The 72089-nt window shown below is 39.2% G+C and overlaps 1 protein-coding gene and 1 pseudogene across 2 annotated transcripts; both read right to left on the bottom strand.

Annotated features, from left to right (window-relative positions):
- Window positions 1-26364: 26364 nt before the first annotated feature.
- Window positions 26365-27085, bottom strand: LOC143714524 (uncharacterized; annotated as a pseudogene).
- Window positions 27086-29870: 2785 nt separating this feature from the next.
- On the bottom strand, window positions 29871-69289 carry kbtbd2 (kelch repeat and BTB (POZ) domain containing 2). 2 transcript variants are annotated; one of them, XM_077205855.1, is made up of 5 exons: window positions 69069-69289; window positions 68829-68960; window positions 55867-56245; window positions 41548-41713; window positions 29871-31749 (listed from the first exon to the last, which is right to left on the bottom strand). In XM_077205855.1, exons 3-5 carry the CDS (start codon window positions 56037-56039, stop codon window positions 30193-30195), a joined length of 1896 nt encoding a protein of 631 aa, XP_077061970.1. In that variant the 5' UTR covers window positions 56040-56245; window positions 68829-68960; window positions 69069-69289; the 3' UTR covers window positions 29871-30192. The 2 variants fall into 2 exon arrangements, with proteins under 2 accessions (XP_077061970.1, XP_077061969.1); XM_077205854.1 differs by having other exon boundaries at window positions 69077-69273.
- Window positions 69290-72089: the final 2800 nt, after the last annotated feature.

Here is a 72089-nt window from a genome sequence, read left to right as displayed (position 1 = left end):
TTATATATATATATATATATATATATATATATATATAAATATAGCTGCGAGCAGCGATGAAGGGCCAAAGCCGGCGGCACCTAAAGGTAACTAAAGGAACCGGGGTTGCGGTGCCACCGGCTTGGGCCCCCAATCGCTGCTCGCAGCTATATTTCTTATTATTATTTTACTAACTTTTGGGCACTTTTGGGGCCCTTAACGTGCTCGATAACTCTTGAAACTTTGCACACGGGTCAGAACCCGCGGCCATCAGGGCCGGGCTGAAGCTTTTACCCGGGTGAGGCAGGGGGGCTCGACAGCGCCCCCTGGAATGGGGTTTGAACACTTGTCCATATATCAAACACGCTTGCATGTAATAATCTGAAACTTGGTACACATATAGATCTCATCAGGCCAAACAACTTTCGTGCTCTAAGTTTTACGTCAGCCCAACAGGAAGTCGGCTATTTAGGGTTGTTTGGAAACGCACGCTCAGGAATTTGAAACACTTCTTCTAGGGAATTCACCCGATCATCACCAAACTCGGTGTGCATGAAGTCAAGACATTGAGGATGAAAAATTGCCAGGGGATTTTTGATATCTCGAATGGTTTGGCCGTTGCGAGGAAACAAAATTATGGTGAATAATGGAAACAGGGAGTGTGTTATAACTTCTTTATACATTAATTGATCTCGATTAAACTTTAGCAGTGTGTTCGTTGTAAGAGGCCGATCACATGGATGTGACTATTGTGAGTCAAAGTCATAGCGCCTCCAACTGGCAGCAGGAAGTGTCACTTTCAAAATGCTTTTAAATCACCCTCTTATTTTTACCCAATTTGCTTCAAACTTTATGTGTATAATGTAAACACACGCCAGATGTAGACATGTGAAAGGATTATTGATATCTTAAATACTGTTGCCATGGCAACGCATCAAACTTTAATATTCTTTTGGATGCTTTTGAGACTCTTAACATTCTTCAAATTGCATGAAACTCGACAGACACATCTCATTTATTACCTAGTAGACATGTGCAAAGTTTCAGAAACGGGTGTGGTACAGGGGCTCAGTAGCGCCACCTTTTGACAAAAGTGGGGGGGTTAGTTTCATCTACAGTAACAAAACTCGGTATGTATATTGTACTCTTCAAGCCGGACAACTTTCTAATTTAAAGTCATTTGCTCCGACCAACAGGGAGTCAGATACTTTGGTTTGAATGTGGATTTTTCAAGCATTTTCTCTCCCTCTCTGTCTCGGCCTCTGCGTCTGTGTGTGTGTGTGCGTGAGATTTGCTTTTATTCTTGTTTTTCAAGGTTTCGGGGGCTTTTGGGGCCCTTAACGTGCTCGAAAACTCTTGAAACTTTGCACACAGGTCAGAACCCGCGGCCATCAGGGACTGGCTGAAGCTGGTACCCGGGCTTGGCAGGGGGGCTCAACAGTGCCCCCTGGAACGGGGTTTGAAAACTTGGTCCATATATCAAACACGCTTGCATGAATTAATATGAAACTCGGTACACATATAGATCTCATCGAGCCGAACAACTTTCGTGCTCTAAGTTTTACGCCAGCCCAACAGGAAGTCGGCTATTATGGGTTGTTTGGAAAACGCATGCTTTGGAATTTGAAACACTTCTCCTAGAGATTGCATCCGATCGTCAGCAACCTCGGTGTGCATGAAGTCAAGACATTGAGGATGCTAAATTGCGGACGGATTTTTGATATCTCGAACGGTTTGGCCGTGGCAAGGAAACTAATTTATGGCGAAAAAAGAGAAACACAAAGTCTTATAACTTCTGCATGCATTAACTGATCTTGATGAAACTTCAGCAGTGTGTTCGTGGTAAGAGGCCGATCACATGGATGTGACTATTGTGAGTCAAAGTTATAGCGCCACCAACTGGCAGCAGGAAGTGTGTCACTTTCTAAATTCTTTTGACAAAAGTGGGGGGGTTAGTTTTACCCACAGTAAAAAATCTCCGTACATATATTGTTCTCATCAAACTGGACAACTTTCTAATTTACAGTCATTAGCTCCGACCAACAGGAAGTCAGATGTTTTGGTTTGAATGTGTTCATTTTCTCTCTCTCTCTGTGTGTCTATGAGAGACATAGACACAGAGAGAGAGAGAGAAAATGAACACATTCAAACCAAAACATCTGACTTCCTGTTGGTCGGAGCTAATGACTGTAAATTAGAAAGTTGTCTGGTTTCTGTGTGTGCCTCTGTGTGTGTCTCTCTCTCTGTGTGTGTGTGTGTGTGTGTGTGTGTGTGTGTGAGTCTGTGTGTGTGTGTGTGTGTGTGTGTGAGTCTGTGTGTGTGTGTGTGTGTGTGTGTGTATGTGTGTGTGTGTGTGTGTGTGTGTGTGTGTGTGTGTGTTTGGTTTCTCTTACCATTGCTATGCTGATGACACACAGCTCCACCTCTCATTTCAACCAGATGATCCCACAGTAGCTGCACGTATCTCATGTCTGGCGGACATCTCGGCATGGATGAAGGAACATCACCTGCAGCTCAACCTGGCAAACACTGAGCTTCTTGTCCACCCTGCCAATCCGTCTCTACAGCACGATTCATGCAGCTACAGTCATCCTCAATGACCCCATCAAGGTCGTTCAGAAATATTGGAGTAATATTTGATGACCAGCTGACCTTCACAGACCACATTACAAAGACAGCTCGATCATGCAGGTTTGCAATGTATAACATCAAGAATATCAGGCCTTTCCTAACTGAGCATGCAACACAACTTCTCGTCCAGGCCCTGGTTATTTCTAGGCTTGATTACTGCAATGCTCTTCTAGCTGGACTTCCATCATGTGTTACTAAACCTCTACAAATGATCCAGAATGCTGCAGCCCGCCTTGTCTTCAACGAGCCCAAAAGGGCTCACATCACTCCTCTGTTCATCTCACTGCATTGGCTACCACTCGCTGCTCGCATCAAATTCAAAGCTTTGACGCTTGCTTACAGATCTACCACAGACTCAGCTCCGTCCTACTTTCACTCCCTACTACAAGTCTACGTCCCTACCAGAAGCCTACGATCGGCCAAGAAGCAACGTCTCGTGGTGCCATCACAGCGAGGCACTAAATAACTCTCCAGAACATTCTCATTCACGGTTCCATGCTGGTGGAATGATCTCCCCACCCTCATCCGTAATGCAGAATCCCTGACAGCATTCAAAAGACAACTGAAAACTCATTTCTTCCGTGAGTACTTAACATAAAAAATGTTGTTTAAATTTTTTTTTTTTTAAATCTTCTCTTTTAAATGATGCTGCTGAATCAGTTCGAATGCATTAACATTATGAACATCAGCTATGCTAATTATTTCCCATCTGCCTTTCTGCTGTTATCTCGGGACGCTAGTCCCGAGGTAAATAGCGTTCGTCAGCTCCAGTTTGTATCCAGCCTCTCACGGAGACTTCAGATGCCCCAACGCCTGTGAAGAGACGACTCGACGCCTGTGAAGAGACGACTCAAAGCCGGCGATATGTTATGCCATAAATTAATACTTGATTAACTAACTGTATTTTTCTATGTACATTTCCGAAATGCAATTTCTGTAAAGCTGCTTTGAGACAATGTGTATTGTGAAAAGCGCTATACAAATAAATTTGAATTGAATTGAATTGAATTAAATCTTTCCTTCCCTTTTAAATCTTCACTTGTCTGGCTTTTGCTACTCTGAGCAATGCCTGAACTTTGTATTTTGAGCAATTCTTGCGTCGTTCTTCCCTCTTCACGATGACTCGCTTTCCTTAGTCCTCAGATGTAAGTCGCTTTGGATAAAAGCGTCTGCTAAATGACTAAATGTAAATGTAATGTAAATGTGTTTGTGAGGGGGGGGAGGGGGTTTAGATAAAACATTTGTATATATATATATGTGTGTGTATATATATATGTGTGTGTATATATATGTGTGTGTATATATATATGTGTGTGTATATATATTTGTGTATAAATAAATATACATATATATATATATATATATATATATGCTCGAAAACTCTTGAAACTTTGCACACGGGTCAGAACCAGCGGCCATCAGGGCCGGGCTGAAGCTGGTACCCGGGCGTGGCAGGGGGGCTCGACAGCGCCCCCTGGAACGAGGTTTGAACACTTGTCCATATATCAAACACGCTTGCATGTAATAATCTGAAACTCGGTACACATATAGATGTCATCGGGCCAAACAAATTTCGTGCTCTAAGTTTTACGCCAGCCCAACAGGAAGTCGGCTATTTAGGGTTGTTTGGAAATGCATTCTCAGGAACTAAAACACTTCTCCTAGGGAATTCACCCAATCATCACCAAACTCGGTGTGCATGAAGTCAAGACATTTAGGATGAAAAATTGCCAACATAATACAGGAAAATTTATACAGGAATCACATGTGTCCAAAACTCACATGCTTGAGACTGTTAAAGTTCCACACTCTGGTAAAAACTACAGATACAATTGCACAAAAGTACATTTTAGAGGTCAACTTGCTGAAAAGTAAACACCACATGAGCCATTTAAAATGAATACAGAAAAGCCACTTGTGTTCAGTTTTGAATGTTTGTAATTGACATTTTGTATACTACTCGATTACACTCTTTACATCTTGTTTGTTTTGAACAGTGTCCAAAAACTATAGTCTCCGAGCGTGGGCAAACGTTCATTAAGGAATTTATGAAAACATGAAAAAATATAGCATAGCGAGAATTAAAAGACAGTTCTTCTATATAAGAGTGTTTAAGACTAAGCCAATCATATTTCTTTTAAATCATCATCTTTCCGGCATGTCTTGATACTTTTTTTTTTTTTTTTGCAAAAAAATGTACTTTTTCTTATTTCTACAAAAGTTAAATCTCAATTAATTTCCTAGATAAAAATATGATACATATGTCCGATACAATGTTTTTAAGAAATAGCTGCAGCAATACTCTAAACAGTTCAACACACGCACGCACGCACGCACGCACACACACACACACACACACACACACACACACATACACACACACACGCACACACACACACACACGGATGGCCAGGTCAATTGGTGAAAAACACAGCATATGTAAGGTAGTTTTCCAAATACCCCCTAAAATCAAATACTATATGTTTGTATTTCACTTGTCAAAGGATAATCTAGCTTTAAAGTTAGAATAAAAAGTTAAAACCAAACATATCTTCATGTGTTCTGACACAAGGCCAGACACAATGTTCTAACAATACTTTTTGTTTTATAAATACACTTTTCTTTTTTCTACAAATATCAGTTTGATAAATATGGAGTTAATACACAATGAAAGAGGAGAATAATGCTACAAATGCGTCTGACACAATGTTTTTAATGAAAAGCAGTGTTTAAAATACAGATGATTTTTCTTTTGACGAACCTACAATTCAAATGATCACACCCCGTGGTGTTTAACATCCAAGAGCTGAAGAAGTTCTGTATGCAAAAACATCAATAATACAAATAATGACATATGACAACAATCACGCGTGTACAGTTTACTGTAAAAGTATGCACCATGCTTAAGTTCAATTATCATAAATTAATATCAAACAACAATTAAAACAAATAATCCAATTGTTAAATTGAATAGTTTATTTAGTGATTGCGTTCAACAACCTTTACAAATATATCTAATAAGATAACCTGATGGTTTTGTCACATCCAATGCAAGTAGTTGTTTTTATAATTGTTAAAACCACTTTAAATATTGTTATCAAGTCTTCATCCCAAGCACGTCTACCCTTTTCCACAATGGTAAAACACTAACATATCAGAATCTCTTTTAAAATAAACATAAAAGAACATTAACAAGTCAACAATTTTTATCTTGATGGAAAAAACAAACAAAAAAACATAAATAACGTTTTATTTCAAAATGTACACCCCCTATCCTGCATGATGGGAAGGGGAAATCCTGTTCCTAGCTTTCTATATTGCTATTTTAACTAAACTCATTTATGTAATCTCAACTCAAATGGATTAAGTAAAATGGATGAAAAGTATTGTGGTGGATTAACTCCATTTACTTAAGTAAATTGAACAAGCATCAAATGTTTTTGGTCTACTTAATAGAAACATGTTCTTTCAACAGGCCAATATTGAGTTAAGTCAGTTTAACGCAATGCATTGTGTTTGAATGAGAAAGCTAATACAGCGGTGTTAAACTAAAATTATTTTTTAATAAACTGAACAGTATCATAAAATAACTTTTGACTGAATTCTATCGGACGACATACAGGGCTTGTTGTTTATGCAGGACATAGTTATTTATGGCGTCCTGATGACGAACCCCCGTACACACCAGGGGGCGAGGACGGACCCCAATCGCAGGCCTGATAAACTCTACACAGAGGCCCAGCCTCAGTTATCGCATGCAAGTCGTTTTTTCCTGACTGCTGTATGTGGTGGTAACGCTACTAAACCCATTTCGACGCTACAGACGGTTGCTTCACCGACGTTGGATTCGAAATCGTAAAAAAATAAAATAAACGCAGACTAGTGTGTTACTACAACATCTCATTGATCAGAAGTTGAAGGACTATTTGGTTGTTACATGGACTGCCAAAGCTTGCGTTGACATTCCTGTTTGTTTGAACCTATTGCAAACTTTGCTTCTTCGGCTCACACTGCTGACCCAAATCCTAAACTTCACAGCGTTAAAGCACAAGGCCTGGACGATTGTGCTGCAAGGATTCACAGGTTATTCCAGGACCTAGCCAAATCTATCATCATCAAACAGTTTCCTATTTGAAAATCTAGAAACTTCTGAGATGGCGACGCAAAAGCTTACGGAGAACGACTGCCCATCGAGTTCTGGAGATTTGGTGCACAAGTATCATCCAGCGTGTGAGTGCGGCACGGGGAAAGATTGTTGTTTAAGAGCTACAATTGACTGTATGTTTAAAGATTATTTTAGAGACCCTATGATTGACTTGATGCACAGGATAATCGGTGCTGCGTGTGATATGAATAACGATTGTGAGCTGGATACCAAACGTGTAACAAATCTCAAAAATGAAATGGATTTCATTAGAGGGTTGGTGGGAACATGGACTGATGTGACGCCCATGTTTTTTAACACCATAGAGCCGACCGGTATAATCCTCAGAAAAGTTCTGGATGTGGTGCGTACATCTAGTGATGAATTCGGAGTCGACGAACTACTCTGTATGTATACATTTGTAACAGATCTCTGTGCGTCACTGGTGTCAAAAAATGCAAAAACAGATATTGACGAAGTTGTGGTCAGCTATACCCTAGACCAAAACCTGGTAGCATGCAGAAACTTCATATTCTGGCTAGATCACCTATAAATGGAGTTATTGTTTTACTTTATGTATATGTAATGCCTGTCTATCATAATTTTTGTAAAGAAAGATACTGTTGAAATAAAAGATTGCACCACTTAACTCATCATTCTATTGTGACCGTGTTGGAGCTAGAAATGGTATTATAAGTCTTGATTCTTGCAATTAATAAATACTAATAAAAATAAGATACAATAATACTACTTGATTTAAGAGATTAAATATTTCAGAGATTCCATGTCGTCCGATAGAATTCAGTCAAAAATTATTTTACGATACTGTTCAGTTTATTAAAAAATAATTTTAATTTAACACCGCTGTATTTGTCATGATGTGGGTTTTGTGTCTTGTCTTGTCTTTTCATGTTCAGTGGTTCCCTGACCTGTCTTTTACTTCTCCGAGGTGTTTCTCGTTATTCCCGACGCCCCCTTGTTATCTTGTTAGCTCGTTTGTCCTTGATTATGTAAGCCCTGTGTTCCTGCCCTGTCTTTGTGAGTTGCTGAATGTATGATAGATGTTAACGTTGGTGATTTCTGTATCCTTGAATCCTGTTCCTGAGTCTTTGAATCCTGTTCCTGTCTAAGTTTGTTAATAAAGCCACACTGCATCTGGATCCAGCCTCATCGCTATTTCTAACGCACTACGTTACAGAACAACTCACCACGGAATGGATCCAGCAGTTGTCAGCAACCGGGCTCTGGGAGAATACCTGTCGACGTTATTGCAAGAGGGCCAGTCCGTCCAAAGGTACGCATAGGATTTTCTGTCCATTTGCCATCTGGGAGCGCTAGATGATATCCAGCTCATGGGCCTGTTTTGGAACGGCCTGGATTATGAAATCGCTCGATGGATGCCGCGGGACCTTACCAACTGGACTCTAAAACCGGTATATCGCTCAGGCTTGTTCCTTGGAGGACCTCTTCTCCATTACAGGCTTGTTCTACTCGACACCTCCCGAGTTCACATTACCCACGAAGCCCTCGTCGAAGAATTCACTCTTCACTGCAGCCCTGACGAACCCGAGCTCCTCGTCAGCCTCGACGAGCCGGTGTTTCACGTCAGCCTCGAAGAACCCGAGCTTCACGTCAGCCTCGATGAGCCGGTGCTTCACGGCAGCCACGACGAGTTCGCACTTCATGTGAGCATTGACGAGCTTGCGCTCCACGTCAGCTTTGAAGAGCCCGCGCTCCACGTCAACCATAACGAGCCGGCGCTCCACTTCAGCCCTGAGGTGCCCACACTTCACGTGAGCCTTGCCGAGCCTCCGCTTCTCGTCACGTCTGCGCAGCCAGAGCCTCTCGTTACGTCTGCGCAGCCAAAGCCTCTCGTCACGTCTGCGCAGCCAGAGCCTCACGTCTCTTCTGCTCCAGCCTGTTTCCACGTAGCTCCCCCAAGAAAATTTTTTGGGGGGGCCAAGGGTCCGGTGACGAGACCATGAAGGCTGTGCCACCATGGTCGTTTGCAGGGGATTCACCACTCTGGTCGTTGGTCCATCCTGCTCCACCTTGGCCGCCAACTCTTCCTGCACCGCCGTGGTCTTCAGTTCATCCTGCTCCGCAGCCTCCGCCCTGGCCTCCGCTTCGTCTTGCTCCGCCCTGGCCTCCGCCACGTCTTGTTCCGCCCTGGCCACCTGTTCAGTCAGGCCCACCCACGCTCCACGGCCCAGGTCCGCCTTGTCTATGTCCAGGGTCCGTTCCCCTGCATGGGCCTGGCCCTCCATCCCTCCCCTAAGACCGCCTGTGCTGCACCGCCCTCCTGAAATTTTTTTTGTTGGTTTTTTGTTGTTGTTTTGTTGGGCGTCAGGAGCCGCCGTTAAGGGAGGGGTTATGTCATGATGTGGGTTTTGTGTCTTGACTTGTCTTTTCATGTTCAGTTGTTCCCTGACCTGTCTTTTACTTCTTCCAGGTGTTTCTCGTTATTCCCGACGCCCCCTTGTTATCTTGTTAGCTCGTTTGTCCTTGATTATTTAAGCCCTGTGTTCTTGCCCTGTCTTTGTGAGTTGCTGAATGTATGATAGATGTTAACGTTGGTGATTTCTGTATCCTTGAATCCTGTTCCTGAGTCTTTGAATCCTGTTCCTGTCTAAGTTTGTTAATAAAGCCACACTGCATCTGGATCCAGCCTCATCGCTATTTCTAACGCACTACGTTACAGTATTAGCTTTCTCATTCAAACACAATGCATTGCGTTAAACTGACTTAACTCAATATTGTCATGTTGAAAGAACATGTTTCAGTTAAGTAGACCAAAAACATTTGATGCTTGTTCAATTTACTTAAGTAAATGGAGTTAATCCACCACAATACTTTTCATCCATTTTACTTAATCCATTTGAGTTGAGATTACATAAATGAGTTTAGATAAAATAGCAATATAGAAAGCTAGGAACAGGATTTCCCCTTCCCATCATGCAGGATAGGGGGTGTAAATTTTGAAATAAAACTTTATTTATATTTTTTTTGGTTGTTTTTTTCCATCAAGATAAAAATTGTTGACTTGTTAATGTTCTTTTATGTTTATATTTAAAAGAGTTTCTGATATGTTAGTGTTTTACCATTGTGGCAAAGGGTAGACGTGCTTGGGATGAAGACTTGATAACAATAATTAAAGTGGTTTTGATAATTATAAAAACAACTACTTGCATTGGATGTGACAAAACCATCAGGTTATCTTATTAGATATATTTGTAAAGGTTGTTGAGCACAATCACTAAATAAACTATTCAATTAAACAATTGGATTATTGGTTTTAATTTTTGTTTAATATTAATTTATGATAATTGAACTTAATAATTTTGGACAAAATCAAGAATGTTAACCTGATTCAACTAAATGGCATTGAATTAATCTTATGTTATAAACTTAAGTTTACTGAAATAAACAATGTTAATGCAACATTACACAGTTACGCAGAACCTGTTGACATAAAAAGTTAAGTAAATCCTGCATATATTTTCCAACAAAATTTTGATTAAACATTACAAGGTGAAAACATATCCCCTGGTGAATTGTTCGCAATCGATGCATAACATGCATTTAGAAAGGACAGATAGGATGGAGTGAAACAAAAGTCCATTTCGGACTCCTCACGGTGTTTATTCGTCAACATAAAGTGGTTTTGGTCATAAATAGCTCTTTTCTTATACACGGTGCATACTTTTACAGTAAATTGTACACGCGTGATTGTCATACCTGTCAAGTTTTGGATTTGAAAATAAGGGAAATTTTCCGGCGCCCACCGCGAGCAGTCCCACCACCCCAAACCAAGCTCCAGTAACGTTATCCCTGACATTTTCAGACAAGTGTTATAGCTTAAATTAAAACACAAAAGGGTATATATGAAGAGCATTTATTTTAAAGGCTTATTTGCATATTTTCTGTTCATTTAACATTGCTTGTCTCATTTACATTTTATTTTCATTCCACACATTCTTTTAATTTCATATTGCTTTTCTTTTACAGCTTTTCTTTACATGTCACATAACTTTTATTTACTCTTTTAGTGAGTTGTTGTTCAAATTTGTTGCAGACTTTGCATTCTTCAACCTGTTAGGCTGCAACCCCACTTTTGAAAAATCCTCAGAAATGGCATACCCAAACTGAAACAGATAGCCTACAGTTCATAAACACTTTGCATTAAAAGCACAAGTATGATCTCATTTGAAAGCTGACACCTGGCAGTTTATTGTAAATGTAGAATTATTTATTGTCATAATGGAAAAAAATAGTTAGTAATAGCTACAAAGTTTTGTAAAGTTATTAGAAATGTATTTTGTATGAAACATCTTCAAAGTTTCTGAGAATACAATAGTGGTCAAATACTGAAACTTGAGTGTTATATCTTAATGATGTATAGTTTGCCAAGGTAATAACATTAAATCTGATAGTAACTTTGAACTATTTAAACAAACAAAAAAACGCTTCAGTGCGTCAGCTTACTGGCAACGGTTAACAGGTTTTAAGATGCTAAAGTCGCAGTTACAAAACGCGTGACTGACCCCTACCCTGCTCCTCTTCAGAAAATAAATTCGCTGTCCCATTGATCGCGGTATTTACATGAGCGTTTTGGTTTTGTGGCAGGAGTGCCTTCCGTCTCTGTCGTAGCGTCCACCATCCGTCTCCGATTTTTTTCTTTTTTCCCCCCGCGTTGTCACTCATCATCTGACCTCACACACTAACCTCACGACAACTGCCACCTACAGTACCCACAGTACCTGTAGTAGGCTACTGCAGTTGGCAGTTATCGCGTGGCTAGTGACAGAGCTCAGATTGGGAATGTTTTTTTTTTATCCGCCCGGGCCATTATTATTTTTTAATAGCGCAGGTTAAAATACGGGAGATTTACGGGAAAATACTAATACGGGAGGACGGCGGGAAAGAAGGGTTAAATACGGGACTTTCCCGGCCAAAACAGGATACTTGACAGGTATGGTGATTGTTGCATAAAGATTATGCTTAAATTTTATCCATAACCTTTACAAGGACAGGTAATGTTAGCCCTCAGATGTGTTTGCATTACAACAATGTGTTACAGGTACTCTGACAAAACGGACAGAATGTATTTACATGTTGTAAATGTTTACTATAACTTATGGTAGGTTCTGGGGTGTTTTGTTTATGTCATATGTCATTATTTGTATTATTGATGTTTTTGCATAAAGAACTTCTTCAGCTCTTGGATGTTAAACACCACGGGGTGTGATCATTTGAATTGTAGGCTTGTCAAAAGAAAAATCATCTGTATTTTAAACACTGCTTTTTATTAAAAACATTGTGTCAGATGCATTTGTAGCATTATTCTGCTCTTTCATTGTGTATTAACTCCACATTTATCAGACTGATATTTGTAGAAATAAGAAAAGTGTATTTATAAAACAAAAAGAATTGTTAGAACATTGTGTCTGGCCTTGTGTCAGAACACAATGGGTATGAAGATATGTTTGATTTTAACTTTTTATTCTAACTTTAAAGCTAGATTATCCTTTGAAAAGTGTAATACAAACATATAGTATTTGCTCTTAGGGGGTATTTGGAAAACGTCTCAGGTTACGTATGTAACCCTGGTTCCCTGAGAGGGAACGAGACGCTGCGTTGAGACGCGGTGGGAACGCTATGCGTGATTGCGTCGTGAAGCACGTGTATAATCAGTCCAATGGAAGAGCGAGACGTCATAGGCGGGTGACGTCATAGACCAAGAAGTTATAAAGCACCCCTGAAAACAGACCGCGACAGCTTCTGATAAGCCTGAAGCAAGTCGATCAGGGCATGCAGGAAGTATGGCAGGAGAACGCAGCGTCTCTAGTTCCCTCTCAGGGAACCAGGGTTACATACGTAACCTGAGACGTTCCCTTTCAAGGGAACTCGAGCTGTGTTGAGACGCGGTGGGAACCCCATACCCACTACGCCATAATGAGAAATGCCCGTTCTGTGTGAAGTCCTTGCGCACACTAAGAAGCAAGCAACCTAGCCCCGGGAGTGGAGAGGTCTAAGTCGTAGAATCGGACAAATGTATGTGGTGAGGACCAGCCTGCCGCATTACAAATATCCTGAAGGGAAACACCCGAAAACACCCCGGCCTAGGGTGTAAAAATGCTTTCACCATACCAGGTGCAAATTCCAAACATGAAGGAGCCACCGACAGGGCTTGCAGATCTCCAATTCTCTTGATGGAAGAAATAGCAAGTAAAAATAAAGTTTTTAGTGTAAGGAACTTCTCTGAAACCTCTTCAATAGGCTCGAAGGGAGCCAAGGCCAGACCATGTACAATGGCCAAATCCCAGCCGGTGCTCTAGAGTGCAGTGCAGGCCTCAGCCTCGATGTACCACAGAGAAAACGAATAATAAGAGGATCTCTCCCAAAAGAAGAAGCCCCCAGAGGGGTGCGATAAGCAGATATAGCCGCTACGTACACCTTTAAGGTGGAGGGAGATAATCCAGCAGAGAAACGGTCTTGTAGAAAATCGAGAACTGTACCAACCGGGCAGTTAACAGGATTTGAAAAATGTTCTCCACGTCATCTAGAGAACAGTTTCCATTTCAATGTATATAGTTTTCTCATGGAAGGAGCTCTGGATTGAAGGATGGTCTCAGAGACCGGATTCTATGAGCTGGGCCCCCTCAGAGGCCAAGCCCACAGTTTCCACAACTCCGGGTGAGGGTGAAATATCGTGCCCCCCTTTTAGGGATAGCAAGTCCCTTCTGATAGGAATCTCCATAGGATAGCCGTCCAGAAGGGACACTAGGTCCGAGAACCACGCTCGGGCCGGCCAGTGCGGGCTACTAATAATAGATGAGCCCCTTCCTGGCGAACCCTCTCCAGAACTCCCGGGAGCATTGATATCGGGGGGAATGCGTACAGGTGCAGTCTTGGCCACACCTGCACCATAGCGTCCAGTCTGAGAGGAGCTGGATATGTGAGGGAGAACCATAGCGGACAATGGGTTGTATCGTATGATGCGAAAAGATCGACCTGAGCTTGACCAATGTTCTCCCATAGGAGCTCCACCACCTCGGGGTGAAGCCTCCATTCCCCGGGCCTCAGCCCCTGCCTCAACAGGATATCTGCTCTGATATACGAGACCATCAGTGTGTTGTCCGGACCCTCCGCCGAGCGACCACTTAAGATCACTCCCGACTTGTGAGGGAAGCATCCATCGATAGCATTATGCGTCGACAAGAAGCCCCCAACACTGGGCCTGGAACCAAGTTTCTTCGACATGACCGAGGCACGTAGGCATAGCCGCGTGACCTTGATCATGCAAAAACGGATTTCCCCTCAGAGAAAACCCCTTGGTCCTGAGCCACCACTGCAGGGGTCTCATGTACAGAAGGCCAAAAGTAATACGTTGGACGCAGCTGCCATGAGACCCAGTGAGTGACTGGCCTATATAAACCCATATTAAACCTAGAAAAGTGGTCCTCTGAGCTTGGGGGGCACACTCTTCTTGGCATTGAGTGGCAACCCCAACATCTTTAAATGAGACAGAACGACATCTCGATGTCGAACTGCCATATGCTTGGATTGAGCTAGGATCAACCAATCGTCGATATAATATAATGCGCGAATGCCCTGGAGTCTCAGAGGAGCCAGAGCTGCATCCACGCATATTGTAAAGGTGCAGGGTGAGCACCTAGGCCGATGGAAGAACCCGATACTGGTATGCTTTGCCCCCGAAAGCAAACCTCAGGAACCTCCTGTGATGAGGATGGATAGATAGGTAAGCGTTCTTTAAGTCTGTTGTGACAAACCAGTCCTCGGACTGAATCTGTGACAATCATATTTAGCGTAAGCATACTTTGAACTTAAGATTCTGAAACCTGCTGTTTAATTGACGCAGGTCTAGAGTAGGACGCAACCCCTCATCCTCTTTCGGAAGCAATGAAGTAGTGGGTGTAAAACCCTGACTGTCTACAGCTCCTTTTGCAGAACTGTCAGTACCTCCTAGTCCCCGACAAGGAGGCTGAGATACAGAGTTTTCCTGGTTTTTTAGATATATTTCATCAAAAAAACTCTTTTTATTTGCACTCTCATAATGTTCAGCTGTCCAGTAAATATTTAACTAGCAACAGCACTAGATAAAACCTCCTTTTAAAAGCTCCTCTTTATTCAACAGAGTTATGAGCTGATTATTTATTGAAAACTCAAACATCTGCCTTTTTCTTAATATTTTTATTTGTTTTGTTCAATTTTTCTTAACAAAACACTAACGATACCAATTCCTTGGAACTGGAAATCGCAGCCCACTGGATCTGGCAGGTGAAAGCTGAGATAGAGCAGAGCCCGTCCCAACCCCCGCTGTCAGATCGAGAACTGACTGTGGCATGGTCCACTCCCGCAAAAAGCTGATGTGTGTGTCCCCACCCGTGATATATCGTGGGCAGGGAACAACAAAAAGCTGCTTGCTCTCTTTTGCCATAATATATATATATATATATATATATATATATATATATATATATATATTAGTGCTGTGCGTTAAACGCGTTATTAACGGCGTTAACGCAAACACATTTTAACGGCGTCAATTTTTTTATCGCGAGATTAACGCTCTTTTTGCCCTAGCAAACTTGTATTTTTTTCACATTCTGTTGCAACAACTAGTAACGTTAGAAAAACTACAACATCACACCGGATAGCTAGACCGGAAACAAAACAACAGGCACGCCGCACGTACTTGTTTGGGCTTGCGCGCCGGCCAAAGAGTAGTAGGCTAACGTTACGTTTTGAGTGGATGGAGCGAGCGTGAGACGCCGATCTAGAGACGTGCACGCTCAACGCAATAGAGTGCGGCGCGGGACTAGAATTGATGGCCGAGTGCGAGGGTGGGCTCGAGCGGTAATGCACTCACTCTGTGTGCGGATACGGGAGCATAAAACGATTCGCGGGACTCCCGCAAACTAGAAATATCTATGAATAAAACATAAAAACTAATACATTTTTATTCATATGTTGCAGAAAAGCAACAAGAACAACTAAAACAAAATAGAAACAATTTACAGGCCAGAGTTTCTTTTTATAACATGTTTGCAGCGTTGAGGGATGTAGCCAATCACAGACATATGTGTTGATTTCTTGAACGCAATGGCCAATCAGAAGCATTTAAAATAGACTCCCCTCACCGCTCAAAGCAGACTTTTTGTTCAGTGCTGAATTCTGTATGCTGGCAAATCCTCAAATTATAACAAACAAAGTGTATATATTATGGAAGATGCATTGTGCAGTCAGCTTCATTGATAATAACAGATGTGTGAGATTGCGATGAACTGATGTCAGCTTTTTAGGAATTATAAAGGGAGCGCACTTTGCTCGCATTCAGTCATGCCAAACCATGCACTCAGTAGCCTGCTTGCTTTTATGTTAACAGTGGTTTGTGTGTTAATGCTTTAATAACAAATAATTTATCAGGAGCATTTATGCTGATGTGTATGGTGGCGACACGTAGGCGAAAGTATTTGGAGGTAGCCTACAAAAAAAGAGTCTATTTGCGGGCGGGAGCGGGACAAAAATGTTGCGGGCGGGAGAAAGTAACATAGAAAGTAGTCGAGAACGTCAGTTATAACGACCCACCCACATATTAAAAAAATGGACGGGTTTAAATCGGGCTCGGGCTCATAATTACAGTTTATGTGTCGGGCCAGGCCGGGCTCGGACACAATGCGCACGGGCTCGGGTCGGGCTTGATTTTTTGGGCCCGATCTAAGCTCTACAATGGATGACTTCAGACAGAAACACATGGATACCACAGCTAAGAACAAAATTACTGCTGATCCACTTTTCCATGTTGATAAGAGCATTAAAATTAGAAAAAATAATGAGACAAATAGAAATCAAGGGACATTTAGAATAGATAAAAATGTGCGATTAATCGCGAGTTAACTATGGCATTAATGCGATTAATCGCGATTAAATATTTTAATCGTTTGACAGCACTAATATATATATATATTGAAACTTGACAGACAACAATAAATATGACAAGGACAGAATACACAGATCGCTTGCTGAAGGCGCAGAAGCTGTCGCGGTCTGTTTTCAGGGGTGCTTCATAGCTTCCTGGTCTATGACGTCACCCGCCTATGACGTCTCGCTCTTCCATTGGACTGATTATGCACGTGCTTCACGACGCAATCACGCAGAGCGTTCCCACCGCGTCTCAACGCAGCTCGAGTTCCCTTGAAAGGGAACTACCTTACATATGCTGTGTTTTTCACTAATTGACCTGGCCATTTGTGTGTGTGTGTGTGGCCTGGTAAACCCTACATTATGGGGACAAAATGTCCCCATAACTGTGCGTTCACACCGCCGCCGGCGAGAGCGTCAAAGTGGCCGGAAGTCATTAATTTTCAATGAGAGCCGGCGGCGAGCTCCGGCGAGAACGGCGCTGCGTGTCTTGGACGGCGAGAGCGGCGAGGAGAGTTGAAGTCAGGTCAACTTTATGGTAATAAGCAATGACGCGGTTCGGCAGCAACCGGCGGAAATCAATCGGAATATAGAAGTGCTCCGTTTGAGAGGAGTCCAGAGAACGCAGTCCTGTAAACTTTGGTTCCGACCACATGAGTTCCCAAGCAAAATTGAGGAGGTTGATCATTTGAATTTGATAAGAAGGCGCGCAACACTATTTATAGGCAATATTTTCGCGCTAGAACGCTTGTTTTTCAGCAGGAATGTAAATTATAATAACACTTAACCATGAACAAAAAAGCCACACCACACAAATGGCTTTTAATTTGTTTATTTCATTAGCAAACATGTCACTATAATTGTTAAGTTTTTTCAATCTATCAATTTTTTCCATCGATCAAAAAATAACGATCGACATGATCGATGCTTTGTGGCCCCTTTAAATACAGTTGTAAAAATGACCACGCGTTCGATCTACGTCAGAGCATCAGAGCGTCCACGAATCTTTCCACGGCGTCGCTGGCAGGGCGGCGAGAGCGAATTTTGCCGCTCTCGCCGGCGGCGGTGTGAACGTACAGTAAGGATGGCAATATCTGAAATCCTTGTTCGTTTTCCTCATGTTTCCCCATGAGGAAAACAGTTTATAAATCATACTAGGTGATGTTTTTTGAAAATGTAAAAATGCAGAAAGTTTTCTGTGATGGGTAGGTTTAGGGGTAGGGTTAGTGTAAGGGAATAGAATATACAGTTTGTACAGTATAAAAATCATTATGTCTATGGAAAGTCCCCATAAAACATGGAAACACTACGTGTGTGTGTGTGTGTGTGTGTGTGTGTGTGTGTGTGTGTGTGTGTGTGTGTGTGTGTGTGTGTGTGTGTGTGCGCGTGTGTGTGCGCGTGCGTGCGTGTGTGTGTGTTAAACTGTTTAGAGTATTGCTGCAGCTATTTCTTAAAAACATTGTATCGGACATATGTGTCATATTTTTATCTAGGAAATTAATTGAGATTGAACTTTTGTAGAAATAAGAAAAAGTGCATTTTATAAAGAAAAAGTATCAAGACATGCCGGAAAGATGATGATTTAAAAGAAATATGATTTGCTTAGTCTTAAACACTCTTATATAGAAGAACTGTCTTTTAATTCTCGTTATGCTATATGTGTTCATGTTTTTCATAAATTCCTATATGAACATGTTTGCCCATGCTTGGAGACTATAGTTTTTGCACACTGTACAAAACAAACAAGATATAAAGAGTGTAATCGAGTAGTATGCAAAATGTCAATTACAACCCCAAATCAGAAAAAGTTGGGACATTTTGTAAAATGCAATAAAATCAAGAATCTGTGATGTGGTCATTCTATTTAACCTTTTATTAACTGACAAAAGTACTAAGAAATGTTTTCCAATGTTTTCACTGACCAACATAATTGTATTTTGTAAATATGAACGAATTTTGATTTTGATGGCTGCAACACACCCCAAAAAAGTTGGGACAGAGGCATGTTCACCACTGTGACACTTCACCTTTCCTTTTAATTACACTTTTTAATCATTTGGGAGTTGAGGATACTAATTGTTGGAGTTTTGCTAGTGGAATATTTGCCCAATCTTGTCTGATACAAGACAGCCGCTCAACAGTCTGTGGTCATCATTGCCTGATTCTCCTTTTCATGATGGGTCATACATTTTCCACAAGAGACATATCTGGATTGCAGTAAACAAGCAGACACATCCCAGAGTGCAGAGTGTCTAGAAACCACTCAGTTTTAGCACGTGCAGAATGAGGCTTGGCATTGTCTTGCTTCCCAGGAAAGATGTCATCTTGATGGCAGTTTTTGTCTCTGTACAATCCAAATATGTGCCTCCATCCATGTCAATGGTAACTTCAAAATAATGCAAGTTACACATACCGTTTGCAATGATGCACCTCAATACCAGGACAGATGTTTGCTTTTGCACCTGTCGCTGGTGAAAGTCTTGTTGGTCCCTTTCGTCTTTGGGACTGAGAACTCGATGTCCATTTTCTCCCAAAAACAAGCTGAAACATGGACTCATCTGACCACAGCACACATTTCCACTGTCTTCCAGACCATCTGAGATGATCTCAGGCCCAGAGAACTCGCTGGCATCTCCACATAGAACTGATGTAAAGCTTTCTGCTTGCATAACAGAGATTCAAGAGGCATTTCTTAATGCAGAGTCAGATACAAAATACAATTATGTTGGTCAGTGAAAACATTGGAAAAGGTTTCTTTGTACTTTTGTCAGTTAATAAAAGGTTAAATAGAATGAACAAATCACAGATTCTTGATTTTATTGCATTTACAAAATGTCCCAACTTTTTCTGATTTGGGGTTGTACAAACATTCAAAACTGATCACAAGTGGCTTTTCTGTATTCATTTGAAATGGCTCATGTGGTTTTTACTTTTCAGCAAGTTGACCTCTAGAATTTACTTTTGTGCAATTGTATCTGTAGCTTTTACCAGAGTGTGGAACTTTAACAGTCTCAAGCATGTGAGTTTTGGACACATGTGATTCCTGTATAAAGATTATGTTTTAAACTTAGTCCATTGGCTTTACAAGCGTGTGGAACTTTGCATCACTACGGTGTGACAAAATATGTGTGTAAAAATACACCAAAAAATTTAAGCACAACTATTTACATAGTTAGTATATAGTAGGATAATATCTAACTGTATATTGCAGAATGTGAACACTCCATCATCTGTTTATTTGGGGTCTAAGAACATCCTTAGCTCATACATCTCTTTAATTGTGTGCTGGATGTTTAAGTGTTAGTTAAAAATAAAAAGGTATTAGTTAATAACAAACATATAAAAACTATAAATTAACATGAAACATAATATTAATAAATAAGATATGGTATAATTACTGTTTGAAAATGACTTCCATAATATTTAGTAAACCTATGCCTGGATCACCCAACACAAAGTTTTGTGCTTGTGGGTGAGCCCTCAAAGATTACACCAATATTATCTCTCTCCAACACTGCATGTTTGCACTATGTCTGAAACTTACTAATCAACATGCATTTCCTGTGGTTGTTAAACACCTCAGGTAATTAATGAAATGTAGTTTTGTCTGAAGAAAAAAAAAGGATCGGTCATACATTTAAAAAAGTCTTCTAAGTGAAGATGATGTGTTTGTCACAAACACATCTAAAGAGTTTTTTACTGGTGTGAGGAAACCTCTAGCAATATTACTATTCAGTCAGACTGTTTTAAAGAAATAAAAGCATAAATAAAATTGAATCTTTATTTAAAGAAGATAGACTTCTGCTTTTGCAACACACAAATGTGTAAATGTTCAAAATCATATAAATGTTTAAAAAAAAACTTCTAGGCCTATTCCATACTTTGAAGCATCATGGTTTTAGGTCTGTAAAAATACAGAACAAAAATATGCTATACATATGTTGTGTTTTCACCAATTGACCATCCTTAATCGCGCCGGTGTGCGAGAAACTTGGAGTATTGCAGCAGGTAATTCTTAAAAACATTGCATCAGTAAATTACCGTTATTGAAATTGTAATTGAAAGCACTTCAGACGATTCAGTGCGTGCAGGAAACTGAACAGATCATTTAAACTGATTCGCAGACCGATTTAGACAGAACTGCCAACTTGTTTGATGAAGTCTTTGAACAGAATCTACTCAAAAGAGTGATTCGTTTGTGAATTGAGCATCGCTCATCCCCATAAAAACGCATTTAACGAAGTAAAAGTACAGTTTTTCATGAGAAAATGTACTCGAGTTAAAGTAAAAGTACCCACATTAAATCTAGGCCACTCTTAAAATAACTATTTTCAAAAAAAAGTACTGAAGTAAATGTACTTCGTTACTACCCTCCTCTGCCTGCTGGTGTGTGCGTGCGTGTGTGTGTGTGTGTGTGTGTGTGTACGTGTGTGTGTGTCTGTGTTTGTGTGTGTGTGTGTGTGTGTGTCGGTGGACAAAGACTGCTTGAATATGTTTGTATAAATAAGATCTAAGACGACTAAGCACAGTTTTTGCTTTCAAATTGTAAAGTATTTGAACAGATGTTGTTAAGTAAATAATAGCATAGATTAAATTTATGCAAAATCATTTCTGGAACATTCTATGGAAATGTCCATTTTCTGTCACTAACCTTACAGAAATATCACACTAGAAAACACTTTAGGGTTACAATTTCTTGACATTTTAAAATAAAACAATATGATATTTGAACAATTATGACTTCTTGAGCCATCAATGTGACAATATTAGAGGGTAAAACGCTTTAATTTAATGTAAATGATAAGTTTATCCCCACTTATGTGTGAATAACTATCAAATATAAATGATATTTAAAAAATAACCTAGAATACTTATGGATTAAACTACTTAATTTAGTTAGTATACCACGATTGAAAAGATGCGGTTTGATGCATCCATTTTGTAAAATTAATGTTTTATGAAAATTGTCACTGGTTTTACTTTCTTATGGGTACCAGCGACACCAGTGACCCCCATTTATAGATTTATAGAAACGTTATTCAAAGCTATTCATTTAGATTGTACGCCAAATGTAACGATTTAGGCTCATCTACTTAATTATGGTTGAAGAATAATGATCTTTGTCCTGATGTGTGTCATTGGTGGTACTGTCGTGTTAAATAAAGTGTCACATGTGACCTGACAATAATTTTACATCCATTTAATTCCGAAGCACTCAAAGTTAAGATTTAAAGGATTGCATCATTACTTGATTTGAACCTTGAACAATTTGAACAAATATTTGAACTTTTTCAAATATTTTCATTGTTATAGCAAATACATGGTAGCGCGAATGAACTAACATCATTCAAGCATACTTTTAACAAACCTGATTAAAATAAATAAACCAATCTCCTTAATAATTTCTGTATACTACATGTGCTGAGAATTTTTTTAATAATATTTCTTAAAAACCTTTAATATAGCCAAAGAAGTAAGGTAACACGTGTCAAAATGGTAGGCCTACATGCGTTCTTTAAATAAATGCACAAACATATAAAAAATCATTAAGCTGTCATTTATGTGCAAATTTATAAAGTCAAAGGGTGTTCTAATACTGTATTCTGTTCAAATTTGAGAAAAAAATAAATCTGCTCTTTAAAAGGTGTCAGAATTGAGGTGTCTAATTGGGGGGCCTATTTCTTTCATGCTTTCTCCAAGAAAAACAGGATGGGGACAGCTCCCAGGAAAGGACTATTTAGCCTATCATAATAATCAATGGATGAGAGTAGGCCATATAAAATGTACCTTCGTGGCCATTTTGTTTTGACTTTTCCTGAAGACACATGTATAAATATTGCATTATATTGATCTTACAGCATGGGGCGTGTGAAGTGTTAAAATTATCTCAAATTGCTACCAGAATGAATGGCACCAGTTCCACAGTGTTAGGAGATAATTGTCTGATGCTTTTAATCAGTGGATAATAAAAAACTACAACTGTTATAACCTATTCAAATGATACTAGCAACACCCTACAACCCAGATACACACCTCCAAAGACCTGAAAGGGTTCAGATAGGAGATTTTATGATAGGAGACCTTTGTAAAACACTGGGTGTCCGGGCTATCTATTTATTGCTTTTGATCAAAGCGTTTCGTTTGATCAGAGCACTGGGAGAGTGTTGGGTTTCCTGAAACAAACTGCAAATGCTAACACATAGCAGCTACACAGAGAGGAAGGGGAGGGCCGGTGCTCCTGCCATGCTGGAACCAATCTTCATTCTCAATGAGCAAACGGAGAGCACACAGCTCTTCTGTTCAGAAATTCAAGGATCTGTGATTTTAACCAGAGCCAAAAAGACCTCCTAATTTCATCAATGGTAAGATCACTTCAGCACATGTTTAAAACTAATTTTAAAATACTTTTTAACATTTTATTTCAAATAATTTGAACTATTATTGACTATTTCATATGGTTTATTTATCTGTAAGTCAGAAATACTTAGTCAATTTAACATCTCATGTCGAATAAAATGAACTATTATTCACTATTTTATGTTTATTTAACTATGTAAGGCATTATATCGTGGTGTATTAGATTAAAATACTTAGTCAATTTAACATTTTATTTCACGTAATATCCGCTATTATTCACTATTTTATATGTTTATTTATCTGTGTAAGTCATTATATTGTAGCATGACCCTATATCTCGAATGAATTTGATTAAAATACTTATACTTGATAATTGAACATCTTATTTCAGATAATATGAACTATTATTCACTAATTTATATGTTTTATTTATCTATGTAAGTCAGTATATCAGTGTGACCCTATAACCGTGATGTATTAGATTAAAATGTGTATACTTGGTAATTTAACATCTTATTTAATATAATATCAACTATTATTCACTATTTTATATGGTTATTTATCTGTAAGTCAGTATATTGTAGTGTATTAGATTAAAATTTGTATACTTGATAATTTAACATTTTATTTCACGTAATATCCACTATTATACATGGTTTATTTATCTGTAAGTCAGTATAGTGTATTATATTAAAATGCTTGATAATGTAACATTTTATTTCACATATTATCCACTATTATTCACTATTTTATATGTATTAGATTAAAATGTATATACTTGGTAATTTAACATCTTATTTAATATAATATCAACTATTATTCACTATTTTATATGGTTATTTATCTGTAAGTCAGTATATTGTAGTGTATTAGATTAAAATTTGTATACTTGATAATTTAACATTTTATTTCACGTAATATCCACTATTATACATGGTTTATTTATCTGTAAGTCAGTATAGTGTATTATATTAAAATGCTTGATAATTTAACATTTTATTTCACATAATATCCACTATTATTCACTATTTTATAAGTTTTAGTTAACTGTGTAAGGCAGTAATTCGTGGTGTAATAGATTAAAATACTTTTTTTTATTTCAAATAATATAAACCATTATTCACTATTTATTTGATTTAAGCACAATACTTTTTTATTTCTTAAACTCATTGAGGAAAAAACTCTCTGTGACATTTTCTCTACTAGAAAAATGTAAGTCTGTGACTTTATCCTGATAGACGCATAAAGATGGGTCATTATGTTCATCACATGTTTAAAATTTAAAACTTACTTTTAAATGTTTTTATAAAATTAAAAGTTTATTTAATTTTATTTATATGATTATTTAAAGTACAACTTTTCTTAAACTCAGAGGCAAAAAACTCTCTGTGACATTTTCATCTACTCAGAAAGATTAAAGTTTCTGTGACTTTATCGTGATAGACGCATAAAGATCACCTCATTATGTTCAACACATGTTTAAAGTTTAAAACGTACTTTTAAATGTTTTTATAAAATTAACAGTTTATTTCATTTTATTTTATATAGTTATTTAAAGTACATTGCGCTGTATTTTCTTAAACTCATAGAGGAGAAGACTCTGTGACTTTATCGTGATAGACGCATGTTTAAAGTTTAAAACTTACTTTTTAAATGTCTAATAAAATATTATGTTTTTTTTTTATTGAAACCAAAATGCTATTTCTTTAAACTCTTTTCTTATTCTCTCCCACAGACATTATGGACAATGCCGATGCATATGAAAATCATATCCGCTGCAGATTTCTTCATTTCATCATTCTGCCTACATTTTTCTACTACAATAAAAGACATCCCCCTGAAAAAACATTCCTACATTCTTTTCAGTCACACCAATCAAATTTCCCGTCATAAACACACACACAGCCATAAACTCCGGAAACAAATGGTCGGGGCCAAAAGTTCACATGCCACCTGGTGCTCATAAAACCCCTCCCATCTGCACATTCTGTCATAAACATAATCATAAATATATCATAAACCTGTCATAAAAATCATAATTTAGGGCCATAAATCACTTTGACACAACATACATCATAAATACTACTGGCCTATACCAATTTAGTATACAAAAAGTACAATTGCAGGGTATTTATATTAAGCACATAAATATGTATATGTATTTGTAGTATACTTAGCATAAAATAAATGTATTTCAAATACATTTTAGTATATTTATCTTTCACTAGGGCAATCATACGTGTTTAAGTTTGAACACTCAAAACGCCAGAGTTTTTGTCCAGTGCGGAGTTCTGCACGCTGCAAATCCTCTTGTTATAAATTAACACATAACAAACTAAGTGTAGACATTGTAGGCTTAATAAGATTCATTGTGAAGTCAGTTTAATCGATTAGCGGAACTTTGAGAGATCACGATGAACTGAGATAAGTGACAGCATTTTAGTGATTTATAAAGGGAGCGCATCGCACGCTTTCTGGGCGATGTATTGCTACATTAGGTAAGGCAATGGTTATTTATTATCCGAACTGGGTGCCTCTACATTATTGCATCATATGAATAGGTTAGGTAATGTATTTGCCATCCATGTGATCTGATTAATTAACGGGAAAACAATGATTTGTAATGTATTTTACTGTTTTAAAATAGTTTTTTGGAGGCAGGCAAGGTGTGTATTCATATCTGTTAAGCAACTGTGCATATACAATCACTTAATGTAGCCATCAGGTTTTAGGACAAGAGACTTTATAAATGTTTTTCTAATAAATAGATAATTACATATTTCCTATTTTAAAACTGTTAAAAGCTCAGCCACACCAGGAGGAAATTGTCAGCTGTCAGCAGTCGAAGTCTTGGCCCAATATAATAATATAAATATGTAGAAAATCTGTTCAATAAAACTTCTTTGGTTGAACACAAATGCTTCAAGGTACACATGCTTGAATTAACACATTTTCGCATTAAAAAAATGCTGCGTTCTTACAACTCATATTGACTTGGGTTTCTTTCTTTTTAAAATAATATAAACTCATCAAAAAAAGAAACGTCCTCTGACTTTCAACTGTTTTTAATTTCAGGGAGGCTCAAAATCAAAAGTACCAGTCAGTATCTGGTGTGGCCACCAGCTGCTTGAAGTACTGCAATGCATCTCCTCCTCATGGACTGGACCAGCCCTGCGGGTGCCAGATGTGCTCAATGGGATTGAGATCCTGGCTCTTCGCTGGCCATGGCAGAACACTGACATGGCTGTCATGCAGAAACTCACGCACAGAACGAGCAGTATGCCTGGTGTCATTGTCCTGCTGGAGGATCATGTCCGGATGAGCATGCATAAAGGGTATCACATGAGGGAGGAGGATGTACCGCAGTAGTCTTCCCTGTACCGCAAGGCATTGAGATTGCCTGCAATGACAACAAGCTCAGTCCGATGGTGATGTGATATACCGCCCCAGACCATGACGGACCCCCCACCTCCAAATCTATCCCGCTCCAGGGTACAGGCCTCGGTGTAATGCTCATTCCTTCGACGATAACAACAAATCCGTCCATCACCCCTGGTGAGACAAAACCGTGACTCATCAGTGAAGAGCACTTTTTGCCACTCCTGTTTGGTCCAGCGAAGGTGGGTTTGTGCCCATAGGCGGCATTATTGCTGGTGATGTCTGGTAAGGACCTGCCTTACAACAGGCCTACAAGCCCTCAGTCCAGCCTCTCTCAGCCTATTGCCGACAGTCTGAGCACTGATGGAGGGATTGTGTGTTCCTGGTGTGACTCGGGCAGTTGTTGTGCCCATCCTGTACCTGTCATGTAGGTTATAATATTTTGATGTACTGATCCTGTGCAGGTGTTGTTACACGTGGTCTTCCACTGCAAAGATGATCAGCTGTCCTTCCTGTCTCCCTGTAGTGCTGTCTTAGGCGTCTCACAGTGCGGACATGGCAATTTATTGCCCTGGCCACATCAGCAGTCCTTATGCCTCCCTGCAGCATGCCCAATGCACGTTCACGCAGATGAGCAGGGACCCTGGGCATCTTTCCTTGGGTGTTTTTCACAGTCAGTAGACAAGTCTCTTTAGTGTCCTGCGTTTTTAGAACTGTGACCTTAAATGCCTACTCTCTGTAAGCTGTTAAGGTCTTAACGACCATTCCACAGGTGCATGTTAATTAATTGATTATGATTAATTGAACATGCATGGAAAAAATTGTTTAAACCCTTTACGTTGAAGATCTGTAAAGTTATTTGGATTTTTACAACATTATTGTTGAAATACACAGTCCTGAAATAGGGACGTTTCTTTTTTTGCTGAGTTTATTACCATTCATGGAAAAAACACAATGCTGTCAGGAAACAGCCATCCATGTGAACCTGATGCTTTGGGCCCATACTCACATGAATGTCCCAAGCAACATATAGAGTCGGCAATATTCTTTTATAACAAGTTATTAAAAACTGTAGTATGAAATAATAACCAAAAGTGAGGGTTCAATCTAGCAGGAAAAAACATTTTTGTACACACTATTAAAGAATATCAGACGAAAAAATATATTTTTATTTGAGCAGCAAATCATCATATTAGAATGATTTCTGAATGATCATGTGACACTGAAGACTGGAGTAATGATACTGAAAATTCAGCTTTGACCACAGGAATAAATTACATTTTACAATCTATTCACATAGAAAACAGTTATTTTAAATTGTAATAATATTTAACAATATTACTGTTTTTTTGTATTTTTAATCAAATAAATCCAGCCTTGGTGAGATAAGAGGCTTCTTTTAAAAACATTAAAAATCTTACCGATCCCACACTTTTGAACGGCAGTATATGTATAGAAGAAACATCCTCACTTTCAACAGTATTTTTCCCCAGAACATTTCTTAACATATGAAAATATTTGTATGTACATAAAAAGACTCAACAACCAAGACATAAACTGAACAGATTTCACAGACATATGAACAGAAATTAATAATGAGTCCTTAAACAAAGGTGGGACGGGGGGTCGATATCAAAAGTAGCAGTCAGTATCCGGTGTGGCCCATAGCTGTGTCAAATGCTTCAGTGCATCTCATCCTCATTGACTGCACCAGATTTGCCAGCTCTTGCCGTGAGATGTTACTCCACTCTTCCACCAAGGCACTTGCAAATTCTCAAACACGTCTGAGACTGCCACTGCAAGGACGATCAGCTCTCCTTCCTGTAGCACTGTTTTAGGTGTCTTACATTACATACACTGCAGTGGAAGAAACTATTTTACTGGAAGAAACTTTTTTACATTTTCTAGTTAAATTCAATCTGGTGCACAGGTCAAAATTAAGAGCTCCAACCCATGTTCAATGTGAAAATTGAACTAAGAATTCTGGGAATTTTGTACCTGAACATCAAAGGAAAGTCAAACCTCTTTTTAGTGCCTCAATCTACATTACATTCACACTAGTGTTTTAAGGAAGCCAAACAATTGGAATATAATAGTAATTTTATATTATTATTATTCCTATGACTGTACTAGCAATACATTGTAAAACAAATGCACTGTAAAATAAATGAAAATTTCACAAGTATATTATTTTACTTTACGCTACGGTAGGGAAAATATAATACTTTTGTCCTAATTTCTACACTTGAAAGATTTAAACCCTTGTGCTTTTAGTTTGACAGAAATTGCAGTTGAGCTTTGATTTTGGCGGAGAACTACCGTTTCCATGAAAACGCATCTCATTACAAATCTAGTCAAATGCTGTAATCATCTTCCCACAAAAATGTGAAAATAATGTGTACCACAGACTGATCTCATGAAATGGCGTATGTATGACACGCCAATTCGTATTTCCATTTTTGGCGTGCTATCAACACGCATAATCGCTTTTCAGCGTGTTTATCAACGCCTTTGACTTAACGTTATATTACTGTATTATGTATATATAGATATATGACCTACCCCAACCCCGTCCCTAAACCTACCCGTCACTGGGGTTAATACCATTTATGAGTGTTCTCCTACCATCCTAGGAAAAAAAAGATCGCTCCACAGATGTAGATATAGATTTTGCTTCGTTTCGCTCGGACATTTAACGGCGTACACATACACGCGGAATGACTCGGACATTTAATGGCGTAGACATACACGCAAAAGATTTCGGCGTGGACATACACGCGGATAGCTCAAAATGCGTATAGATAACACGCCACTTGACTTGAAAGTGGCGTGTATGTTTACGCAAAGTCATGATGTCATGTTGAACTGTTGCTCGCTACATTTCCAAATGCACGCTAAATTCACAGCACATGCAGAGATGGGAGTTCACTGCATTCATTCACTATGAACCGAGCCGTTCTGAGATGCGGAAGCATCTCCGGATTGCTTTGCAGTGCCGGATCGCAGTGTTTCTGTGATTTGGTAAGAGCACAAAGCCATGTTTTGCTTTTTATTTTAGTTCGTCTGACAGATATGTTGCCAAAGCAATGAGGCAAATCAACGATAGCAATCTTTTATGTTATTATGAGAAGTTTTAAAATATTTTCGGTTCATTATGAAGCTGTGGGAGCACAGATAAGGCGAGCCACAACAGTGTAGGCAATTAATGGAAAACACTGTATGCATGCATATGTATGCATGTGTGTATATAACGTGAACTATGATGATACAGACGACAACAATGCCAAGCAAGTCCCCAAACCAGCGGCGAACCAAAACATCAAATAACAGTCGGTACGAAATATCTCAAACCCTTGACCCTACTGTACCCTGGTGACATTTAGGAGACATGTGAGCAATCCATTTCTCGAAAATGAACCAGACAAAAGAACAGTAATACATTTAATAAGAGGTTTAATCGCTTCATGATCCATTTACACCATCAAATTAAACAGTATGCCAAAACAGAAATGCCAAAACAGAATACTAAACTTGTAACGGTGACAGAAGTGAAAAATTCATGTTCTCAAACTTGCTATGAGAAAATCAAAACTACACGTCTGAGGCTGGTCAAAATTTGAATAAAACGTTTCAGATTCCAATTAAATATTTGATCTCCAGGAGCACATTACGCATTAAGGGAAGTCCGTCCATCGGCTCAATCACCTTTCAGAACAGTGGATAAATTACAGGACAAGTTTCAAACATGTTGAGATTAACTATACATGAGGCAGTAACACCAAGTCCTCATCCACCTCAAACTCCTCAGCTCCATCGGGTGAGAAGAGGTAAGTGGGTGGCTTCCAGGGCGATTCGTCAAGGCAGGACGGGTATAATTTACCCACGGCACAGCGGAAATCTTTGCCGAGGTCCCAGAGCACACGCTCCGACACAGGCTGCCGCAAGGACCAGCAATCGAGCTCCAGATCGTACTGATACAGAGCATACTTTGCCCGTTCGTTTAAGTGTGTCTCACGTATGAAGATGCATAGCGTATTTAGTAGCACCACAGCACGCACACAGGGGTCAGAGTACCGCTTGGCTGGGATGTTGGCAGCTAGACGCCATTCGTTTTTGTTGACATCGTATATCTCTACCGTAACAGAGGAGCCATCGATAGTGCTCGTCGGCAAACGCAAACCCGAGTTGCCCACCACATGTAGACCACCGATATAGAAGAGGATATCTCCTAACGCAGCAGCGGAAGCAAAGCAACGACTAGTCTGTCGCATGGCCATTTCCACCCAAGTGTCAGCACGAGGGATGTAGCAGTAGATGAGGTCGTGTGTCATGACGTAAATGCAGTCCCGGGCTGTTACCGCTGTGCTCCAACTCCACGCGCAGGGAAGAGGGCTGGTCACGCTCCATTCATCCTGCTCGCAATCGTATCGCTCCACTGTGCGTTTATTCAACTCGCCGCCCACGTTATCACCGCCTATAGCGTAGATGAAACCCTGACAATACACCAGTGACGGTTTAGTGCGGGCGTAAAGCATGGGCGTTTTAGCCACCCATGCATTCTGCTGGGCATCCAGCCAGTAGAAGGTGTCCACTGAACAATAGGCAGCCTGCAGCTTGCCGCTTTTGCTGCCGTGGGTAGCTAGCGCACTTTTCAGTGGTATCTGTCCACCGGCAATGTAGACATCATTGTCTGGGGTGACCAATGTCCCAACCTTTTGCAAGTCTCCAGGCAGGCTACACAGTTTATAGACTTTCTCCGCTTGAGGACTATAACAGACCACTGCGTGACGTGGACCTATTACGACCGGGTGGCTTTCAGCTGGCGGTTCGGCCTCTACAAAAATCAACATTTCTTCCTTGGTCATGCCCAGTCTAGGCTTGAAAAACTTTGGCATTGACTTGTACAGGCCTTGCACTACCACTGATTTGTCATTCGGTGGAAGACCTTGGAACCAGGCACGTTGGGTAACCTCAGAAAGCGCATCAATTCGAATCTGGCTGAGGACGGAGGAGAGATACTGAGAACGTGCTTCCATGTTGTATTCCAGCCAGAGCATGGCCGCCTCGCGTACCGTTTCCTCTTTCTCCACGTTGAGATTATCGCTGCTCAGGAGGTCCAGCAAGAGCTCGTGCGAGAGCTCCAGGAAAGCTTCCTGTCTGTAGACGACAGAAAATTTGTGCTCCACCATGCGCTTAGCACTTTGCTTCAACTCTGTGCAACTGAACAGGTCACCGATGCTTAGCATGCGGACGCAGTTTTCAGCTGTGATTTTCTTGACCAAGTATTCTCGACACTGCAGTAAAACATCTTCCACCTGAGAGGAAATCAATGAAAGACAGAAATAAGTAGACATAACCATTAAATAACTGTATTGTAGATATTGAGATTCTCTAACTGGCCCGCTTCTAAAAAGTAGCTGGTTTTAGTAAGAAACATTTATTGAAAAGCTCCTTTTGGCCAATTCTCAAAAACATTTGGTACACAATGCTTGAACGTCACGAACATCCCAAATTTCACGATGATCAGCCATTCACCTTATTGGCTGATGACCATTTGTTCTGGGGAGAGTTTAGAGACCTCAAAAAATGTCAGATTGTGTTGCTCAAAGTCTGCAACAATGGCATGTTGTGACGGTAATGTGGGTACCCTGTGGGTAACCCATAGGTTTTGTGATTGAAGCAAATGGAAAACTTGTTAAAACAAGTCAGTGTGAGCATTGTGCGTGTAAACGGATACATTTAACGAGTTAAAGCTGCAGTAGGGAGTTGAGACAACGTTGACTTAGCCTGAAAATTTGAAGAAGCACAACTTACAGGTCCAACCCCCTGCTCTCTGCTGCTTTACAGCCCTCCCTCCACAGCTCCTACCCCACAGCTAGGGCTGCAGCTATCGATTCTTTTTGTAATCGATTAATCTAGCACTTAGTCGATCGATTAATTGAGTAATCGGATATTTTTTTGTGTGTGTTTTATTAACAGAATAGTTATATTAAACTTGTGTCTATTTCAGTTAAAGCTGTTATAAGTTATATAATATAGGTTATGTAGTATGCAAGTTATAAAGCTATCTCATATGTGAATTTTCCTTTAAGATGTTATAATATAACCACTCTAAGCATCTAAGCATATTTGTTTATTCTGGTAGTTTAACACTGAAGAAGAGCTGTAACGTGACTTGTTGTTGAACACGCAGTAAAAGCTGACGCACTTTTTGTTCCGTGCGTTTTAACTGAAAAATGAGTACTCCGAATCTTTATTAAAAACCAACAGGCTGGGGACTTTAATTTTTTGTTGTTGTCTGTATTTGGCAGACGTGAAATACAAACAAGGTCTCGCAAAGACTGCAATACAATATTTGTTCCTCCATCACGTCCCGGTGTGTACAGTGAATGCATGCTGAAATTACTGTTGCGTGGCTATATAAAAGTTTAAGCATATGTGATGCATTGCTGCAATTGGTCTGACTGGCGTGTGTGTGTGTGTGAGGGGGTTCTTTTTTTAGGCTATACTCTTGCAATTGAACGTGATAGTTACGTTTACTACTTAAAAATGTCATCAAAGCTAAAAATCATATCAAACCGCATCACGACATCGTTACAAATACAGTATGGGATTAAAATCAGCGAACATCAATAGGCTTAGACTATGTTACCTTGTTTCAGCGAGTTAAGTGTATTAAGTGAATTAAGTGTGTAATGATCCCACACTTTAGACAATTTCTGCCGTTTATTTACATATTTATTCTCCGCCATCGCGCTAACTAAATTCAAAATATATGCTTCCTGAACAGGTCCGTGTGAATAAACGGTCCATGTGAAACAATCAAATCCCTGCGCCACGCGTATTGTGCGCGTCATAGGAATTTAACGAGGCTTCGAGGCAGAGTTTTTGCCTCGAGGAATTTTTGTAATCGAGTAACTCGAGGAATCGTTTCAGCCCTACCCACAGCGGAGCCTGCCGTGCGTGAACGCGCAGGCTAGTAAGCAGGACCACCGATGACGGCGGATTATAAACAGTTATGGAACATTCACTAATAGGGACGAAACATCAACAATATGCTTTACATTGACTATGGGCAGGCCATACTTTGCCTACAAACTTGGTCCTCAAATCATTATGTATTTTGCAATACGTAACTTTATAACGTTGTACTCTTTCTATAAGTTATAAATAGCTAGTAAGATAACGTTAATATAACGGTAACTAACGTTACAGTATGCAAGTAATTATTCTAATGATATGTAATGCTAGATAAGGTTTGCTAGTACATTATTTCAGCAACATGACAAGCCAGTGAATTAGCAGGTTTCAATTGTTGCTTACCACAGTGCGTGACATTTTATCTACATGTTATGCTGCTAGAGTTTTGACACCGAGTCAATGGGCTCTGTCTAATTCTTTCTTTTTCCTTTTACCTCCTTGTTTTATGAGCAGGTGCCACTCGAGAAATTGGCAGTGTAGTATGGGATGAATATAGTATCAAAATGATTAACACGTGCAAGCACACTTATCAATGAACTTGATACATGTTGCAGAAATGTTTTATCCATGCCTTTCAACTTGCGTGTGCAAAATTCAAAATTGAATGAATGTGTAGCAATTTGTACAAATAGAGACATTTTTGTGAATACAAATGTTTTCTTTTGTATGAGTGTATCATAATTTGTGCATGCAACAAAGAAGATGTGCATGTGTGGATCAGGTGACGCTCGTGCATTCATTGAGTTCTTTTCTGAGTCGATCTCATTTGATTCATTTGGATTTTGAGACTTTCTTTTCGCTGTTTTTAAGCATTTCACAACCCACACACAAACAACTACAAATGAATAGGCCTGGTGCTAATTATTAATGTGTGCACTACTACCCATTTATTTGACAAATTCACAAATGTGCGTCGCTACATTTAAACGAATACAATACAACTTGTGTGTGCAAAATCCAGAATCACATGAATGTGCAGCATTTTGTACAAATAGAGACATAGTTGTTAATACAAAACCTCAATTTTGTATTAATGTAGGCCAGAATTTGTGCATGCAACAAGTAAGATGTGCATTTGTGGATGAGGTGACACGCGTGCATTCATTGACTCGTTTCTGAGTCGATCCTATTTGATTCATTTGGATTTTGAGACTTTCATTTCGCCTTGCACGATCCACACACACTGCCTGAGAAAACCTGCTACCACTAGATGGCAGTATTCTGCTAAAACAGACAACGGCAGCGTAATCAAGCGTGATCCCCATTTAAAACGCATAAATAATGTGAGTGATATTAAATTGAAGCACCAAATTAAGTAGACAATATAGGCCTACTACCTTATTAATAAAGCATACTTTATAGAGGCAATCAGATTATGAACAGCACACATAGAAAACCATTTTAAAACGCTTCACGTGCAATAGCGCATTGCATGTTCAATAAGGTGTATCGGCTACTAAGTTTTAATATCACCGTCTTATTGCATTGACGTTAAGCTTTTTCGTAATAATAGGCTCTATGGGAGGAAAACTATATAGCCTACAGACAAGAGCCTATATGAACTTGACGCGCAACGTTTCACATTAATGGCATTTTCCTTCCAGAGCCTGTTAAAAAGAAAAAAACTTAACACGAAATTCTGCAGTTGCGTTTAACTTTGCATGGGTAGGGGAGAGCAACCGGTCCGAGAGTAAAGTAAGAATTAGGTTTTATATTCGCTACATTTTCTAAAGGGACTATCTGCAAATTCCACTCACAGTCAAAAAAAATTTCATTCAAATGAACGATACCGAGGTTATAGTAAAAGCCTAGTGGACAGACTGACTTAGCCTACTGCATGTCCAGCCAATATTTCGATTGAACAGTAACAAAAAAATAATTACTATAAATTGTTTTTCTATTCATGTTCCAAAGGTTGTAGTACGTTCCTAATGATAGTCAGGTGAGATTTTGTATCATTGATCTGTAGTAGCCTACCAGAAACTGAATTACAGTAATTTTTTTATAAAAAAGTAATTGTTTACTGTAAATAGGCTACATGAAGGGAGGTATTGGGACAATTTCACCTTTAGCAAGCCAATCTAGTCACTAGGAGCATACTACAACCATTTTGAACATGAAAAACCCCTTTTGGTGAATAGAGAGCATAAGTCCCTCCCCTTCCAGTTGGACCACCATGGGACCTTATTTCGGAAAAATATTGTATGGTAGTCAATGGCGAGACACAACAAATATTTGGATCCCGTTTGAATTGTGCCCTGAATTGCATGTTTGTCTAAATGATATAAAATGCTGGATGACGTGTAATTTCCTGCTATTAAATTCAGATAAAACGGAGGTACTACTTATTGGTCCAAAAAACTACCCACAAAATCCCTTACAATACAACTTTAATTTAGAAGGATGTCCTGTTACTTTGTCCACTACAGTAAAAGACCTGGGTGTTATACTAGACCGCAACTTGACTTTCGAAAATCATATTTCATATATTACAAGAACAGCCTTTTTCCACCTTAGAAACATTGCTAAGCTACGCAACATGCTATCTGTTTCTGATGCAGAAAAGTTAGTTCATACTTTCATGACCTCGAGACTAGATTACTGTAATGCTTTATTAGCTGGCTGTCCTACATCCTCAATTAACAAGCTACAGTTAGTGCAAAATGCAGCTGCTAGAGTTCTTACTAGATCAAGAAAATATGATCATATAACACCTATTTTATCATCTCTACACTGGTTACCTATTAAGTTACGTATCAATTACAAAGTATTCCTACTGACCTATAAAGCCCTAAATGGTTTAGCTCCTGTGTATTTAACAGACCTTCTATCGCCATACAATCCATCGCGCTCTTTAAGATCACTAAATTCGAGGCTTCTGGTCATTCCTAGGATATCTAAGTCCACTAAAGGAGGGAGGGCGTTCTCGCATTTAGCTCCTAAACTCTGGAATAGCCTTCCTGATATTGTACGAGCCTCAGACTCGCTGTCCCAGTTTAAAACTAGATTAAAGACGCATCTCTTTAACCAAGCATTCACTTAATGCTTAACCTTTGATACTGCTGAATCGGTTCGAATGCATTAACATTATGAACATCAGCTATGCTAATTATTTCCCATCTGCCTTTCTGCTGTTATCTCGGGACGCTAGTCCCGAGGTAAATAGCGTTCGTCAGCTCCAGTTTGTATCCAGCCTCTCACGGAGACTTCAGATGCCCCAACGCCTGTGAAGAGACGACTCGACGCCTGTGAAGAGACGACTCAAAGCCGGCGATATGTTATGCCATAAATTAATACTTGATTAACTAACTGTATTTTTCTATGTACATTTCCGAAATGCAATTTCTGTAAAGCTGCTTTGAGACAATGTGTATTGTGAAAAGCGCTATACAAATAAATTTGAATTGAATTGAATTGAATTGAATTGAATTACACATATGATGTTTGTCAATTTAAAAGATACATTTTAAAGTCAAGAAAGTCGCAGTTTGATGTAAAACTGTTAAGGTATAAAACTGTGAAAATACGTAATTACAAAGACTACAAACCCAAAAGGCGCGCATGTGACGTCTTACCTTTTCTCTCAATGAATGAAGCTAACTTTACTGAAGCTAACGTCTGTCATTTTTTCTATAGTCTAACGTTATAATCGTAACGTTACGCCGTCATGCCTGTGTGTTTTGTACCAGACTGCACACACACGAGCTTGGTGACGTACATAGTGCGAGATGAGAGATGTAGGCTAGTTCATTGAGTGATTTTCACATAAAACTAAATGTTACTCTTCTGTTTTATGACAAACTGTGACTTTCTTGACTTTCATAATTATCTTTTAAATTGACAAACATCATATGTGTAATTCAGGGCACAGTTCAGACGGAAAAGATAAGTTGTCTCTCGCCATTGCCTACTAGGGCTGTAACGATACACCAAACCCACGATTCGATTCGTATCACGATTTTTGACCCACGATTCGATTCGTATCGCGATTCTATCACGGGGGCGGGGCTTGAGGGGGCGGGGCTTGTGGTGAAAAAAAGACATTTTGAGAGAAGAAAAAAAGGGGATCCCCCCTTTAGATGATTCTCATGGGGGGGATTTTTTTTGTTTGAGGGGAGAAAGGGGGGTCATTTTTTCCAAACAAAATTATTACATTTATCTTGCCTAAATGTTTGCGCTCATTGCATTTTTACAATGGGGTAATAGCCTATTGTTGTTAAGAATTTACACATCACAAGGAAGCTTGATTTAAATTGTTTAATTAAATTGAAAAAAGTAGCACAAATAAATACAATAGAATAAAGATACAAATAAAGACAATTAAAGAGAAAAGTTTTTGAATAGGTCTAACACTAGTATTTATATACAGATACTGAATAAAGTAATCAAATGGAAAATAACACTGGGTAGGATTTTTTGTCCTGAATAAATTAAATACATAGGCTATTAATCCTGATTCCTTTAACTTAAAGCCATCTTTTGTTGTTTTGACAACAAAATTAATGACAGACACATATGGCTGCCGTCACTTTAAGAGCTAGTGCACGGATCCTGTGTTCATTATACTGGCATGCGTTTTATGTTTATTAAAGACAAAACCGACTATAGCCTATTTAGAGTATAGCCTACTCACAAAGACCGAAATTGACAATTTTGCGTGTTAAAGCAATATAATCCGCGAAAAATAGTTACTAGCCAGCTGTTTTTGAGGCGGATTTTCTATGAATGTGCGCATAGAAAATAATCTCAGAGAGCGCGCGAGCACTGATTAGTTTAAAATCGCTTGAATGTTTAAACTGGTAAGACTTAAAAAGACTTCAGTCACGATGCACTGCTGGCCCGATTGTGCAAGTGAATATTCCGTCATGTCCCGACCTTACAGTCTATGGTCCCGACTCCAAAACGCGAGTGTGTATTATCGCCGCAGCGCTTGATGCCTGCCTTGCACAAAACATTATGAGAAGAGATAGAAGACGCGCGGCACCGCTGAACACTCACGCTGTTTGTGAAATTGCGTCTGGAAGATAGTTGTTAAAAGAATGATTTTATTTTATTATCTGTGTGGATTACGATTGCGGGAATTTCCCACATTATAAATGGGAGACCTGCGGGAATGATAGAATTATGCGCAATACCCGCGCCGAAATTCGAGCCCTGGTTCTGGACAGGAAGGATAACTCTGGGAGTTGGAAGGGGTGTGATCGCGATTCTGCCTTCTCACATCGCGATACAGGATCGTGGACCTGAGTATCGCGATTTCGATTTTATATCGCGTATCGTTACAGCCCTATTGCCTACCATACAAATTTTTTCCGAAATAAGGTCCCGTGAGCCGGAAGCAGAGGGGAGGGACTTAGGCTCTCTATTACATTATTTTTCTGCAGAATACAGGCTACATAGGCTAAATGAAGGGAAGTATTGTCCACATTTGACTTGTAAGTCAGTCTTACAGGAACCTTGTAAGAGCTTTGGAATTTGAAAATGTCTGTTTTTAAATATTAAAAGTTATTTTAATAAAAAAGTATATGTTTTAACGCAGATAGTGGAATTGGCAAACGTTCCCTTGTGCATCATGAGTGGTGGTAGCGCGTCAACGCATTCTCATGTAGGATGCAGCTACGTAGTAGCCTACGTGATTTTCAATTAATATTTAATGTCGATATACAATGGTTGCATATTGTTAAAAGTCATCGTGCTATAGTAAGACTATATAACAGTGGCAGGCCAAGGGTAAAGGGAAAACAAATGTCCTGCGAAAATCGTCTTTTAACATTAAAAACAGACATTTTCAAATTCCAAAGCTTGAAGCTTTGGAATTTAAAAATGTCTGTTTTGAAAATGTTTGCTATAATCAAGGGGGTAATCCATCTGCCGGAAGTTGAAGCCTCGCGGGAGCCGCCATTATAGCAGAACTTAACCTGCTGTTTGCATTCCATTGACTCCCATTCACTTTGGCGTCACTTTGACAGTGAATAACTTTACATCTGAGACGTCCAAAGACTTCATTTGTCCATTATTTATTTCTAAAACACGACAATGTATAAAAGGCTCCATTACTTTGTATCTTCCGTTATGGCCCCGTAGAAGCCGTTTTTGTTAAAAACAGGCTAACGATTGCGTCATAACCACGCGACTTTATGTCGCACAATAGAGACATTATCGTATAGACAGGAGGAGAAGCTTGCAGGCAATCTTTTACTGTCTATGAGGCAATCGGGGGGACATAGAGGCATAAAGTCAAGGAAGAAGCCCATAGATAGAGAGTCATCCTTCATTCAATTATGAATTTTGCACACGCAAGTTTAAAGGCATGGATAAAACATTTCTGCAACATGTATCAAGTTCATTGATAAGTGTGCTTGCACTAGGGCTGAACGATTAATTGCATTTGCGATAATATCGCAATATGATGAAATGCGATTTTGTAACCGCAAAAGCTGCGATTACACTGGTCATGTGACACGCGAGAGAAAAGCAGTCTGCAAATCAAGCATCAACTTGGCACGCTACGCATAGGTCTGGCATACAGGAAAGAACAGATTATTTTTTATGTATGTGATATTGTGTTATTTATTCTCTCTCCAACAATTCTGGATTGATTCAGAGAATTTCAGAATCGAATCTGAGCTTAGTTTTTAAACACACATGCGTGATGACGCTGCGCGTGCTTTAGAAACAACCGTATTCTGCTTGCTTCTAATTTCTCTCTCTCTCTCGCTCTCTCTCTCACACACACACACACACACACACACACACACACACACACACACACACACACACACACACACACACACACACACACACACACACACACACACACACGACACCGCTCGAACCTTCCGAAAAATAAGCTTTCATAAAGTTCGGGGTTTAAGCGAATTACAAGGACAGTCACGGGCTTCATTGCACAGGTTTTGCCGCTTTGATGTTACTCTTGCAGTGCGCGGTCTTGGCCGCCGGAATTTTCCTTACAAATGCTCCACAAAGGCATTATGTCTTTTGGAATACAGTTGGCTTATATATTAAAATTATGAAAATCACTGAGAAAGCTGCTTTCATTTTAAAATACTTACGCGCGCTTTGTGAAGAGTGCTCGTGCATGCGGCTGTGAGCGACTCATTGGGTAAATGTACTTGCATCTCAAAATGCTTTTGACGCGAAATTAATGTAAACACGGTCAGTTATATCTTAAACCAATAGGACAAACTACATTTACAATTTCAAAAGAGATATGTGCATTAGTGTGAATGCAATTTATCGTATAGGGGGAAAATCACTCCAGCTCTTGAATGGAAAACGTTCAGACAGCCTACTTTTAAATACTGAAAGCACTCTTTGTTTATTGCTTGTAATGTTTTTTTTTTGTTCCTCTTTATTACTAGCTTTTATATGTTGAAGCTATATTAGTTTATAGTCCATTTAAAATTCTTAACATGTAATTGGTTTAAGTAATATATATATATATATATATATAATGTATGTATATTTACACATGTAATTAAATACATATTTTAAGTATTATTAAGATTAATTAATAAGAAAAAAATTAGATCGGATCATGAGCTGCCTAAAGATTCCCATCCCTACTGTACAATGATTTATTGCTTGTCTTTGTCGACTAATACAGAAGGTAAAGAACTTAAAGTAATCGCATATTAAATCGCAATCGCAATATTGGTTAAAAAAAAAAAAATCGCAATTAGATTATTTTCCATAATCGTTCAGCCCTAGCTTGCACGTGTTAATCGTTTTGATACTATATTCATCCCATAGTGTAGGTTGTTTCTCCACCATTAGCACAGCTGCAGCACACCAGCAATCTTGAGTTTGAACGATGGTACGCGCTCGTGCTGTGCACGAGAGGGGCAATCAGCGCGTACACGAGCGTGATTGACACTGCTAAGACATTCCTCCTGGCTCTGATTGGTTGTTTCTGACCAGGGGTGGTGTATTTCAGCAAATGGCAATAGGACCACTGGGAGGAGCCAGAGGAGCTTGATTTTTTCACAGATTATCTGTCTGATATTCTACTGTCAGGACATGATGACCATTTTAACAAATATTTGTTTACAAAAGTTACCTACTGCAGCTTTAACCTGTGGAAGACTGTGTTGTGTGCATGTCTTTCCAACCTGAAGAAAACAGGCCGTCTCGTAGAGAGGTTCCACAGTGGTGTCGTTGATAACCAAGTTGCCGGTGTAAGCATATGTTATGATGGTCTGCAGTGTGATGGGGTCAACGTTTCTAAGATGAACATGGGTCTGTTTGCTCTCACTGAGCCCGCTCATAAACATGGCCCTAGAGGAACAGAAACAAAAAACAACACAGGTCAAACAAATAACTACATTTCATATGGAAAACACTTGACTCATCGATAAAAGTTCTTATGAATCTGAAGAAAACGTTTCTGTAAGTTACAAAACCTAAATATTAGGCTACTAAACAAAACTAGAAGTTTTGACAAAATAATTTTTGTTCCAGTCTACCTAAGTGAATGTGAATCAAAAACAAGTTTACTTATGTGCATCAAAAATTTTAAGGAAAAAAGAAAACATTTTAAGGTACTACACCAGTCCCAAACTGGGGCGTTTGGGGGCAATCTTGTGATGATTACCGCTTGTCACTACAGGAAATGATAGAAACATTACTAAGGCAAGACTCGACAATAAGGACAATTTGCGAGAGAGAAAGAGAACAAGTATTGAGTTGAGCTGTCTTTCAAGTCACACAATGTCGGTTATGTCTTACTTGAAGTTAAACAGATGGGAAAGAAAACGCATGTGTATCAGTATATTGGGTCCATACATTCAGTCTTAAAGTGAACAGCAGCCTAATATTCTTGTTGCCATCTGTTTTTAATGTTAATAAAACACTCACTGCTCTTGACTGAATAACTTTTGTAGCTTTAACAAGGATTAATCTATTAACTCCGGTTAAAGTAAGCTATTTAAAATGTATTTAATGTATAATTAGTTAGGGAAAGTTAAGCATTTTTATTGCCAATCTGCAAAAAAAAATTCTTACCAATAGCTTTTTTTTACCATGTGTTCCTATAGGTGTCTAATTACACATCCCAATTTATCCACGGCCAAATCCTCGGGGAAACGCTTGGAGAGGCAATCAAAGTTGGGGTGCCCAGAGGGCCTGGATAAAAATAATGATTTTTTTTTTTTTTAAACCAATATTAGCTTTTGAGATGTCTAACTAGGGGTTTTTAGGGCTGCTGAATCTATCCCAGTCATTAGTTTTGAATAAAAATGACTCCAAGTCCATGCAAAAATCATCTCCTGAAAAGTTTCCTGGGCTCTATCAGGGTTATTATGGCAGACTCAGGGCTGCAAGAGCTGATACAGCTCGTTTACCCAGGCAGCAACACTGCAGAACACATTCTCTCAGGAAGGGCTTATGCTAAGGCCATCTGATTTCACCTCCATGCATCAGCAGCAATTATCAAGTTTGTGCTGAAAGATGTTATGTTCAGCGAGCAGGAGTATAAAGACTTGGAGAACTTCATCAGGACTGCAAAAGAAATGAAGAGGTAATTTGACATTTCCCTAATCTATAAGTCTCAAACTATCTCTGAGTATGCAGAATTATATTTTATTATATAGTAATACAATTCAAACTGTCTATCTCTAACAGATTCCATGGACACACCAAGGATAGTTGCTGTATTCAAGGAGAGGATGGAGGAGAGGTTGAAAACTTTGGCTAAGGGAGGAAGAACACCTGCACTCTGGGTCTGGTACCATGGCAGAATCAACCTCATCAAGGTATTTATCAGGAGTGAGCGTGTCCCAGACCACACAGGTCACCTCACCTGCATAATTGGAATGCTGAACACCTTTGCAGCAGCAGGCCACCATCAGTATGGAAAAGGAGCAAGGCTCTATGTTCAATTAATGCAGCAGCGACAGGACTCTCCCGTGTTCCAAGAAACTCTATCCAAGTTCACCGTGTATGGCAACCATGTATTCCGGTTCTCAGACCATGAGTGGTCAGGTATATGGACTGACATCACAATAGAAACCACACTCATGTGTGAGGCTAAATCCTCGGGCGGTTTAAGCAGAGGGCGGTTCCGGAACAAATCTGCTCACAAGTCTTGGGTTTAGACACTGAATCACTTCTCGTTCATTCACCAGGAGCTTGAAGGAGTAATGAACAAACGTGGGGGACCTATCCACACAGACGTCACAAGAGCCCAGATGGAGAAAGACAATGATGCTGTTAACGCCATAGTTGGATGGTTGGAGCAAGTCAACCCCTTCGATTCCATACGGGACAGGAATACCCTGGTATCTTTCTCGACGTGGTTCAGCAGCACTACCGGGGACTCGGTCAATGCTGATCAGGCAGAGGAGGTTGGCTTACAGGGCAAGATGGATTGGAAAACTGTTCTGGATACAATGGAAACCAAGCACAAGGTCAAGTCATTGGCAAGCCTCAGATCTGCTCCCAAAATCATTGGAGAGAAGCTAATCAATGACTCACTCAAGCTCTTCAACCACCTCATCATCCTTAGTGATCGCGAAGTCAAGACCAAAGAAGCTCTGCACTTTGAGTTGACGCCAACACCAATGTCTCTATTTGACAAAAATCAGAAGTTGCGAAAGCCAGACAAGGCTGCCCTAGCGAGGTTTCTGAAGGCATTTGTGGAGCCTGACGAAAAAAACACCTGCAGAAGCCTGGTGGTTGATGGCGGTTGGCTCCTGCACAGCGTCAAATGGGAGGCTAACCTCACGTGGAAGGACATCGTTGAGAGCTACCTCCAGTTTGTGATGTCCATGGGTAGCCAGCAACTCCGGATCACTGTGGTCTTTGACGGATATGGTAGCTCCACCAAGGACCATGTCCACCTGAGACGTACAAAGAATGCATGCTGTGACATTCAGATTCGTTCAGACTTAAACAACATTGTTCCACAGGAAAAGTTCCTTGACAACAAGCACAACAAGGCCCAGCTCATTTTGCTCCTTACTGAGACATTCCAAAGAAGTAGGATCAGTATACAACAATTCTCTGATGATGCTGACACTTCTATCGTGTGTGCAGCACTAAATGAGGCAATAGAGTCCCCTGTTGAGATGAGGGCAGAGGACACAGACGTTATGGTTATGCTAGTCCATCATAGGGCAAACCACCCGGTCTTCCTCACGACAGCTAAAGACACATCTTACGATGTCGGAAAGATCCGGGAGGCCCTCCCGGAGAGGTACCGTAGATATCTGATCTTCCTACACAGCTTCTCTGGCTGCGATACCGTATCAGCAATTTCTGGGTTTTGCTCACCAAGCTCTGCAAGACTGACAAAGCAGATGGGGCCATGGATGTGTTCAATGACATCAGAGCCAAGAGAAGTGACATCAAAGCTGTCTGCGAACTGTTCAAGCTCATATTCTGCGGAAATCCACCTGAAGATTTGGAAGACTTAAGATTTGATATCTTCAGGAAGCGGGCCTGCAGCTCCGACTACAGGAGCTGCAGCACAGCACTCTCTGCGGACATATCTCCGGACCAGAGATTGGCTACTGCTTCAAAGTCCATCAGTGGATGTCCTTGAGTATGGATGGAAACAAGGAGAACAAGGTTATGCACCAGTCCCTACAACAGATCCCATTGCACCAGACTACCTTCTGAAGTTTGTCAGCTGCAACTGTGACACTCTCAGGTGCTGCTGTAAAAAGTGCATTTCTGTTTGTGGGAACTGTCATGGTAACTCTTGCCAGAACATCAACCAGACAGATGATAACATGAGTGAGAGAGATGCAGGGGAGTTGAATGAGGTTTGTTAAATGTTGATTTAGGAAGTTTTGTTTCGTAATTGTTCAATAAAACCACTTTTTATGGATTTTTGCATGGACTTGGGAGTCATTTTTATTCAAAACTAATGGCCTAGCCAACTTTGATTGCCTCTCCAGGCATTTCTCTGAGGATTTGGCCATGGATAAATTGGGAGGTGTAACTAGACATCTATAGGAACACATGTTAAAAAAAGCTATTGGTAAAAATTTTTTTTGCAGATTGGCAATAAAAATGCCTAACTTTCCCTAACTAAATGTATACATTCAATTTATAAAATTTAATGATTTATATAGTGAAAATGCAGAAACTATGCAGTTATTTTACTGAATACTGTTAGACACCTGAAAACCTTAAAGCACTTTTTATTTCATTTGTATCTTTTTGTTGTATTTATTTGAGCTGTTGCTTGTATTTTTTTTATTTGTTCTTATTTTATTAAGACACACTTGTTTGAACTTTATATTAGTTAGGTCAGGGTTTTTTGCTGGGGTATCGAAATATGAATCAATCAAGAATTATCTGAAATATGGTGGCTTATTTATTTTACATGGGTCAAAACAACAATTTTTTTTTTTGTAGGGCCAGTGAAAATATTGGCAGGGCAAGTAAATATTTTAACCACCGGTTTGACCAGGCCAGTAGAAAAACCTTAGTGTTGAGCCCTGCTGATGTGTTAAATTTAGTTAACATATAAATTAGAGATGCACCGATTGATCGGCTGGTGAGCAGAATTGGCCGATTTTCACACGATTTTCAGTCTGACATATGCCGATTTTTTTGCCGGTCAAATTGCCTCGGGCGCCACATAATTAACATCTCTGAGTGCATTCACACCGAGAGCAGGAGCAGTTTCCTGCACGCACTGAATTACTGAAGCGCTTACAATTCACACTCGACTCGGAGTTGTAACAGGAAGATTTAAGAACATCAGAGCGTTGGATGAAGTGGCCGTGGACCTACAGTCTAGTGAAAGCAAATCTGCAAATGCATCATTTTTGCCAGCGATGAAGATCTTTATTCTTGAACATCTTTGTATGCTGGCCAAAGTTATATGATCCGAAGTAACTAGTAACTACCTACTTGTAGTTTTTTCATTGGATACTTTTTACTCTTACTCAAGTAACTATTAAGATTATTACTTTTACTTGAGAAAATATTTCTATAAGTACTTGTACTTTTACTTGAGTACAGTTTTTGGATACTCTACCCACCTCTGGGGAAATGCGAGGCAATGGTCACAGCTGAGGAAAGTCAGTGCTGCAGGGAGGTGGATGCACCCTAGCATGAAAGATAGTACCATCCTTTTTTTTGTTAGGAAACCTGTGGACTCGATGTCCTGACAGGCAGGAGTTTTTGCAACCTCCACAAACACAATGATTTACCATGACGATGATAAATTAAAATACAGAAACTACCAACCGCTCTTACTAAATACCAACCTACTCTGCACTGAGCGGACACAGAGCACACACATAACTCCCTCTCGTGACGTAAAATGACGTTTTTTTGACATAAAAAAACGTTTTTTTTACGAGCAGTCAAAGAAACGCTCACTTTATCTACTAAATTGGTACCCTTATGTCGTTTTAAAACATTTTAAATCCTACATTAAGTTTTCATATGGTATTTTCATACAAGGTTATATATTAATTTTAAAAAAAAATTACCTTCAATACGCCCTTTAAAGTGATCGTTTAGCCTGGCTGGACATGTGGCAGACGAGAAAAGAAATGTTTGCGAAATAAAACTTGCCATTGATGTACAAGTGATTGCAATAGGCCTGTGTGTGTGTGCGCGTGTGTTTTGAGAAATATCTTTATACTGCAAGGCTATATTTATTTTATTTTTATTTGCTATTTATATATTATTTTATTGCCATTACCTGTTTTCATACAGAAGTTTAGTTTCCTAAATAAGTAAATATATCACTTTTTTTTAGTTGAATTTATGGAAATGAAAATGGTTCTTCCATACCATAACACTGCACTTAGATATGTGTGAATTTCCCACACCAGGAGTAATAATTTACATAGTTCTATTTTATTTAATTTTTTCAAAAAAATTTCTATGTAAAATGTTCTATTAAAGGGCACCTATTATGCAAAATTCACTTTAACATGGTGTTTGAACATAAATGTGTGTTTGCAGTATGTGAGCAAAACCACCCTAGAATGATAAAAATCCACCCAGTGGTTTTTTTACAATCTCAATAAATCATAAGCACATTGTCTCAGAACGAGCTGTTCTAAGATTCGGCTCAGTGTGACGTAGAATTGAGCAAGCCCCACCGACGTGGTTTGATTGACACTGTGGTTTTGGCATAGACCCCGCCCTCGGTGATCTGTTCACCATCCTCCATTGTTTCAACGACAGATGGTGTTCTAACGATTTGTGCTGCCTTGTTGAAAATGTCTCCTAGGAAACATAACTGTTCTGTTGTGGGATGTAATAATGTTCATAGTAGTCAGAGCCACTGAAAACGCAGTGGATGGATTTTATTTAGGAAGGAAAGGCGCCACTTAAACTTCCATATGCAGCTCATTTACATTTAAGGTGGTACGCACTAAAACAGCTCTTTTTAAAACAGGCCACAAAAATGACATTTTCAAATGGTTATAATAAATTAATTGTGGCGTATTTTGTGCTGAAACTTCACAAATACATTCTGGGGACACCCGAGACCAATATTACAACTTGTAAAAAGGGGCATAACAGGTGCCCTTTAAAGAAAAGATGGAAAATAAATATTTCTGTTTTCTGTAAACTGGTTAGAAAAAATGAAATCGGAATCGGCTAAAATCGGTATCGGCAGGCCAAACTCATGAAAAATCGGAATCCACCTAAATTAGGTGCATAAAAAATTATTCTATAGTGGTCGCTAATGTCCTTTGGTGTTTGACGTGGTCGCAAAACGTATTATATTGTTTGTGCTAACAAAGCACAGTTGCCATCAAGGCAGATCTTCTTGTCAGACGATCATACCATTCCTGAGAGGTTAAAAGTGGCAAGGAACCAAAACTCCATCAGGTGACAGAATGGAGAAAAAAAACCTTGCGAGAACCCAGGCTCAGTCAGTGAGCCAGTTCTCCTCTGGCCAACGAATGAACAGTGTACTATTATGATTAAGGCAGCATTATAGGTCAGAAGTCAGATTGGATCAGAACTTTCACAATATTTATCCATTTCCATCTGGTTGGGGGTAATCAGTGCATCTCTAATATAAATATAATTTATTAGGAGCATAATCGCACCCGAAAAATTATTTATTAAAGTGAGTACGTTCTCAAACTTAAAACAGAAAAGCAAGCATTACTGTAGTATGCATGATTTGGCATGGCAGACGATACGAATAATGAATAACTATTACGGATCTCAAGCCACTCCTAAAAGTTTGCAGTGTGTCTCTGCCTATGATAAATGGTAAACTCCACTCTCAGTTCCAATAATTGAGGTAACTTTCAGGTTTATTAATTAGCCATAGCAACTTATTCTCAGAACACAACCCACTTCGGAGTTAGTTTATTTCAGCAGTATTCAGCGCTTCTGTGCGATATCAAAGTCCTTTAACCTGTTAACCTGCACCCCCCTCTAGGGGGCTCACAGCTGAAAATGCCAACCTGAATTAAAATAAATACAGCTCCTGAGAACAGTGCACCACAGACACAATTGAGGTCTCTTTGGAAAGAAGGCACTTGGGACTCTACTAACAATCAATCAGCGCTGCAAATGCTCAAACAGATAAAAAGTTATAAAAGTTGAAGTGCCTCAAAAATAATGTGCGCTACAAATAATGTGTTATTTCATGTACAAATATATAAAAATAGACCTGGAAGAATCCAGGTACCGTAAGTAAAGGATTCAAAGCCACAAGTCTCATCAGTTTATATTTCAAATTTGAGGAAGATATAATGAAAAATGGGGATCCTGCAAGCTTTTTTCCAAGACTATGTCAGTTCCCTTTCTCCCTACCCCTGCCTGAGGCACATCCCAAGAAATCACATCCCCAAACTAAATTAATTGCAGTTGCTGAACAATTTGCACTACATTCACAATTTAGATATCTTTAAAAATAAGACACTTTATAGTTTATTACCCAAATGTTAAAGTTGAAAAAACTTACACAGACAAAAAATTATAGAATTTGAAGTGCCTTGAAGATAATTTGTACTGCAAGTAACATTTTATTATCTCATGTAAAAATAAATGAAAACAAACCTAGAGTAATCCATTTAGGTAATTGATTGAAAGCCACAAGTCTCATCAGTTTATTTTTCACATTTGAGGAAGATATAATGAAAAATGAGATTCTTACCATATTTTTTCCAAGACTATGTCCAGGTACCAAGAAACCTACTTGGATACCTCAAAAAGCAACCTAATGACCAAATGTTATGAAGGGTACTGCAAGCTATTTTAGTCATCATATACACTGCACCATGCTTTTTCAATTATAAAATAATACACACAACCATAAGACTTTATATATAAGTGATTTATTTGCACACCAGAACAATAAAAATACAAATAAAATTATATGAAATTTTCAGTCAGTGCTGGTCATGCCAAACAGCGAAGCAGTCACGCTTTGGCTGAAAGCACAATGCTGTTGAACAAGTCTTGCAAAAAAAACGGGTTTTTCGGGAACAAATCCTGCACTCACGCCTTCCTTTGGTGCTGTCTGAAGCAAAGGTCCCTGGTAAGTGGCGAGTCTCATCTTTGTGGGATGGAGGAGATGAAGGAACATCAGCACGCACCAACAGAGTAAGTTCCTCAACGAGACGTTCTCTGAATTGTTTCTGTGTCAATGGGAAAAAATGGAAAGATAATTAGCACCAAATGTCAAGTAAATAATTCTTTATAGTTTTTATATGGCTGGCCATTCAAGCAACTGCCAAACTGATGGGCAGTCATTTAGACAGCATTCATACTAAAGGTCGAGTAGTCGTTAGACAGCATTCATACTGCTGGTTGCCCACTCAATCAACAATCAATGGCTGGTGATGGCCAGTGATACAGACAGCATTCATATGAATTGCCAGGCATAGAACCAACAATCAGACCCATGGCCGGCCATCAGACAGGAATATGTACAATTGTTCTGTAATTTTTCCTAGCACGCACGCACGCACGCACGCACGCACGCACGCACGCACACATATATAGTGTGTGTGTGTGTGTGTGTGTGTGTGTGTGTGTGTGTGTGTGTGTGTGTGTGTGTGTGTGTGTGTGTGTGTGTGTGTGCTAGGAAAAATTACAGCAAAATTGTCAGTCTATTTATATTTATACTGTATAGGACAATTGTACAGGTGTTTAGTTGTTCCTGTAATTTTTGCAGTGTGTGTGCTAGGAAAAAATTACAGAAAAAACTAAACAACTGTACAATTGTCCAATATATACAAATATAAATATATATACACAAATAAATAAATACATAAATAGCATCATCTTTTCAGACTGCAATGCATTTACATTATAAAACAAATGGGAAAACAAACAGGCACTCACTGACACACACACACACACACACACACACACACACACACACACACACACACACACACACACACACACACACACACACACACACACACACACACACACACACACACACACACACACACACACACACACACACACACACACACACACAATGTGTGCATGTTACAACTCACCGATATAGAATTGGATCATCTTTTCCGTCCTCAAGCATAGCGCGCTCGTCGCTGTCTTCACTCTCCTCAATTTCATCATCGCTGCTTCGAGTGATCTCAAATAAAACATCTTCAGCAGAAAAAAAACTTATTTTGACGATCCATTTTATGACAGAATCCGGCCAGTAAGTAAGACGCAAAAACAGATGTTGACCCGTCGAGTGTTAGCTGTCAAATGACAGGGGTGTTGTCACAGCCTACGTCGCAGGTTAGCTCCTCAAGTGAGAATGGAGAGCGCCGGATTCAAATAAAAAAAACATCTCACTCGACTAATATGAACTTCCCGGGTATCGTTGGACTCGTGCACTGATTGGCTACATTTTCTATCAGTTATATAATTTTGATTCTTTCATTGGCTTTCGTTGTAAAGACAAAATGATAGGCTATGCATATCATGACGTCAAAAAAACTGACTGCAGTTTTTGGCTATTTTGAACTATATTGCCTATCTTTGTTTGTGTGTGTCTGTGTGCGCGGTCTTAATTTGTTCATCACACTCTAAGCAACACACCCATATAACTTTCTGCTACTGGGAGTCAGTTTTTTATGCATTATTTTATTGCATAACCAACAAGCACGATACTTTACACTGAAGAAACCAACAAGCATGATACTTCACACTGAAGAAACACGGTGTCAACAAAGGAATAACCATCGATATTACAACGTTATTGTTTCTTTGGACTAAAAATGCTCCATGGGATGTTATTCAGTGGACCCTCAGCTTTCCATTCAATCTGGAACTTTTAGTAGTGGATGCGTGTGTGGCTCGTTATAACGACAATCGTGTTAAGTACTCCGTTTTTCATTATGTGTGTTTTGATGTGTACTGCTTACATAAATGCAAGAAATACATTCGTTATAAGCTTTTCAACGAAAAACAGTGCTCTATCATCGATGCTTGAGGCTTAGACCTTTAAAATGATATATAGTTTGCCAAGATTAATGATATTCTTTCACGTTAAATCCATTCATGAACATTAAACTAGTGGGGGGAAAAACGCTTCAGTGCACTGGCTAACAGGTTAAGGCAAGTCACGCTACTCGCCCGCAATCTGGGCAGCTATTTCGGACTAACAAGACCAGGCTCCTATCTAAATGAATGGGCAGAGAGTCAGAACTGCACTTTTACTGGTCACTGGGACATAAAAACTGCATGTATAGAAACAGCAGTAAAATATGATAAAAATCGCTGAAAAAGTTTGATGACTTTGCCCCAAAATAAGGTTTAAAACGTCTTTTTTCCCCACAGGTTATACTTTTACTATGGATACGCAAGGGTTCTCTCCCTCTCTGCCGTGCGCGTGCTACACGGTTTGAAGCACAATACGTGCGAGCTCTTGCTCGCTCGCTCTAGATTCCGGGAGATTAACTAATTTGCGGACATCAGGGAGCCGCTATCAATATGCGGGAGACTCCCGGAAATTCCCAGGAGACTTGGGATGTCTGATATTTACACAATGCACACATACACTACATATCAAATCTGCCGCCTTTTCAAACAGTAACGTATTTTCCACTGTCTCAAACCTCAACTGTGCACATGCGTCAGTGGAACCAGACGATAGGCTTAAATGTTTCCCGGCTTGACTGTTAAAAGCAGACGATTGGCTTTCCAGCGGGACGGGCGGGACATGTGCGTACAACCGCCATCTTTGGCGTTACAGGTTTTCCCTATATAGTTGTATTGAGGATTGAGGAAGTGGCATGTCTCTATATAAATGGTCTCTGGCGATATTGATGAGGCTCCATTCAAAAGTTTGTTTGTTTATTTATTTATAATGGGGTATATGTATTTATATGCAAATGTGATACATCTTATCTTACAACAAATGTGGAAGCAACATAAAAAATAAACTTATAAAGCCATATCTTTGCAAGCATTGGCTGCTGTTTTTTTATTTAGTTTTTATATTTATCGTCAAAACAAACAATATTACTCTTGTTCACAGTAATAAACTGTATCTTTCAATATTCTCTTAATCTTTAATCAATTTAAAAAAGGATTGCACTATAGCCTAGTAGTTAGCGATATGCACCAAGATGTAAATTGCCAGTTTGTTAATCAAATTAGAATCATGAAATTTGTGTCAATGCCCAGCCCTAGACTTTAATAGAGATGCTGTTGCCGAACACTGTTGAGAGACGCACAGACTGAGCCTAAGGTAATTTCACTCACACACTCACTCACTCACACACACACACACTCACACTATGGATGTGACGGTGAGGATATTTTCCCACCGGTTAATCGACGTGTGACAACACCGGTAATACCGGAAACACCGGCGGGGGCTTTTAAATCACTAATTTGAAGGCAAACGTAAAATGCGAGCGTTTGCACGGGCATGCATAATTGGTGGTCGTCCGGAGCAACACTGTTTTGTTATTGTGCGCTGAATTGGCGCTAATTTGAAAACGAAACTAATTTTTTTTTTACATAGCTTATAAAAAGCTGGTGCAGCAGTGTGCACTTCACTTTTAAATTAGCGTCAATTCATCCTTCGCATGGAGTTTGATGCGATCTGACAAATCAAAATCCACCATATTTTGTCCGACAAAGCAGTCAGGAGAGTTAGTAGATTAACGTCGGTGGATTTGAACTTGGTTTTAACTGAGGAAATCTCTCACGACACATTAGAGCCACAAAACGGTAGGCCTATTTATTGTTTCACTTTCTTTGACTGACCAAATTTGAAAGTTGAGACTTTGTTTCATATTAAATATTACCTGCTCAGTCCTGTCTGTCAAGCGCGTTGTCGGTGTCCTTGTAGGCTACGTGAGTTGCACGTATAAAATGAAGTTAACGAACAAACATGATCCATCAGGAAACGCCATAGATCGCTGAATTTCACTGCACTTCATGAAGAGTTTTTCTTTTGCGTGAAGAAGCCGCTCGCCGGAGATGTGTTAAAAGATAGCGGAGTGCATTCATGATTATTAGGCTACCGGTATAATAATCATCCTGGCTCCGTGTCTGAGTGAGAAATTTACTCTCTTACCTTTTCTTTGATTAACATTAGTGACACTTTAAGACCAGTCGCTGCTGACAGAGATGCGATCTGACACGCGTACCATTTTATCACAAATCTCTACGTTAATTTAAGACTTTATTTAAATCATTTAATACTGCTCTTATGAGGACACTCGACAAAACGGATATTTTGGCATAATTTGTGTGCGTTATGGTTTGTTCAAGCTCAAAAGAGAACTCGATACTGACGCGCGTCTTTTCTGTGGGTCGCGCTCGTGCGTGTGTGTGTATAGGCAGGACTTATAGCGCGGTCTCTTTAGTCTTGTCGTGCTTAAAAGCATTCACATTAATAAGAGCGTGATCATACAACGCTAGTCAACGGGTGACAGAAAAAAAACGGATACTGCGTAATTGCGTTAATATTTTAACGCTTTAAAAAAAATGTTTTTTTTTCTCCGCGGTGTCGCGGTGGGCAAGTGATGAAACCGGTGTTGCGACTGATCACCGTGTAACACCGGTAACACCGACTACCGTAGCAAGCCTAACTCACACACACTCTCACACACTCACACTTAAGTAATCTATCAATGTCTTCTCTCCAATAACAGCATATCAAATGCTCAAGCCTCTGTTACCATCTTTGAAATGATGTTTTGGAATTGGCAAATGAGGCTTGGAATGATATGCGTAAGAAATTATTACACAAGTGAGTTTAAGGACAAAAACCTGATAAATGTTTTGAAATAAAACATCTGACAATTTCATGAGCTGTGGTAACCATAGTATAAGCGGAATAATTGACTCCGTGCCGTTGTAATAATAGATAAATAATGCAGATCTGATTACTTTAATAATTCAAAGTCCCGTCATCAATTATTCCTTACTTATAAAATGGAGTTTGTTAAAAAAAAAATTAAAAAAATCTGAAATGAATAAAATAAATAAAGTTTAGATTTTGTTCTGTGAACCATTTTAATCCCTGCCCCAAACAGATATAAAAAAATAATTGAATTAGAAACAGAACTTTCTAAAATGAGAAGGAAGCAAAACAGAAGAATAAAAATAAAGTAGAAGTAATTTCTGCTTTTGAAAACAGTATAGCACTGTTATAATCCCTTTCAAAACCTGCCTCTTTTGTTATTAAATCTAAAATTACAAAATGTAATTTAAAAATAAAAAGTTTTAAATTTTTTAATATTTTCTTTACTTAAATTATCATCATCATAAATAATCTAATTTAATTAATATTTGTATTTTAAAACCGTTAAATAAAATAGTTTCAACCGTTTTTGCTATGGTACCGAAATTTGTACCGAGAACCGTGAAAATTAACTGCCATTGGACCGACTACAGGATTTTTTGGTACTGTGACAACACTAGTCTAAGGTTAACTGAGGCTGGTGAGAGCTGATTGGCAAAAACATTGTCTTTATTTTTGTATTAAGACGAGAGCAACATTTCTGTTATGCAGAAAACTAAAAATATTGAAATAGCATAATTGAAAATGGCATTGCCTATAAAAAGCAGAATTTTAAAGAATTTCAATTTTTGTAACACTTTTATACACATACACAAATTCTAAAGCTTTCTTTTTTGTTTGTTTGTTTACAGTTTAATACCATGCCAGCTACCTCGGCTATTTCATGGTGAGAAAGATAATTAAAAAATTGCAATTAAAATAGGTTTTTAAACTTTATCTTAGATAAAAATTCTAAAACTAAATCTGGTCTTACTTCATTAAAAATCTTTCCATAAGAGTCAAATAAAAAATAAAAAATAATAAAAATAAGTGTTCAATTTATCACAGTCCATCAAAAAATGCTTCAGTAATATTGGATTCTGGCATAAAGGCATAAAGGAGGATCTTTTCTTTAACAGAAAAATATGAGTTGATCTGGAGAGTAACGTATATATATGTAACGAGTTATTATTGCGTATTCACAAACCCCTGCTCTACGCACCTGAAGTAAGAGCTGCAGGTGGCCAGCACCAACTTATGGCAGGGGAACTCATTCTCCTCCACCAGCAGAGTGATGTCAGTCAACATCTTCTGCTCATAGAAATACTTCAGCTGTTCCAGCACAGAAACAGCATAATCTGCGTTGACTGGCCGACGCTCTCCAACCTCCGACATGTTCGTATCCCATGAGTTTTCAACCAGCTTTCTGATGTCAAAGCGTAAAGGTTCCTTTCTGCAATGGCCTGTTCCCAGAATATTTTGAAATTAAGGTTATTCCTCTACCATGCTGAGTCACAGCTTTTACAGCACTCCCCGGTGTTCAGCTGTCTTGGAGGATGTTGGGATTTAGAGAAAAGGAAGCATGAGGTAGAGGGAGATATCTACAACAGAAAAAAATATATATTCGTTTTTAATAAAAGTAATCAATAATAATAATATTTTATAGAACAAATGTAAAATTACAGTACTAACACTTAATTACTAAAAAAACAACCAGCTTTTTATTTTGGTGGAAAACTGTAGTAAGTCTTTAAAGCTTCTCTTTCTGATACAACAGACGCTAAAACACAACATGTACTATGTGGCAGTCCACTAATACGTTTTCATCTGAAAATCCAAATTTTTCTCTCTATTTTTCCACACTGAGACAGCATTTTTGTCCTGTGAAAACGGAGCTTTTTAAAAACACAGTTTTCGCATTGTAGAGTGGACTGTGAAAACTGAGGTGTTTGCAAACAATGAAGCATGTTAAGTCATGTGACGCATATTGAACCAATAGATATTTATGTGTTTATACTGCTATTGTGCCTGCTATGTGCAAATCACTTTCACACTGTTGCTAAAGATGTTACGTTGTACACTCTTCATATCGCAGTCCTGCAAAGATGACAGAAAATTTACTTGCAATTGCTGTCCAGACCAAACATATAATGGTGCCTGAGTGCGACCTGGATGCATCAGTGAAAGGGGAGATATTTTGCTAAAGAAAATTATCCTACCAGAAGAATAGCATGAGACTTTTATAATGTTTGTTCAATCTGTATCATGGTTGTTAATGGAGCACAGGTAAAGGGGCGCAGTGACTGAGGTGGCCGGGTCCCTCGTGGCGCAGACGCTGAAGTCAGGGCTGGAATTTCGGTGCGGGATTGCGGGTATTGTGCATCATTTTAATCATTCCCGCAGGTCTTTCGTTTATAATGCGGGAAATTCCCGCAAACATTCATTCAATTTAGCATGTAGGCCTATGAGTAAATTTAACCTAACAGATTATAAGATCAAATCAGTCATTTTAAAACTTTCTGCGAGACGCAATTTCACAAACAGCGTGAGTGATTCTGCCAATGCCTCGTCTTTTCTGTCTCTTAAAATAGGTTACAAAAGGCAAGCCAATCGCGCTGCAGCTGCAGGCGGAGACTCTAGACTCTCGCGTTTCAGGAGTCGGGACATTTGATGGAAATGTCACTTGCACAATCGGGCCATTGCATCACTATTGTTTATAATTTGTGCGTCTTTTTAGGTCTTACCTATTTAAACATTCAAGCGATTTTAACCCGCATAACAAACAGCTCGTGAGTAACAAAACTGAGTTATTTTTTTTGAATTATATCGCTTTAACGGTCCAAAGCACACAACATTGTCTAAATTCCAGTCTTGGGGAGTATCCTCTCAAACACAATCGGTTATGTCTTAATACAAAAAGGAAATGCATGTGACACTATAATGAAAACAGTATGGGCCGTTCACGTTACGTCTTTTGCGCGTTCATCCTTTGCTGAAACGTCTTCGTCTTCATTGAGAACGTGGCTCATGATTGCTTAGCAACAGGGAGCCCTTTTTAAAAGAGAAGTGGCGCGGACTGCGCTTTACACGCAACATGTGAACGTGGATCCGTGCACTAGCTCTTAAAGTGAGAGTAGCCTAAACTGTGTCTGTAATTATTGTATATAAAACAACAAAAGATAGCATTAATTGTAAGGAATCAGGATTAATAGCCTATGTATTTAAATTATACAGGACTAAAATACTATTCCGTGTTATTTTACATTTGATTACTTTTTTCCCTTTCTAGCATTTCTGAATACTAGTGTTAGACCTAAACTTTTCTCTTTATTTAATGTAATTATTTGTGCTACTTTTTTCAATTTAATTCAAAGATTGAAATCAAGCTTCCTTTTGTTGTGTAAACTAAAAAAAATGTCCCCATTGTAAAAATACAATACAATACACAAATACAATGAGTGAGCAAACATTTAGCTAAACGTATTTTTTAAAAATTGTCTAAAAAAAACTCCCCCCCCCCCCCCCCCCCCCCCCTAGAAATAGCTAGAGTTGCCGAATGCCCCTTTAAATGGTAAGTCAAGTGAACATGCAAGTTGAACTTTTTAGTGACAATTACGAAAATGAATCTGGAGATTATTGGATTGTTGCATTTTATATCACAAGGGGTTGAAAGAAAAAAATCTGGTTGTAATAAGCAATTTTGTGGATACTAACTGTAATATTATTATTAAATTTTTATTAGTGATTACTTATATTTTTCTGGCTTACGGCCCTGATATACTTCAAGAAATGACTATTACGTAATAGGTAGGTGTGCACGGAGGCTCCCCCTTCTTTCACATGGAAATCTTTTCCTGTTCATTCCGTCAAGGTGAGACCAACCCGCGAGTTAAAACATGAACACACTGCTGTTTTACTTCTGATGAAACGAGACAATGAAACTGCTTTTCATGTTTAATACGGTAAAGCTGCTTGATTTTAAGCAATCTATTTTATAAAGTGCTATATAAACGTGACTTTACTTGAGTGCCAAATTGAAGAGCTTTTGCAAACATATCCACGTTGCTATGATCATATGCTTTTCTTAAAGGGGACCTTTAGTGTGTATGTGAAGTTTTAGCTCAAAATACCCAACAGATAATTTTTTACAGCATGTTTGAATTGTCACTTTTTGAGGCTCAGAAAAACACACCGTTTTAGTGTGTATCCCTTTAAATGCAAATGAGCAGCTTCTGCCGTTCCAGAGGGCGGAGCCTCACGAGCTCACAGGACGTGTGTCAGGACAATCTCTCATCTCACGGAATGATAATATCAAAACAAACTTTCAGTAGCCGTGTTCATTTCGACCCAGAGTCGGACAATAATGCCGACAGAGCTGCTGTATGGAGATTGAACAGGTATAGTCTAGTTTAATTACGGTTATAACTTGTTTTTCCATCTTTCTTTTATCCACTATTAGTACAAGCCTGTTGTAGCGGACCGCGTCCGAATGTTGTAAAAATGTACTGATGAGTTCAATGAAGTTTATTGTACATCACACAAAAGATGAAGCGTCAATTTCACTCTAGAAAATCACTGTAAGAGCTGAATAAACATTGTATAAGTCAACATTAAAGTATTATCCTTAAACTCTCTCCCTTTCATTATTATCAACATACACAGCGAAGTACAAAAAACACTCGTTACAACTAACAGTAAACAAATATTATACACACCTTTTCAGGGGGTGCTTAATAAACTGGTAAACAGTATATCCGTAAAACAACTCCTATGAACTGTAATAATTGTGTGCGCTCTCACTTTCATTACTGCCATGATCAGTAACGTTAGGGCCTATCGTTCCAGTAAATAAATAGAGCTATGTGGATTAATACATCCAGCTACACAACACCGACAACGCTTGGGAAACATTCTAGTCAGTGCAGAAATGGCGGATGTGTACAACTATCAACTCGCTGTGAACTCGATCAGGGCGGCTCTATGTTAGAACGGCAGTGTCTGTCAACACTTGTGGGCGGGGCCTGTGGCGTTAGTGACGTCACTAAAGCCGCATTCTGAAAACAGGTCGTTGGGATACACTGCTTATGATTTATGGGGATTTAAAAAAAAGGACTGGGTGGATTTTTATCACTGCAGGTTGGTTGTGTACACATACTGCCATCACACATTTATGTCCAAACACCATGCAAAAGTGAATTTTGCATAATAGGTCCCCTTTAAAGGAACACTCCACTTTTTTTTGGAAATAGGCTCACTTTCCAACTCCCCTAGAGTTAAACAGTTTTACCTTTTTCGAATCCATTCAGCCAATCTCCGGGTCTGGCAGTGGCACTTTTATCATAGCTTAGCATAGATCATTGAATCTGATTAGACCGTTAGCATCTCTCTCAAAAAAATAGCCAAAGAGTTTCGATATTTCTCCCATTTAAACCTTGACTCTTCTGTAGTTACATTGTGTACTAAGACTGACGGAAATTTAAAAGTTGCGATTTTCTAGGCCGATATGGCTTGGAACTATACTCTCATTGAAGTTGATTCCTCAACTACATCAGATTCAGATTATTTTATTTCATGCCATGTCAGCATTCAAAGCTATTTTCATGGCAAAAATTATATTATAAAAAATATCATATACAATAAAACAAAACAAATATAAACAAGTCATATTGAAAAATATATTTTTTTTTCAAATTAACCTATGATAAAAAAAATCCAAAACCTTTTCAGGCATAATCTCATTAAATATGTCCTTTAATGAAGTATCTTCATAAAAAAACATTCTGCTCAACTACATCAGATGTTCATAATAATAACAGAAAAAAAACTTGCCATAGTTTTGTCTATTTGTCAGTAGCCAGTTTTGGTGTAACAAGCTGTACATTTTGTTGCCAATTAGTAAATGTAGTCGGTGTATAGGGCTGACTTCTAATGGTCGAGGATTCGACGATTCGATTCGGAGAGGTCTGATTCGACTATGAACCTCATAGTCGAAATTTAGGGAAGTGTTATGTAACCAATAGGGGTGTGACGGTTATTATATAATGTGAGACCGACGGTTATATTTGATCACCGTCATTAGAACTCTATAACCGCCAAAACCGTGCTATTAAAATTTTTTTACAAACATTTTTTATCATAGAGAATGTTTAAATACTTATATCATCTTACGAGGGAAACGGAGGCGGAGTTAGTGGTGCTTCGGAGGCTGAGTGCCGGAGATGATTCGGGAGAGGTCTGTGCACCTTTACCGATCAGAGCGCGCGCTGACACGGAGTAAAGCCTTGTTTATAGCAGACGCGTCCGCACAAGAGCGAAGGTGTGCGCGGTAAAAAAATGACGCATTGGGTGCGCAAGACCGGCAAGACCCCATTTCGCTTGGCTGTGTGCATGGATTTTTTTGTAACAGCGCGCGCGACGCCGAATCCGAGGATAAACGACTTCAAGCCGAATCTGCTCGAGCATGTACGTCTCACCCGTACCGCCACGCAGTTTGCGGGTCTAAATTGCAAAGTTCATTGCAAAGTTTTTTTTGTTAAGGTTTTGTTTACTGTGTGTGATTTATTTAAAACAAAGCACGTTGATTGCAACGGTTTTTTTGGATTCATTTAATGGAAAGCACATTCACTTCTAGTTGTCTTGCAGTTCATTTTAAATAAACGTAGAGCGAGTTGTCCTATAACAGACGAACAGTTATTCAACCGAACGCCGGTTGATAGCCGAACTGCTATCAAAAAAAATTAAAAAATAAAAAGGTTCGACTACCAGTCGACTATCGCAAAATCTAACGAATCAGATTCGACTATGAAAATCCTTAGTCAAAAACAGCCCTAGTGTATTAAGAGGCTACAATTTCCAAGTATGTCCAAGTGTAACTTTGATCCCCTCCCATTAAGCTGATCTGTTGTGTGTTGGTCTGCCTGACCCCTCCTTGTTTGGAATAATTTTGTTACTCATTTTCTAAATCCAATTAAATAAACACTTGGTGGTTCTTCAAGATCTTGACTGTAGGGCCCTATGATTGCATGCACGAGCACTCTTCACAAAGCGCGCGTAAGTATTTTAAAATGAAAGCAGCTTTCTCAGTGATTTTTAAAATTTTTAATATATAAGCCAACTGCATTCCAAAAGACATAAATAATGCCTTTGTGGAGCATTTGTAAGGAAAATTCCGGCGGCCAAGACCGCGCACTGCATGATTAACATAGAAGCGGCAAAACCTAGTGCAATGAAGCCTGCAATGACTGTCCTTGTAATTCGTTTAAACCCCGAACTTTATGAAAGATAATTTTTCGGAAGGTTCGAGCAGTGTCGTGTGTGTGTGTGTGTGTGTGAGAGAGAGAGAAAAATTAGAAGCAAGCAGAATACGGTTGTTTCTAAAGCACGCGCAGCGTCATCACGCATCTGTGTTTAAAAACAAAGATCAGACTCGATTCTGAAATTCTCTGAATCGATCCAGAATAAACAACACAATATCAGATACATTAAAAATAAACTGTTCTTTCCTATATGCCAGACCTATATGCGTAGGGTGCCAAGTTGATGCTTGATCTGCAGACTGCTTTTCTCTTGCGTCTCACGTGACCAGTGTTATCGCAGCTTTTGCGGTTACAAAATCGTGTTTCATCATATCGCGATATTATCGCAAATGCAATTAATCGTTCAGTATGAAGGTATTTTTGGTGCAAAACAACTGAACGCCTGTGACAGTGAAATTTGTAGTTGTAGAGAATAGCCACACATGTGTATCAGTAAATTTGAAGTCACAGAGAGAAATGTTTTAAGAGTTGCAAACTTGTAGACTTTTTTTTCTCTCCCACAAACACAGCACAAGTTAGACCTTCTCAAATTCTTCATTGCAGGTGCACAAATCCTATCCTATTCTTCTCTCTTCTTGTTCATTTAAATAAGCCAAATAATTTAAGACCACACAGAAGCATGAATGAGTTGCTTTATTACTTAAGTACAATTTGGATTAAACAAAATTGTATGGACAAAAGTGAATAAATTACATTTGGTACAAGTTGGTTACTGTAAATGAGGAAAAAAACCTTAACATTATTTTACAGAATATAATAAGCAACCAATTTGATGCTCTAAAATAATTATATATTTACAAATATACATACTGGCAAAATAATGTAACATTATTTTTTAATGTTTTGGTGCAAGGTGTGCTGGTGCTGGCTTTGATATAATAATATATACACTAATGTTCAAAAGTTTGGTATTAGTAAGGTTCTAGGAAGGGTACCAAGACTACATTTATCTGAAAAACAGTAATATTGTGAAATATTATAAATATGTGAAAGTTTTCTATTTTAATGTTTTAAAAAAATGTATTGTGATGGCAGAGCTCATTACTCTAGATTTCAGTGTCACACGAGCCTTCAGAAATCATTCTAATACTGATTTGCTGCTCAAGAACCATTTCAGATTAAGAACACAGTTGAAATTTTAAATTTAATAAATTTTTACATTTACCGTATTTTCCGGACTATAAGTCGCTCCGGAGTATAAGTCGCATCAGCCCAAAAATGCATCATGACGAGGAAAAAAACATATATAAGTCGCACTGGACTATAAGTCGCATTTATTTAGAAATTTATTTAACAAAATCCAAGACCAAGAAAAAAAGATTTAAACAGACTTGAGAGGCTGAATAGGATCAAATAAAAAAAAAAAAAACATAACAAGACAGCGAGTCCAACAGTTATCGGTAAAGCAATTTTACCAAGCTCCCGCGATCTTATTCCACATCACTGAAGAGAGATTTTTTCAGCGGTAAAACTAGCTGTAGTCTAGAGCGCATAGAGCGCTCTCTCGTGGCTGTAGACGGTAATGTCACCCCCAATTTCGGCAAATGATGCATTCACGTCATACCACAAATACATCAAAAACTCGCAAATAATAATCTGGGGCCGTCTGCAATCCTGTGACGAGTAAATCTTGGTAATTTTGATGTATAAGTCGCACCTGACTATAAGTCGCAGGACCAGCCATGGTATGAAAAAAAGTGCGACTTATGGTCCGGAAAATACGTTAAATTACAGTTGATATTTAAAATTATTATTTTTTTGTAACATTATAAGTGTCTTTGCTGTCATTTGTGATCAATTTAAGGCATCCTTGACCTTGCCTGCTATAAAAGTATAACATTTTGTTTTAAATCTTAAGTGATGAAAATTATGAGAATGTCATGTTGTAACATCGATCCAACAAAGTTTAAAGGTTTCATTTTTCAAGAGTTCAAGTCCGAAGTACCTCTAATTGAAGCTCAATTAAGAACATACATGTTTATAGAACTTCATGACTTTTAAAACATGTTGTTGAATGAGTGTTTGTTGTGCAACAAAATAGATCATGCATTTGGATCAATGATCATCATTGTGTATCATCCTAATAACATGACTGTGGCGAACAGGACGGCCGAGGGACGTGAGAGAATGGCGCGAGGCCGGTGGTGCGATTGCTAATGAGCAACACCGGACAAGCACACCGGTCTCGCATCTCTCACGGAGGAGCGGAAGCATAAAGGAGGAGCGACGACGTTGATGATCGAGAGAGGAACAGGCCTGTATTTTAGTTGTGTTCGGTTTTTGTATTTTATTTTAGCCAGCAGTCGTCCGCGAGGGGCTGCTGGCAGTTATGTTTATTTTCGTTAGCCAGCAGTCGTCCGAGAGGGGCTGCTGGCGGTATTTTGGTTTGTTTATTTTATTTTAAATAAAGTATATTTTGATTGTTCACCGGTTCCCGCCTCCTTCCCGGGCTTCGGCACCAGTGTAGCAACGTCCCCCGGCCGTTCTGTTCGCCACAATGACAAAGAGAAACATCAGTGTAGGGTGCAAACTGTTTATTAGGACACTGATATGGTTGTGGAGTTATTTGCCAGAGATGACACAGTTTTAAAGCTTCATAAAATAAGGTATCAGAAGAGCTTAGCATAAATAAATTAAATGGTAATGGTTAATGTATTTAGGAATATTCTATATCTGCTCTTCTGTTGGAAAAAGGTGTTGCTGTAATCATTCAAGTGTTCTGGAATTTCTGGTTTTACTCATTTTTTTGTAAATGTATATTTTGTTTGTAAAAAAAGTTAATATTTTTTATTGCAGTGACATTGCAACAAAAGACAGTTTTAAAGCATTGCAATGTACAAAGGAAAAGCACAACGAAATGAACGAGTTGAAGTTTGCTGTACTTTATATAGGCCTATACACGAAGTGAATGCCTGTAATCATTCAGTCATTAACGAATGCAAAAGAACGTGCAAACTAATAAAAGCATGATGAACTTTATGAAATGATGCACAATTTTCTTTTAAGTTTTCTGAAACTATATTTACCTTTTTTGAAATAACCCATTAAATCTGTTGAGAAACGAGGAGTGAACCTCTGAGTGAACTAAAATGAGCAGTTCGACACGCATGCTCGGGGAACTCATGAATATTAATGTTGGCTCCACCCACTGCCTCTACAGATGCACAAGTCACTTTTGCTCCACATTTAACGGAGAGCGCGCGAAACTTGTCACTTGAAAGCTAAAAACAGTGTTTGAGATTCGTTGCAGCAGATTCAAGCAGCTGTAGTTATGTACTTGTGTTTGTGCTAGAAAAATATACAAGATATTTGTGAAAAAATATTCTACAAGTGTGCAACTCTCATTGGATGAATTCACATAGGCCTGCTGATTTTCGGATGAGCAAAATTTCTCTGTGACTTCACATTTTTTGATGCGGGTGTTTAAATGCGTTTTTCACCATATTCACTGCAGCAACTATAGCAAAAATGCGAGCGCACGAGTTTATTAATTTGAGATTTGTAGAATAGGATTTGTGCACCTGCAATGAAGAATTTGAGAAGGTGTAACTGTTGTGTTGTGTTTGTGGGAGAGAAAAAAAAGTCTACAAGTTTGCAACTCTTAAAACATTTCTCTCTGTGACTTCAAATTTACTGATACACATGTGTGGCTATTCTCTTCAACTACAAATTTCACTGTCACAGGCGTTCAGTTGTTTTGCACCAAAAATACCTTGATAGTTCAGCCCTAGTGGGGACAATATCGAACATGGCAAAAATCCATATTGCTCCGTGACGGGTCAACAAGGGTTGCTTTGGCTAGGTGCTGTTTATAGCATAGGTGACGATTTACATTCTAGAGAGCATTTGATTGGACAGAAGATGTGATGAGAAGCTGAAGTCCGCGTGATGGTCATAAAAACTGTAGGGGTAAAATCTTTGCGTGGCAGACAACTACTCTACCAGCTTTTTTTAATCCTGAGCACCAGTCTCGTGAGGCTTGCGCCTGCCTCAAAATCTCTCACTGTTTTAATATAGAAGACGAACCCACAGACAGTGCAATGCTGATCTTATTTATCTATTTCTCATCTGATCTTATATTTTATTCGCTCTTTTTATCCGTATATGGGAGTGCGCTCATGGCTCTATTGCGGCGCCAGCCACCAGCCACACGATCTCTGACTGTTTTCATACCAGACACTCGGGATTGATACACGAAAACACACAGACAGTGCAATCCTGCTCTTATTTACCCATTTTCTCGCCGTATCTTTTATTCGCTCTTTTTATCCGTATAGTGCGCTCGTAGCTCTATTAAGCCTCGCACCAGCCACACGATCTCTCACTGTTTACACCTATCAGACACTCCTAATGATACACGAGAGCACACAGACAGTGCAATACAGATCTTATTTACCCATTTCTCATCTAATCTTTTTTTTTTTTCGCTCTTTTTATCCGTAATATGGGAGTGCGCTCGTGGCTCTATTAAGCGTCGCCAGCCACCAGCCACACGATCTCTCACTGTTTTCATACACTCGGGATTGATACACGAAAACACACAGACAGTGCAATCCTGCTCTTATTTACCCCTTTCCTCACCTTATCTTATATTTTATTCGCTCTTTTTATCCGTATATAGGAGTGCGCTCGAGTAAGAGCCAGGATCGAGACGCGCTCTATCACGGGCAAAAAGAGCGAATAAAATATAAGATGAGGTGAGGAAATGGGTAAATAAGAGCAGGATTGCACTGTTTGTGTGTTTTCGTGCATCAATCCGAGTGTCTGGTAGATGAAAACAGTGAGAGATCTGGTGGCTGGTGACGCTAGTAAGAGCCACGATCGAGACGCGCTCCATAACGGGCAAAAAAATAGCAAATAAAATATTAGATAAGATGACATTAAGGTAAATAAGAGCAGGATTGCACAGTCTGTGTGTTTTCGTGTATCAATCCGAGTGTCTGGTAGACGAAAACAGTGAGCGATCTGGTGGCTGGTGAAGCTAGTAAGAGCCACGATCGAGACGCGCTCTATCACGGGCAAAAAGAGCGAATAAAATATAAGATGAGAAGGTGAGAAAAGGGGTAAATAAGAGCAGGATTGCACTGTTTGTGTGTTTTCGTGTATCAATCTGAGTGTCTGGTAGATGAAAACAGTGAGAGATCGTGTGGCTGGCACCGCTTAATAGAGCCACGAGCGCACTCCCATATACATATAAAAAGAGCGAATAAAATATAAGATCAGATGAGAAATAGGTAAATAAGATCTGTATTGCACTGTCTGTGTGCTCTGGTGTATCATTAGGAGTGTCTGATAGGTCTAAACAGTGAGAGATCTTGTGGCTGGTTTTGCTGATGGCGCGACGCTTAATAGAGGCACGAGAGCGCTCCCATACGGATAAAAAGAGCGAATAAAATATAAGATCAGATGAGAAATAGGTAAATGAGATCAGTATTGCACTGTCTGTGTGCTCTCGTGTATAATTAGGAGTGTCTGGTAGGTGTAAACAGTGAGAGATCGTGTGGCTGGTGCGAGGCTTAGTAGCCCAGGCGAGAGCCAAGAGATGCTCTCCCTTATGGACAAAAACAGCGAATAAAAAAATAAGATCAGCATTGCACTGTCTGTGTGCTCTCGTGTATAATTAGGAGTGTCTGGTAGGTGTAAACAGTGAGAGATCGTGTGGCTGGTGCGAGGCTTAGTAGCCCAGGCGAGAGCCAAGAGATGCTCTCCCTTATGGACAAAAACAGCGAATAAAAAAATAAGATCAGCATTGCACTGTCTGTGGGTTCGTCTGGTAAATTAAAACAGTGAGAGATTTTGAGGCAGGCACAAGCCTATGTCACAGGATTTAAAAAAAAATGGGTACAGTAGTTGCAAGGCAGGTGAAAAGCGTTTGGAAAATGGTGAATATTGGCCTATTGTGCATACCGTTCTGGCTCTCGCTGGCTTCAGGGGATATGCGCTGCATTTGGTTTAAAAACATATCTTACATATTGTGTAAGTTCGAGTGGCAGGCACATATAAGTCGCGAATATCTGTGACTGGTCGAATGGCAGGCGCATGTAACGCAGTGGCAGGCGCATATATCCGTGACTGGTCGAGTGGCAGCTCCCCCTGCCACGCAAAGATTTTACCCCCTCTCCATAAAAATCCGTGATCCATTTTAGTGGAAGTGAGGGACTCTGAATTTTGAATGCTTATATCTCATAAATGCAAAATGTTATCATTGATTTGGACCACCCCAGCTTATTCATAACCTTAAGGCTAACAAATTCATATTAAAAGGGAAAAAAAATATTTCAGGGGGCCTTTAACCAACCACTGCACCAAACGTAAACTAATATGATTGTCAGTCGTCGTAGTTATCGACCTCCACTCAGCACGTGATTGAGTTATGAAAACGTGAGATGCAGCCTATGAAATAATACGTTACATTAGTCGGCATCAGCAGCCTTTCTTACTATGAGGTTTGTAAATTGGCGGGACATGAGCCTTTTCCGGTGAAAGCTCATTAGTTCAGAGATCAGTAATGTAACAACATGAACTCATTACACACCCACATTTCTCTGTCTCCCCTATAAATATATGAAAAGCAGCTTAGAAACAACTATATACAGTAAAAGATTATAATAGCTTGAATACAGTTAAATATTAACGTTATATTAGTTTAATTTCTTAAGTGACGAACGTGTTTTGCTCCGACATCATTGCTGATCTCCGATTATAGAGTTTACGCCATACTACAGCATCTTACTTTACAACGCAAACATGCTGAGTTTTAGCTTCAGTAAACATTTAATCACAACTGGAGCCTAGCAGGGACGCTGTTATCCGGATCATAATCACACTAACGTACGCTGTTAAACAGGCCTGCTAGAGGTCACCTTACCTCCGATTTGCTGCTGGAACCTCCGGCTGCTGCGCGTTTCTGTCGGATCCACAACACACACACAGACGAAGATTTTTCTCAGACAGCAATCGTTTAGAAATGCTCGGTCCTTCCCGGATCGAAACCCGGTTCCTACAACAAACACATTGACGCCCTGATCATGATTTCAACCACATATTACACACGGATGACTGATATAGCATTATGCTGCTAAATATAATAGCAAATCTAGCTACGAACAGCAATACTTTCATGTATCGAAGATCGCTCGTGCACTTAAAACATTTGCACTCTGTATGCAACGATCAAGTGACTTATCCGGGCCTTTAGACGTCGAGTGAGCTACGGAGTCTTAATTTAAGAAGCCGCTTCGATCGGGAAAGCTAGCTACATGCTACCAGCCCGAAAATTAAACCGGTAGATAGGAACCAGCGACAAGCGTGTCACCAAACGGGGCGGGGACAAGCTTCTTCCTCCTTTTTCGCCTCTGATTGGCTAGAAGGGCTCTCCTCCGATTGGTTATTTGAAAAACGAAACGCATACTATCCGTCCTAAATAGTATTCGAAAATATAATTAGTACGTCCCAAATCGTAGTATGTTGAAATGAGTGTTTCAAACATAACCGAATGGTCTACTATTTCCGGTAAGAATCCGAAGTGCAGACAGAGCCCGTAACGGAGAGCCTTGGCACTTCCTATTGGCCCCGTTGTATATCATCTTGGTTGCAGTTCCATTAGAATTCCACTGGAGGTGATCGCGGGCGAGTGCAGGATGAATGGGTGTCTATGGAGCTAGACGGCTAAATGTATCCCTTTCTACTGCTCGTCGTTGCATCAACGTCGATTTTATTGTTGATTCCGCAGATTCAATATAGATTATAGTCCAAAAGTTGAATGAATGAGTACTTATGTCCTTTCGATTTCTTACAGGTTAGGTCGTTGTTGGCCGGAACATGCTAGCATTCTGCTATTATGTGACGTCATCACATTTTTGAACGGATTTTTAGAACAGGTAAGTGAAATTAAAAATGCAATTTCAGCTGAGTGTATTATTTTAGCCCCCCCCTTTTGAATGCAACTTTCAAATGACTTGACAAAAAATTACATCCTGAGAAAAGTAGATTTCTGGGGGTGAAACCCCATAGACTCCCATTCATTCTGCACTCGCCTGCGAGCGCCCCCTGCATGGACAGAGACGTGTTACTGCAGCCAGTCCAGAAACCGGAAGTAACCAGACAGTGCCAATTCATTTTTTTTTTTTTTTTTGAAATTCTCTGGTGCAGATCATAGACATCATGATGTCTATGGTGCAGATCGATGCACACTCTAACGGCTAATATTGCCCACAACCCATTGCGCGTTGGACGAGGATTCGGTTAGAACTACAAACACGGGTGAAAAGTGTTAAAAAAAACTACAGACATGGAGGACGCGCGAGTCCGACGGTTAGAGAGGTTTAGATAAAGAGGTTTGAGTGATTAATTATCAGTATCTAACCTGACGAAAATGTATTTATTCAACGTTGTCCACATTATATTGCATCTGCAGCAGCATTGTGAACTTTTGTAAAGATACGTTTAGCCATTACCTTTTAAATGCATCATTCAAATTGCATACACGAGGAGAGTCTCCGCATGAAAAACCCACGACTGCAGATGAACGTGCTCTGTGAATGCGTGAACGTGAATGGAGGATTTGAACCGTGACAAGATTATTGACAGGGCAGTTTACGGTGACAGGATGCACACAACAGAGCTGTCCGTTAAAGGTGACGTGATAGTATGTCCCAGAGCTTAATTGCCTACTCTTTAGCTACACACTCAAAAGTATTTACTTTTTCTTCACAAAAAGAGTACATACTTTTAGAGCGTAGTATAAGTAAGCGAATTGGGACGCAGGCAGCATAGGTTTTAACAGAGATGTTTTATGGCTCGTTTCCACTGAGCGGTACGGTACGGTACAGTTCGGTACGGTACGCAATTATTTGCGTTTCCACTGTCAAAAGTTGTGAATGGTACCAAAAAGCCGAACCGTACCGTACCACTTTTTGGGTACCCTTCCGTTGGGGTACCTAGCACAGTGGTACGGTACTAAAGGGTGGAGCTAGACTCACTGCAAAACGCTGATTGGTTGACAGAGATCGTCACTTGCGCGAGGGGAATGGCAACATAAGAAGCGCCATTTTTTAATATACAGTTGGAATATAATACTACGGTTATTCTTTCACGAAATGTAGTTTTAAGAGTTTTTGAGGCGAGAATGTAGTTGTTTAAAGCTCAAATCTGCGGTTTATTTATAATGATTTATGATAATTTGATCCATTCTAGGCGATCACCGGGCGCTCGGCGCTCATGTTCCCCACCTGGAACAGCCTTTCCTCGGCTAGTCGTTCTGACGTTTGCCGCTGACTCTGTAGCAGCTAGTGGTAATTCGTCTTGTGTATATCTAACGGGTGATCTTTGGTCTCGTGAATCGATAATTCGTTCCCTGGCCAATCGTTTTGGCTGAGGGCTAAGTGAAGTTTCATATATTTAGGCTATAACTTTTCCGTTGTAAAGTTAACGTTAGACTAGCGCTGAATTTGTATATTTGACTGAATTGTTTGCTTTATTTCTTATTGTATAGCTTCTTGTAACGTTACCTTTTACTTATACTTTTATAATGGCTATTATTGATAGAACTGGAATTTAACAAAAAGAGATAGGGTTGAGTTTTGTCATTTTTTATTACAAGATTATCACTGTAATGTTGTTTATTGCAACATTTGTACAAATGCACATATTGCCTGGAATATGTTTAATATTTTTTTAAATTTAAACGAAAAGATGCAGGGTTGTGTTTTATATTTCGTTTTGTTATAAATAGGCTAACGTTAAACATGTATATAATCAGGTCTATACATTGCCTGAACCACATTTGTGTGCCTATAATGTTTAAAATTTATTTAAATGAAAACGAAAAGAGGCAGAGTGGTGTTTTATAACATATTTCGTTTTATTGTTGCCTAAAATGTACATGCAGAACGCGCTGTTCCATTTGGTGAATTACCGGACTCGCGTCCTCAGGAGTCCTTCTGCTGAGAACTTTACATACTTGGTATTGAGAAATGGCTAATGTCGGCGCTTGTCTTCTTGTGACAAACATGACGAGAAGCAAGGACAAGATCTGCTGTATGCCATCCATTGGTGTTTATTTTGTCGCTTTCTTCTTCGCGCGAAAATGACGTTGATCGCTTCTTTCCGGCAAACACCACGCCTATCA

Source organism: Siphateles boraxobius, unplaced genomic scaffold (genome assembly GCF_051911475.1).
Source record: "Siphateles boraxobius isolate OS27281-9 unplaced genomic scaffold, OSU_SipBor_1 55, whole genome shotgun sequence".
In the NCBI taxonomy this organism is placed as follows: Eukaryota; Metazoa; Chordata; class Actinopteri; order Cypriniformes; family Leuciscidae; genus Siphateles; species Siphateles boraxobius.
This window is presented reverse-complemented; position numbering and strand designations above follow the sequence as displayed.

Excerpts from the sequence above, each read along its gene's own strand:
- kbtbd2 (XM_077205855.1), bottom strand. The coding sequence starts at position 56,039 with ATGTCGGAGGTTGGAGAGCGTCGGCCAGTCAACGCAGATTATGCTGTT. Across the intron at positions 41,714-55,866 it reads ACCTGCAGCTCTTACTTCAG|GGCCATGTTTATGAGCGGGC; the intron begins GTGCGTAGAGCA and ends CTGTTCCTCTAG. Across the intron at positions 31,750-41,547 it reads AGACGGCCTGTTTTCTTCAG|GTGGAAGATGTTTTACTGCA; the intron begins GTTGGAAAGACA and ends ATTTCCTCTCAG.